This window comes from Heptranchias perlo, chromosome 21 (genome assembly GCF_035084215.1).
Source record: "Heptranchias perlo isolate sHepPer1 chromosome 21, sHepPer1.hap1, whole genome shotgun sequence".
Classification (NCBI taxonomy): Eukaryota; Metazoa; Chordata; class Chondrichthyes; order Hexanchiformes; family Hexanchidae; genus Heptranchias; species Heptranchias perlo.
Window position 1 is genome coordinate 24910162 of NC_090345.1, and position 72089 is coordinate 24982250.

The 72089-nt window shown below is 43.0% G+C and overlaps 1 long non-coding RNA gene across 1 annotated transcript; it reads right to left on the bottom strand.

The window, feature by feature from the left end:
* Positions 1 to 14213: 14213 nt before the first annotated feature.
* LOC137340304 (uncharacterized) lies at positions 14214 to 49573 on the bottom strand. Its single transcript, XR_010966766.1, has 3 exons — positions 49379 to 49573; positions 48965 to 48987; positions 14214 to 14900 (listed from the first exon to the last, which is right to left on the bottom strand). It is a non-coding gene; the product is annotated as an uncharacterized lncRNA (long non-coding RNA).
* Between the last annotated feature and the right edge of the window lie 22516 nt (positions 49574 to 72089).

The window sequence follows — 72089 nt, forward strand, 5'->3', positions numbered from 1 at the left end:
ATTTTCAAATTATGAGCATCCGTCATTAATTGTGCCAGTGAGAAATGTGAAAATGGAGGTCAGGAAATCAGGTGAGTAGAATCATAGAATTTTTTTTTAGCAAAGAAGGAGACAATTCAGCCCATCATGCCTGTGCCTGGTAGTTGAAAGAACTATCCACTTAGTCCTATTTCCCTGCCCTTTCCCCAAATCCTGTTGTTATTCTTTTTCAAATATTTATTCACTTATTTTAAAAAAGCCGTTATGGGTTTAACTTCCATCACAGTTTCTGGTAGTGCGTTCCACGTACTAACAACACTGTGTGAATAAGTGTCAATTAAACTAGGCCGGCTTCTTATTTGATTCCTTCTCCCTGCAGTTTTCTTGCTACCTGTGTTTTTGGTTAAGAGTGCACTTCTATATTTTGTACAAAAGCCTCGTCAAAGGCCCCTAATTTATATAAAAATGTTTACAGTACTGCCTGGCATGATTGCACATCTTTTCCACAAGGATCGGACTGTTTGCCATCAAAGCCTATTTTGAATGAGCTTAAAGGAAGTTCTGTGTGCCATGGAGTTCTTAAAGGGACGCTGCCTTTGCATGTTTTTCCCCCCAAAATTTTCATAGTACTTTTTTGTACTGTGCTATTTTTCTTACAGGTTACTTTCAATGTTGTTGTTCTCGAGTTCAAATCCTGCCCTGACTGACTGACTGAAAGTTTCCTTTGGCTACTGGCTGTAAGGTCCTAAGGGAAATTAGTTTGGGCAGTCTCAATGCAGTTTCCAGAGGGTATGGGTCTACAGCCCCCAATTTGGCATTAATTGGAAATGTCCCTCAGGCAGGCCTAAAAATAGTTATTGTGTCAAATGAGCACATTTGTCAAACTGGTACAGTAAGGAGTGCTCTTTTGAGTTTGGACTGATGGAGCAAAATAGAGAGAGCTTTATATTGTATCCAGCTCTGCTATACCTGACCTAGGAGGGCTTGATGTTGGCACTGTGTGCCTGAAATGGAAAGTGTTCCATTCCCAGACCTAAGGTCATCAACTTGATGAGCACAAGAAAATAAAAGTACTTTTAAACTATTTTTTCAGGGTAATTTTTAATAAGTACTTTAGATGTCCTAAAAAGGTCCATTATTGCCCACTAAATCAACTGAAATTTGCAAGAGCCCACTCTGGCCCAACCCAATCGGCCCTTGTTAAGGCAGAGCTGTGCCAAGTTGCTCTGCCTGAGGTCCACCAAGGTAGAACTAGACCAAAGACATTTTTTTTCAGTCTCCAGCTCCCACCGGAGCAATTCTACCATTAGACAAGGTACTCAAGCCCCCTTAGTGTAGTGAAGGTTTAGGGCCTTCAGAAGGTCTCAAGTGGACTCACACCAAATCTCAACTAGCATAAGTTCTGCTGAAATTTTTCAAGGGTGTAAAAGGTGTAATTTCTTAGGGAAAGAGTGGGAACCCCCAACAGCACCCCCCACCCTTGACATGGAAGGGAGGTGAGTGGAATTTAAAGGGCCAGTCTAAATGGGGCAGAACAACAGCACAATCCAAACTGAGTGGCAGCGAATAGGTTATTGATGAGTAGCTGTTCCTTGATGGCACTGCTGATGATTCCTTCCATCACTTTATTGATGATTGCGAGGAGGTTGATGAAGCAGTAATTGGCCAGGTTAAATTTGTTTGCTTTCAATTCAGGATGTTGTCATGACCCATAGCCTTTGCTGTGTCCAGTGTACTCACCTGCTTCTTAATGTCATGTAGAGTAAACTGAATTGGCTGGACATTGACATCTATGAGGACCTTGGGAGAAGGCCAAGTAGGACCATCCACTTTGGTACTTTTGGCAAAAGACCCCTTACAAACTCTTCAGAGGAAAACCACACACCACTGTTCACAGTGAAGTGCACTAATAATATGTTGCACCAGCCTCATCATGCTTTTTTGATCTCTCGAAAGTGTGAAGTTACAGAGATTTGTCTGTAATTCCAAGCTAGTTTTGTCAGTAACCATTGACTTCTTTCAGAACCAGTGCTACATACTTCACCACCTTCTCGAGGGCAATTAGGGATGGGCAATAAATGTTGGCCTCGCGAATGACGCCCACATCCCATGAACAAATTTTTAAAAATTTTACTGCTTGGTATTTTTTCATTACTGTCAATAACCAGATATAATTATTGAAACAATTGCCCAACAATGTTGTGGTAGGGTTTAGTCAGAGATGCGGCCCTTAATAGCAGTGAAGGGTGTAAAACTTGTCAGAGTAGTAAATGAAATTGGTTTTCAACACTGAGTATTTCCTGTTACATCATTGCACCCTCGTCAATGTTTGAACCCGTTTGAAGATAGAGCTGGAGTCATGGCTGCTGAGAATAAGAATCCAGTAATATCTAAGAGGAGCGCAGCAATTAATAAACAAAATGGAATATTATGGAGCTAAGAACAACTTGCAGATCACTTCATTTCTACTGACTTTGTTGCTTATTGCCCTTCGGCTGTAAGTTTTACAGTCAGTATTAATGCCAGAACCACTCAGTTCCTGACTGTTGCACAGCCTTGATCCTGGTAATAGCTGTTACCACTTAGTTAGACATAATTGGGTATCAAACACCAAGTATTGCTGTTTGTAAGCCTTACCCCCTCCTTCAGTCCCGTACATCAATGGGGAATTGCTGAGAAATCCCAAGGAAACCATTTTTATGACGTAGTAAAATAGCAAGTATATTTTTTTGGTTAAACAGTGATGGCAAAGATAGCAAAAAAGGAAGCTTTCAACTTCAGGGAGCCTGAAGTTAATTCTTTGCCAGAAGGGATTAAAAGAAAGGACCAGCTATTTGGGCTCAGGGCAGGAGACCCCTACAACAGGAATTCAAAGCAATGTGGAGGAAGATTGCAGTGGCAGTCAGTGCCTCATCAGTCACTCACAGGACTTTGTTACAGTGCTGAAAAAATTATAATTACCTCATCAGAGCAACAAAAGTAAGGTCCCTGTGGCCTCTAACCCTTCCCTACACTCAATGTATATGTATGTTAAGTGAACTGTATTTAAATGTCAGTGACACTTACTGTGTTGACCCTTACTGTGATATATGGGTCAAATATCATGCATCCATCATTATCAGTAACCAGCATAAATGTCAGCATTAAGAATAAGCCTCCCTCTTGGAGTGCCATGCAGCTGCATTCCTCCCCAAATGCCAGCACCTGAAAATGATGAAGGGGGTAGGCACTTCTGAAAAAGCCACACTCTCTTCCGTCAACAAGCTAATATCCTGTTCTCTTTTATCCTCCATCACAGGAGAAGGTCGCCCACAATAATTACCAGTCCCAGGCTACAGGCAGAGGACCACCTGATATTTAACACATTGTAACAGATTCGGAGGTGGCACCAATTGGTAATCAATGTCTCATTTATTAATAGTCAAATCAAACATGTAAAGGTATCAAATATTTAGACAACAAAGATCAAAAAAATATTACCCCGTTTGGTCTCGGGGCAGAAGTCGTAATTAAGTTGGTGATGCGGTTGTTTCAAGTTTTCCGACAGTGAGGTTGTCTTTTGACAGTCAGGTGTACTTCAGACTGCAGTGTCATCGTCCGACAGCTAAGTGTTCTTTCGACAACTGGTGGTCTTCACTGATTCCTCTGCCCTGAGCTCAAAAGATGTTGAGTTTTTATGTCCCCCCAGCAGGAAACTCACACCATATATGAAACAACACTCATAAGACTCTTATGGATTAGTGAAGTTGATTTTCAAAGAATTCAAGACAGTCAGCTTGTTTTAACATTTCTCATTTAACCACAAGACCCTTTTCAAGGTAGTTTTTCAAGGTGGCCAGTTTGTTTGACAGCCTTGTCTAGCTATCTAGTCAAGATCCTGGTCTTATTGCTATCTTTAGATTGTTGTTCCACTTTTTGGGTCATTGTTCCTCTTTTATCACGTAGCTGCCTTGTCCAGCATAGAGTTTGACAAGGCAGTCACTAGTCAAAAGCTAACAGTTTACAATTCAGCAAAATACGCAGGACAGCCTGCAGAGCACGATGGTTAGTAGCATTAAGAAAAAGATGTCAAATTGTCCCTATTTCCAATATTCTTACAGATTCCACACCTTGAGGGAGAGAAGACTAAATATGTGACCCCTCGCTTATTTAATCAATCTTGTCCAATAGGGGAATGCTTTGGAATGACGCACATTGTGTTTTAACTTGGAGACCCACCTGCGGACCCAGCAGGTAGACACTATTGTGGTATTATGGTAAACAGGACTTGTATGATCAGGTAAGTATACAACGCTAAACGTGCCCATGGGGACCCACCAGCATTATAGACATTTTCCCACCATGATTTAGCCCCAAGGGTTTGTATACTTTTCTCTATTTCCTTATTATCCTGCTGCATTTTGACCGGATGTTTCTGAGAGGTAACACTTCTATCCAAGACGCTTTTAAGGCTGGATGATAAAGGGGAATGGGGTGCTCGAATCGAATTGCAGCCTGTAATGCTTCCACCATCAAGTCCCCACGGACCTTCAGTCTGGTGATGTCATGATCAACTATAGTTACCGGGGCAACCTGATGGAACCCAAACCCACAATCCCCAGCTTAGGAGTGGGAAAACCCGAAGGGTTTCGATCTCTCCCCTATCCTTCAATAAGCCTGTCAGTCAAAGTGGCCCTGCCTCCATCTAATCTTCCTGATAGCACGTTTAAGTACACTTAATGCTTTTGCGGCCAAAATTTACAACCACTTGTAAGCTTTCTGTCTGGAGGGTAATGATTATTTGCATTTTTGTATCATTGTGGCCACAACAGGCACCAACATCTTAGCCCCAATTTAGTGATTCTGGTTGATGTAAAGCAAGATGTTGACCGCCAAACCAGGGTCATACGGGCCAGGATTTTGACTCGGAGCCGGGAAGGAGGCATGAGGGGTCGAATCACGGACGGGAACGCCGGAAGTACGGGTTTCCCAGATGCCCTTACGATTTTGATGTAAGGACGTCTTTTATTTTTTTTGTCGGTTTGCCGTCCGACTGGCCGGCCTGATTGACAGGCTGGTCTCAGTTGGGCCGGAGCAGAACAAGGAAGAGGACGTGAAAAGGTAAGTGTTCAGTTAAGTCTTAGATTGTATGCACGGGGAGTACGTGTGGGCATGGAGGCACCGATGGGTACTGGGGCACCAGTGGGCGTGGGGGCACTTATGGGCATGGGGGTCACGAGGGAGGGAGTCAGTCATCAGGTGGGGGAGGTTATTCATGGGAGGAGTCAGTCATGGGGGGTGGGATCGGGGTCAGTCACCGGGGGAGGTTCGCAATCGTTTGTGGGGGGGGTCCACGATCGTGGTGGGGGGGGGGATCGGAGATCGGGGAGGATCGTGATCGTTTGGGAGGTCGCTGCAGGTAGGCTTGTTGAGCCCGGGGGAAGCACTCCTGCTCCTCCAGGTCCACAAGTTGTGCCAGACAGGCACTTACCTGCAGTTTCGGGCCTTCTCGCCTCCTCTCACGTGGCGTGAAGGAGCAGACCTGGGAATCCCAGCTCCCAGGGGTTGAAATCACAATACCTTTCAAAATGGAGGCCTGCAGCCTCCTTGAATGGTTTTAGTGACCAACCCACCTCCTGGGAGCGGGTTGGTCGCCCACCCCTCGTTCCACCCCAGTGAAAACCGGAAATTGGCGGGTTGGAGACGGGTCTGAAATTGTTGCAATTTTCAATGCCCCTCCGCCCCCAACCCACCTGTTTTTCACAGTTAAAATCCTGCCCATGGTGTTGCATTATGTGTAGTACTTCTTGTTAGTTGTAATGCAATACCTTCCTCTCTTTGAATAAACAGGGTTGGTCCCTCTCAAATTCAACAGTACAATTAGGTGATTCTTCATCCAGGGTGAAACCACAAGCTGGCAGTGCACTTTGTAAAACGTCACATCTGCACAACCAGGATCCACTTTTCCTGGAACAGCATGAAGTGTTTGGTGCAATCCAGAACCCTTCTTTTCCCCTTTACTGATAACTTCGACCTTCGGATAATTTACAAATTCCTTATGTATATCGTCCTCCAAAAAGCCCATCGATTCCACTTTAAATACTTTCATCGGTTTTACATGAGCAGAAAGCAATGGTATTGCCAATACCACAGAATGTCACTTTGCTTGCAAGGCTTCCTGGTATAATACACCAATCCAAGTCTTCGCACCTTACACCAATCCATATTCCCATCTGATTTCTATATTTTCATGTGTTTCTCCAATATAAAATTTAGGATTCAATTGTTTTCCATGACATTTAACCCCCTTTGAATCTGAACATTGTAAAATCCCTCCATTCATAATCTCCTTTAAGATCAGTTGTTCCTTAGTCTTTGTTATTCTGAATGATTGCCAATATCCCTAACCTGTCTCTCTGCCAGTCGTTCTATTAAAACCATCCACAGGATGCACTGCAGCAACTCGCCAAGGCTTCTTCGACAGCACCTCCCAAACCCGCGACCTCTACAACCTAGAAGGACAAGAGCAGCAGGCACATGGGAACAACACCACCTGCACGTTCCCCTCCAAGTCACACACCATCCCGACTTGGAAATATATCGCCGTTCCTTCATCGTTGCTGGGTCAAAATCCTGGAACTCCCTTCCTAACAGCACTGTGGGAGAACCTTCACCACACGGACTGCAGCGGTTCAAGAAGGCGGCTCACCACCACCTTCTGAAGGGCAATTAGGGATGGGCAATAAATGCCGGCCTCGCCAGTGATGCCCACATCCCATGAACGAATAAAAAAAAAACAGGGACACCTCTTGTTCTGATATAACATCCCACGTCTGCCAATTCATTCCTTTAAGTAATCCCTCTATTTGCTTGTGCATTGTTTTATCATGTTCCCATTGTCTCTATGTGAGTTCGTCTAAATCTCTTCCAAATTGCACTTAGTAAAATCGTGTACCATTTCTCTCAGCGTGATAAAATATCTACATACATTCAATTACATAAATCAGAAGACAAAAGATACAGAAGGAAAAATTTAACAGAGCAGGAATAATCTCCAACTGCAAATTATAACAAGCTTCTTGTATTTGCGTCACCACAAGTTCGTTCACACATCTTTTCATATTCTTACATCACCACACCCTTGAACACTGCCAGAGGATCAATCACCACCCCTCTTCGAATTTCCCTCCAAAACAGTTCAGGCACTTGGCTAAATGTGTTTTGTGTATCGTCATACTAGTCTTCCAGGCAGCCCTGCTGTTTCTGAAGCTGCTTCCTTATTTTCACTGCCTTTGCTCTATATTGGCAGGCTTTCTGGATTCCACTCTTGTTCCTTGCAGAGCAAAATTATAAAGTATGCAGCACATGACAATGGTCTTCAAAACCTTGGGAGGCTGTACTGTAATGGGCCCCTTGACCTGTCCAGACAATTGAAGTGTGCTTCAAGATGACAATCGTATGCTCTATAATGATCCTAGTGGCTACATAGGCCTCGTTGTATCTTCATTTTGCTTCTGTCCATGGTTGGCACAAGGGTGTCATTTTCTAGTGTTGAAGAGGATAGCCTTGGTATTCTAGGAGCCATCCTTCCACTCTACCTTTCCCTTTAAATGAGAGCGGCGCAACTGTTTGTCTCAAAATAAATGCACTATGGGAGCTGCCAGGAGCCAGGCATCAAGCTTTTTTTTATTTGTTCATGGGATTTGGGCGTCACTGGCGAGGCCAGCATTTATTGCCCATCCCTAATTGCCCTTGAGAAGGTGGTTCGGGAGCGGGAAGAGAAGCCGTTGTAGGTGATTCCCTGGCTACAACTGGATAGATAAGAACGGAACCAGGCGAGTGCAGTCCCACCCAGCTGGATGGCGGAGGAGAGGCATTGGAGGAGGATGGCATGGTCAACCCTGTCAAAGGCTGCAGACAGGCAGAGAAGGATGAGGAGGGATAGTTTAGCATGGTCACAGTCACATTGGATGTCATTTGTAACTTTGATAAGGGCCGTTTCAGTACTGTGGCAGGGGCAGAAACCTGATTGGAGGGATTCAAACAAGGAGTTGCGGGAAAGATGGGCACAGATTTGGGAGGCAACAACATGTTCAAGGATTTTGGAGAAGAAAGGGAGGTTGGAGATGGGACAGTAGTTTCCAAGAACAGAGGGGGCAAGGGTGGGTGGTGGGAGGGGGGGGCGGGGTGGTAAAGAACAACGATTTTAAAGGAGAGGTGAGAGGGGTGGAACAAGGTGAAATGCTCTAAGGAAGAGAAGGTGCCAGAGGAGTAGGGGGACAGACCAAAGTGTGATTTGGTGATGAGGGCCACACCGCCACCGCTGTAGTCTGGGCGGGGCAAGTGATCGATATAGCCAGACGGGGAGGCTTCATTAAGGGGGACGGTGTCATCACCTGTCAGCCAGGTTTCCGTCAAGGCCATGATATCAATGCAATCATCCACAATAAGCTCATGGATGGCAAGGGCCTTGTTCACAGATGACTGGATGTTCTGGAGGGAGATGCGGAGAGAGGCGGTGATAGCCGATCCACTGGCAGTATCTGCTGGATTAGCACTGGGAGGGTTGAGTGGGACGGGAAGGAGATTGGCAAGATTAGCCCCTAGTGGGGGCGCTGGGCGGGAAAGTCAGTGAGAGAGTCGGATGGGGCAGGTGGGGTTGCTGCCCGTAAGGAGGCAGCGACGAGTGCCTCGATGGGCCCTTCGGAGGATGTTAAGAGAGGCACAGAGGGAAGCTGCAGGATTATCTAAGAGGGAGTCAAGTCTGGGACGATGGCAAGGGAGTAGAAAGAATCATAGAATCATAGAAGTTACAACATGGAAACAGGCCCTTCGGCCCAACATGTCCATGTCGCCCAGTTTATACCACTAAGCTAGTCCCAATTGCCTGCACTTGGCCCATATCCCTCTATACCCATCTTACCCATGTAACTGTCCAAATGCTTTTTAAAAGACAAAATTGTACCCGCCTCTACTACTGCCTCTGGCAGCTCGTTCCAGACACTCACCACCCTTTGAGTGAAAAAATTGCCCCTCTGGACCCTTTTGTATCTCTCCCCTCTCACCTTAAATCTATGCCCCCTCGTTATAGACTCCCCTACCTTTGGGAAAAGATTTTGACTATCTACCTTATCTATGCCCCTCATTATTTTATAGACTTCTATAAGATCACCCCTTAACCTCCTACTCTCCAGGGAAAAAAGTCCCAGTCTATCTAACCTCTCCCTATAAGTCAAAGGTTGAGGAGTGCTGAAGGGTTGGGGCCGGGATTTAGGGGGAGGCGAAATACCCTAGAAGGGAGAAATTAAAGGAGGCATGATGACAGGAGAGAAAAGAAGAATAAAGGGAAAGTAGAAGCGATGGACTCGAGCAGCAGCCAGAACGCACATACGTACGGATACAGGGAAACTCAAGTTACATACATGCGGTTACATAGCAAGATTGGGATAGATATGTCCTAGTAATAAACAGGGAATAGAAAGGAGACAATAGGAGGGGTCCAAGGTTAAAGACAGAGGTCCCATGGTGGGATAAAGTTGACGTAGATAGGGTGGAGTCAGCTTGGAGCATTGACCAACTGATGTCCAGGTTCAGAGACAGGTGTGGAAGGCGAGTGAGTCCAGAAGCTGTTTGAAGGGTAGAGTATCAGAGGATGCACTGGAGGCTGGAGGTATTTCTATTGGAATGAAGAGCTAGAAGGAATGCAGAATTGATGGCAGGTGTTGGAGTCCTGCACAGAGGTACGGTGATTCCTTTCAATTAATCTGACCTGACACCATATTGGTTAGAGAATTGAGGTTTTTATTGTTCACAGACAGCGTTTGATCGTTTTATATAACAATCATTGAGCAGTAACTAACAGTCTTAAACAAGCATGATATTACCCGTTTAGCGACTGGACAGCAGGCACGGATGACCTATTCCTAGTTGTTCCTCAGAAAGTTACACAGGGTTAGGCCTGAAGCCAGCATGGATCCCCTGGATATGTCTAACTCTCCTCCTTCTCTGACTGCGGGGTTTCTGACTAAAAGCCACTCTTTTTATGCCCTGTTTTTGCCTGAGGAACGTGCACTTCATCACGTACTCATCTGCAGGTGGGGGCTATACAATGATATCAGTTCCTCTATCTTCTTAACTCTAAAAGTGGTTAGGGTATTCATGGAATCAGTCCAAAAGTTACCCTTTTGCCCTTACCACATTTGCAGAAGCAGAGCAAAGGCTCTTCCAAAATAGCTGACTACAGCAATTTTCCTAAGAGTCTGCAGCTTTGCAGCTTTCTTGTTGTTTAACAGAAGCAGAGCAAAGGTTCTCCAAAATAGCTGACCCAGGCAGTGACCTAACGGTCAGCAGATTCTCTTTTGTTTTAAATGTCTAATTAAGTTAGAAGGCTCAATATCTTTCTACTTTGTGGGGCTTTTAATCTCATCACTGTCTCTCATGTATTCTCTAGGTTAGTTAATATTTTCTTACACAGGGCAGAAAAACAGTGGCAAAGTTGGAGGTCATTATAAGATCCCAAAGTGGCACAGAAATGGACTACGGCCCAGGAGAGTGAATTTCTGGCCAGGAACTACACTGCAGCAAAATAAAGCTGAAAAACCAGTAGGACCAGTGGGACAGTCATAAGCTCAGCAGGTAACAGCAGTGGTGGGGGATGGGCTGTAGGCTACACAAAGTTACCTTAAAACTTAAGCAATTGAATAGAAGACCAAGGTCACAGCAGCTGAGTCTTGCAATGTAGTCTAGTGGAGTAGTGTAGTCTTAACGGCAGAGAAGTCCAGGAATTTGGAAGCCAAATTTGAGCAAAGATCCAGTGCTCAGTGTTAAGAACAAAGAACAGGCATGGTTGGGGGATGGGCAGTGGGCCCAGGTAACTTTAGTTTGAACTTGTAGTTAGGGCTAAAATGCACCCACTATTAGAGCTAGGGGAACTCAAGCAGTGGAAGAGAGGAGATTGGGAGAGAAAGAGAAAAGGTTAGCAAAGGATGGCCATGGATAGAGTTGCACAGCAAAAGAGCTCCGAAAGGGAGCAGCCAGCCCAGGAGCCATTTTGCATCTAACAGTAAACTAAATGCTTTAAGGCAGAAAAGCGAAAACACAAACTGGTTGATGACGGGAAAAGCAGTGGGGTGAGGGAGTCCCATGGGGCAAATGGGCTGTGGATTGTTGGGGGGGACTAATGATCCAGAGGGTGGCACCTGACGGTCCAATAGGGCAGTTCAGGTCCCATTCTTCTGGGCCACATTTCCCCACAAGACTGCTAGATTCTGCTGCTCCAAAGCCGCCAGATCCCAGCTACTGCTAATACAGCCAGAATCTACCCTCCCCCCCTCAAAGTTCCCAGACACCAATCCCCAGTTCACTTGGACCCAAGGACTCCTCTTCCTAGGACTTCTCTCCCCGTTCCCAGAGGCCATAACCACATCTCAGAGCTCATAATCCCCTAGAATGCACTCCAATTGCTCCCAGATCCCAGAGGCCCACCTTCCCAGTGCACTCTGGTCCCAAGACTGCACCCAGTGCTCTCAGACCCTGCAACCTGTCTCCTTCATGCTCCTGGATCCCAGGACCTGCCCCAGTGTAATGAGAACACCTTTTTCTAGAGCTCCTACATCCCAGAACCCCCTACCCAGTGCTCCCAAAGAAAGGATCCCTATCAAAGTATTTCTAGACCCTGAGACTCCATCCCAATACTGCCAGGCCGTAGATCCCCTTCCCAGTGCTCCCAAACCCCAGGGCCATTTACCAATACTAACAAATTAGTGTCCCCAACAGCACTACTTGGGCATAACACCACATTCTTATAAAATCTCTGACTCATCATGAGCAACACCTCTGGAAATCTGCTGGTGGTCTATTTTAGCCTTCAAATAGTGCGCTCTTCTTTTGTCCCTCTAAAGTAATACTTCAATGCTTTCTGCTGTCACGTTATCACATTATTTCTGTCATGTTATTTCTGTCACACTATTTCTGTCATGTTTGAAAACCAACCTACTTAACTTAATTATATTGACCTTTGATTGAATCTTCCAACTGTGTCTCCAAGGTAGCGATTCTGAGATTTGACAGCGTCACCCACCTGAAGACTATAAAAATCAGGACCTTTGCCCGTGTAAAGTCATTGCCTCTCTCCAGCTGCTGACTGCTCCCTGTTCTCAGCTCCCCAACTGCCCCAACAGTTGGTCTGCAGCTTCACATGCCCTCCCACTGCATTCGCCACGATCATGACTCTCGCCCGTGTGACCAGTTCATGCCTGCCCCTCAGCCCCCCCGCTAAAATCCGGCCTGTCATCTGATTGGATCAACACTTGCCTTCTACCGCTGCCTCCAACTGCTGCCAATAGATGACCTCTGACCACATTGGAATTCCACAGCAGATCTTTTCCCAATGCTGAGCCAGGAACTGGCTATTAGTTGTTTAAAGTGCTTAAAGCTCCTTTTCAGTTTTTTGGCAACATATGGTCAGCAAATACAGCAAAAATGCTTTAATTGCTTTAAACAATTTGAAATCAGTGGATGGAAAATTGTAGGCAGTACCTCTGCAATCTTCCAATAAGTGCTGGCAGCAGCCCAGGTTCCCCAACACCACCCCCAACCTTATATTCACATTTGTGTTCTCTTATGTATTGTGAAATTATATTTAGATCAGCAGTTTCAGTTAGCTGTTAAATATGAAGCAAAATCTTTCCCAACTGACTATGGCTTATTGTGTAAATGCATAAAGATGTGGTTGCAGCCTCGATGGCTTGATGGTTGGATGGGTTTCAGAGACTGAAATTGTGTGCATATTTTTGAACAGTGCCTTTCTCAGAACAGCAATGAAGTATTTGCTAAAGAATTACATCAGGAAAGCCTCTATTTTACTAAATCCCATGTCTCAATAAAATGTGGTGAAACTGTACTGTATAAACAAGCTCCACAGGCCACAGCTCAACTTTTTCTTCAATCTTACATTGGAGGAATGCTCACTGCAAAATAAACTTCTCTATTCATCTTTCTACGGTGATAAAGAGATATTGTTATGGTACCAAATTCAATATTACAGAATGAAAGAAAACTTAGATAAAGGGGCGTTCATAAATTCAACATCACCAGCTGGTAAAATAGTGTGACTTCTGATTTATTAGCAGAACTATCAGTACCTAAAAGAACTGAAATAAGAATGAAAACTAAATCCTACAGCTATCAAGGAAGATATACTGAGGTATTAAGAGTTTTTGTTGCTGCATTTTAAATTACTCAGTGAATTAACTGATAACAGCTCTTTTGGCTGCTTTGTGTGCAACTGAGCCAAACACAGCAGGAAGATCCAAGTTTGATTCCTGGTCTGTGTTGAGATAGCTGATCCCAAGGTTGGATTGAGACTGTCAGCTGTGGCTCAGTTGAAAGCACTCTTGCCTCTGAGTCAAAAGGTTGTGGGTTCAAGTCCTATTCCAGAGACTTTGAGCACATAATCCAGTGTACACTTCAGTGCAATACTGAGGAAGTGCTGCACTGTCAGAGGTGTTGTTTGTTGGATGGGACATTAAACTGAGGCCCTGTCTGCCCTATTAGGTGGACAGAAATGATCCCATGGCACTATTTGAAGGAAACCAGGGAATTCTCCCAGTTTCCTGGCCAATATTATCACTAAAGTAACAGATTATCTGGTCATTATCACATTGCTATTTGTGGGATCTTGCTGTGTGCAAATTGGCTGTCATTTTGGCTGCATTACAACAGTGACTACACTTAAAAAGTACTTTATTAGCTGTAAAGCACTTTGGGATGTCCTGAGGTCGTGAAAGAAGCTATATAAATGCAAGTCTTTTTTTATTATTATACAATGTGAGTGTAACTGAAGGCAAATGCATAGTTCTCTCCCCATCTGCTTTCCACCATTCAGGGAATTGGCGGCATTGTAAACCCATGAAAATGTAGGTTGACTAATGTGTTCTCAGGTTAAGAGCTCCAGTTTCAGAAATGTATGTGGGGAACCAGTCCCACACATTTGAATTGTGGGCCTCCATATTCACACTGGAGCCCTGCACACCTACAAAGACCAAATATTAAAGCTTAATATAAAAACAGGAGAACATAGCAGGTGGTCTGACAGAAGAGGATCTCTTGACCTAATGGCCTCAGAATATGAACCTTTCTTCTTCCTCCTGATTCCCACTGTAGGAATACTATTCCTCCAGGATTTATGGACCCAAGTGATAGAGAGCCAAATAATACAATGCAACAGATTGGTAAACTAAACTACTGTTTTATTTTATAAACAATAAAACATACAACCCGTTCCTTTGAGAGTTCCACGTCAAGGCAGTGGAGTGATCAGTTCTGCGGCGCATGAGGTCTTCTTTACTCGGATGTCCTCCGAGATGGGTCTTGGGCTTCTGTCTTTGCTATCGACTGCAGTGCCGAGAGTCCAGATAAGTCTCTTTTCATATCTTTCTGATGCAGGCAGGCATCAATTGATTGACATGTTTGGTTGCAAAGTCCTTTTACAACGTGTGAAAAGTACTTTTGCTGATTGCAACCTCCCCCTGCAACAATGGCAACAACCTGTCCATCCAGGCCAGACATTGTGTCTCCAGAATCTGCGAGTTGTGTCATGCCCAGTCTCAAAGTTTCAAATACTATGTTTATTTGGATCACAATGTTCTGTTCATGCAGTTTCCAGGAAATGTTGACCTGCCAGGGAATGTTGCATGTTTCCCATCACTACTCGGTGAGCTGTATGTCAGAATACTGGTTGAGGACAGAATCTAGCTTAGCTGTGCTGAACCCACAGTTGAATAGCCTGCTAATACTCACTGTCAAGGAAGTTGTCCTTGCTCTTTCCCATCTGTCTCAGTGAACAACACAGATTAAACAATAGCGCAAAATCAATGCACCATTAACAAACCCATGGGCATTAGTAGTGCTGCGCATGAAGAATGGCTGTTGGATGAGGTACCCTAAACAATATAAAGAAGTATTGTAATACTGTATTATTTTATGAAAGCCCTTTCTTCCAATGTATGCCGTATTAAAATATCAAAGATGTGAATGATAGCATTACACTCAAACCACGGATTACTGAATTTTCATTGCATCTTTCAAAATTGACCTACCCATCCCAGCAAAAATTATCCTCTGTATATTTCTAATGACCATTTTGACAAAGTTAGCGGAGGTGCCGTGACATCTTTGCCTGAAACTTGACTCTATCTATAATTGGGTGGTTCGGTAGAACTAGATTCAAATCACTTTATGCTACATTCAGACTCGGAAAAACTTGAATTATGTATTTTTTTCCTGCTGGAGAAATGGAATCTTGATGTTGAGCCAACATTGCACTTTGTTACTGAGCTGGTGGAGAGCTGAGGGGCACTTAGTAGTTCATAGTTGGCTCACATTTCACAAGAGACTGTGCACTCCCTGCAAAAATGATTTCAAAGCCAGCAAAAAGAATTCCTTCCATCCCAGCATCCCAGCATAAATTCCGGAAAGTTTCAGACAGAGCTGGACAACCGTCTTCCTCTCAGTGGCAGCCATGTGTAAATCACAGAGTTAGGATGGGATAACATCAGCCATCCTACGTTCATACCCCAAAAGGCATTGCTTGAATGTTGGGGTAGGGAATACTTATTTACTTCTCCATGTCTTAGGAAGCTATCCTGTGATTCAGCTGACAACCCACTTACCTTTCTTGGCCTTGTGAGCATTTAAACTTCTTTCTACACTGCAAGGGGTCCTTCGGGTTATCAAGGTGCCACTACACAACAACAACCATCTCCTTCTACATCAACTATGTTGCTGCATCTGATGGTTTCTTCCCAGCCATTCCAACAATTGCTTCCCTCCTTTGTCTGATTTTCTAACTTGTAAACAATTTTACAACACCAAGTTATAGTCCAGCAATTTTATTTTAAATTCACAAGCTTTCGGAGATTTTCTCCTTCCTCAGGCAAACATTTTTCTCCTTCCTCAGGCAAACATTTGCCTGAGGAAGGAGAAAATCTCCGAAAGCTTGTGAATTTAAAATAAAATTGCTGGACTATAACTTGGTGTTGTAAAATTGTTTACAATTGTCAACCCCAGTCCATCACCGGCATCTCCACATCATGATTTTCTAACAGCAGCACTTCAACATCAGTCTCTGGAAAGTTAGATACTTGCCTTTTTCCTTCTCTCGCAACTGCCATTGCTTATGTGTTTACTTGTCACGTTTTATGTATTTAGTGCTTACTAATTGAAGGAGATGAATATTTTAGAATGGGACGTTGTCTACCTTTTTGCATAAAGTGTCAGTTGGGAGCACTCCCCAGCTCATGGGCTATGTGAAGAGCTAAACTCTCTCTGAATATCAAAGGAATGTTATCGATAAATAAAGATATCGGAACTACCATTCCCATTATTAAGGGGTTCAGTAGGGAATTCCTCTTTTAGTGGCAGGTGGGATGATTTTGTCTGGTCACTATAGCCTAGAAATTGCTTTTGATGTATTATTTAGGGGTTAACCGAGGCTACTTGGGGTTAAAAAGACTGCAGATTAACACCTGGTTTTACTGATTTTAGTATGTGGCAGACCAACCAATGAAATGGAAGAAACACTAATCCTCCCCAAAACAGCTGTGAACTGCAAATATAAAGCTAGGGAGCCAACAGGAGCTGTTACTGAGGCAACTTGCTGAAGAATGGGGATTCAGAGCAGGAAAGGCTGGTTTAATGCCCAGGAATTTGGAGGTGTAATAAGAGAGGAAGGACATGCCTTACAGTATTGGTAGCTGCCACCCTAAAAGCACCAGGTACAGCAGGAGGTGTCTAAGGGTTGCCTTCAATTCCTTATTCTCCCCCTATATGGTTAACGTGTTCACGTCTGCAGGGAGAGGAGAGGCATTTGGTGGCTGTCTCTGAGCCACATAAACCCCAGCAGCAGGGTCGCTGATAATGAAATTGGGTCTCGCCAGCCGCAATGTTGCTGTGGTGAAGATGATGGGGTAGAGAGGGCCGCGCAGCTAACGGCTGCTCCATTACCTGGACATCTCCGTCCTCATCAAAATAGCACGTGTCTCCATGTGGGGGAGATGGAGCTGAGAGAGCCTCAGTGAACATTGTTGACTCTGTGCCAGGAATGAAGGTTCTAAATGCAGAATCTTATTTTGACAGATTTTGTTATAAGAAATGATACTGACAGACAACACACATGATGATGTGAAGGCTGCGGGAGACCTCAGGCTACAGTTACTGAGTTCGATCACAGAGTGGTTAGCCCTCCAGGTCTTCCCTAACTTCTTTAATGAGCTACATCATTAAATAAATTTAAAACAGAAATCGACAGTTTCCTAGAAGTAAAGGGAATTAGGGGTTACGGGGAGCGGGCAGGAAATTGGACATGAATTTAGATTTGAGGTTAGGATCAGATCAGCCATGATCTTATTGAATGGCGGAGCAGGCTCGAGGGGCCGATTGGCCTACTCCTGCTCCTATTTCTTATGTTCTTATGTTTACAATTGTCTCGCTTTTTAAGCTCAGCTAAAAGGCCATTACATCACGTCCTCTATGACCTTCCTTCACTCTTGATTTTACACTGACTTACATCAACTCAGCATTCCAGAGAGTGGATCTCATAACAAAAGCTGTCCTTACAAGTACAGAAAAGGTAAACATATAGTCACACAACTGATAGATATATCTATTAGATTAGAACTACTCAAGGTTATCTTGTATGATGACAATCGATACAGCTGTGGCGATTTAAGCTGATTTGTTGGCATTCTAGTTATTGCCTGTTTCAACAGATTCTGTAAACTGTCTTTTAGCTACTAAATGGAGTCCTGAACATAAAATAAATTCTTTAATAAAACCTTTTCTGCTAGAAGGTCTAAGGCTACCAGCATGCTCCCAGTGAACCACTGCAGCCAGCCAGCACACAAATTCTTTGCACAAGGGAATCAAGAAGTGATAGATTGGTTATCACATTTTACCTGCAATTCCCACACCAAAGGCGGCCTGCAGGTGTCGGTGGCTTCATTCCGCACAATACCATGCCATTCCATTCACCACCTACCACCCAAGAGAGGGAGAGTGAAGCAGAAAGGGTTAGGGAGAGAGAAAGAGAGAGGAAAAACAGCAACACAAAGACATCAGAGACAAGGAAGAGAGAAACCATTTCCTCCTCCTTACCATATACAAAACTTACCTGCTGCGCTATTCTTTGGCTGGACCGCCAACTGATACTGGGGTCACAATAGCTCATGTATGTCATCAACTTACTAAGTATGCCAAGTCATTCTTTCCTAAGCCTCAAAACTGTGGACCCACAATCAATATTTCCTTCCACTTTAATCTACATGCCTTTGAAACTAAAGCTTTGTGACACCTAATCAATGCCTTTTAATTTGCCTCATCTTCAATCCTATTCTTTTCAATCTTGCACTATGAACTTTGGCGATTCATAGGTTTCGGAATTTTTGACATTGGCGCGCACTCCACCCATTACTGTCCTAAAATGGCAATCGGGGTCCGATGTACTTCATAAGATGCCAATTTGCATTTAAGAGGACTGACCACCTGACTGAAGTGGCCGCACTTGCCACCCAGCAGTAGGCCCTTGGGAAAATACTGTTGGGCACACCGTTGGCAGGAAGAGGGTGGTAAGTCATTTTCAGGGTGCTACCGCTAGCTTTCCGCTGGGTGTGAGGCCTCAACATCTCCGTCAGTGTCTTATACGGAGGGGGATAAATCTATAAAGATATCCACAGCTAGTGAATAGAGATGTGCACTTTAAGAAAAGTGATTTCTCCAAGAAATCAATTCCAGATGCAAATTAGAAAATGCTTACCTGTAATTCTCTGCCATCATGTGTAAAATAAAACATTATCAATATTTGCAGCACAAAATTGATCTTTTTCCATGGTAGAAGTAACCATTTTGTAAGTAACGAACTTTATGGGGGAGATTTTAATGGGAGGGCGGGATCGGTACATATGAGGCCTGAAGCGGGCGGCACACCCAGACACTGAGGCAGAAGTGAGGTCCGGCCGATTGGAACTGCGGGGGTCTTATTTTTATATTTGAAATCAAGGTGGGAGCCGACCGCTGCTAGGGAACCAAGGAAACGGTCCCCGGCATAAGGTAAGTGCTTGGAGGGGAGTGATTCAAAACAGATGCCGCTGTAGGGAGGGCTTTGGCGGGGTAAGGTCCAAGGATTCCTTCCAGAGCCCATAGGAGCACACTTGCTCCTTCTAGCCCACAAGAAACCCTCCCAAAGAATAAAAAATATTACTTACCTGGGTCTCTTCTGGCCACTGCGGCAGGTTCATCTGGCGGGTTTGACACCACGTGGAGTGTCCTCCCGAGTCTTCATTAAAATCACATCACAGTGCCAATGACATCATCAGGCTGCACTCTTAAATTTAAATTAGATCCTTGCCTGCATGCAACGATTTCAAAGTTAGTGAAGATAAAAAACCGCCAGTTGGATCAGTGCGCCCTCGAGACAGTAAGTCGATTCGTCCAATTTTAACCGTTCCCAGCTGGGGGGTGGAGGCGCAGTGTTAAAATCAATCCTTATTCGTTGGTAAACTCCTTCCCTACAGTCCTGCTTCCCTTCTGTCCTTCTTTGTCTGCATGTCAGCTGTGGCTCAGTGGGTAGCAGTCTTGTCTCTGAAGCAAGAAGGTTGTGGGTTCAATTCCCATTGTAGCAGCTTGAACACAAAATCTAGGCTGAACACTCCAGTGCACCACTGAGGGAGTGCTGCACTGTTGGAGGTGCTGTCTTTCGGATGAGCTGTTAAACTGAGACCCTGGGCCCGATATTAGGAGAGGCAGCGGGGGGGTCGACTGAGCATGTGGCTAACGTGCCCAGTGAAATCGATGAGTTTGGCACGCGATCATAAGTAAATTGAAGCTACTTAACGTGGCTTCCGGGTTTCGCGCTGGAAAGCCGCGCAGCGGGCGGACTGCGCACCCGTATCATAGGCTGTCAGCTGGACGAGCCCTATTTAAAGGGTCAGTCCTCCACTGACTGATGCTGCAGAAAATAGGCAAAATTACAACATGAAGCAGCCCGGGGGAAGGTTGTTCCCTGGTTTAATGGCCTTACTCCAGGTCTTACTGGATGGGAGGAGGAGGAGGAGGAGGGAGATCTTCCACCCGGGAGACAGGAGGAAGTGGCCTGGCTAGAGGTGGCAGAGGAGGTCACCAGCACCACCAACATATCACGCACCTGCATACAGTGCAGGAGGCGCTTCAATGACCTAGCCAGATCAGCCGAAGTGAGTACTCTTACTCATTCCCCTACACTCCGTCTGTCGCATCTCCTTCTGCACTGCCATCACATCACTCCTCACACCCACTCAAAGCTCATCCTCATCTTACCTGCACTTACTCACCTCGCCAGTACTCATCCTACCACTACCACTCAACCCAATCCTCATGGCTCTGTCTCATACTCACCCTCTCATGCATCTCTTTCACGGTCAGCCTCACCCCACCTGCCACTACCTGTGCTGCAGCCGTAGGGCATGCATCACGTACGTGTAGTAGGAAGCGTAAGGCAAACGTGTCGTGAGCATGAAGGGGATGCAAAAGGGTGTTTGAGGGTTTGTCATGGTTTTTACTTATATTTGATTTCTGATCAACTCACATTACGTATTATATTGTCACCACTACTGCCACGTCTTGGCCATTCTTGACTGGCTTGTGCAATAATGCCCTTTCATGAAGTTCTCCATGAACACCCTTGATGCCACCCATTGGGTCACCCTACAGTGGGTGGATGTGTAGTTGCACGACTACTTTGTGCAGGTGCCTGTTGCGCAGCACTGTGTTGTGTAGCTCCACATGGCAGAGGTGGACGGCATGCCTGGCGAGGCTGGTGATGTTGCTCATCCTCCAATGGAGTGATGAATGCAGCAATGGACCCCCTCCCCCCATCCTGACAGTGTGAGTGTGAGAGGGTCCACAAAGTAGGTAAATGGGTTTGGAGAGCAGAGTTTAGGGTATGATTTAATAATTTGGAGTGTGGAGACAACAGTGTGGCAGGCAAAACTTTGTCTGAGGTGACAAAATGCCCTGCTGCAATGAATGAGGGTTTACCCAGTCACTGGCTGCTGGCTGCAACACGTCTGTTTAAACAGGGAGTGTTTCCCCCAGCATGGGAAACACGCTCTGGATAGTCCAAAATCCGAATCCTCCTAAAATCTCCAACTAATGAGATCTGTAAACGACCTCAAGTACCCAGATTATGATCATAAGTGGGATCCCGCCAGCTTTGATTGCCGGTGGGAGTCCCGCATGCGGGGGCTGTGCACGCACCGATTCGAGTCATTGGGGAACCCGGAAGTGGGCGGGTTGGAGCCGGGCTCCGGACCCACTCCAGCATTCCCCAATTTTAGGAGCCCCTCCCCCGCCACGAACGCACCACTCGGCCATCTGAAATTTGACCCCCCCTGTCTCAGGTAGATGTAAAAGATTTCATGGCACTACTTCAAAGAGCAGTGGAATTCTCCCTAGTATCCTGGCCAATATTTATCCCTCAACCAGCATCACTTTAAAAAAAAGATTATCTTATCATTATCACATTGGTGTTTGTGGGACTTTGCTGTGTGCAAAATTGGCTACCATGTCTCCTACATTACAACAGCATCTACACTTTAAAAGTAATTCATTGGCTGTAAAGTGCTTTGGGACGTCCTGAGGTCGTGAAAGGCGCTATACAAATGCAAGTCTTTCTTTCTATAAATGCAAGTTCTTTCTTCTTACACATTCACTAAAAATAGCACAATAGTTCATGTATGTCATCAACCTACTAAGTATGCCAAGTCATTCTTTCCCAAGCCTCAAAACTGCAGTACCGCAATCAATATTTCCTTCCTCTACAATCTATATGTCTTTTAAACTAAAGCTTTGCAACACCTAATCAATGCCTTTTAATTTGCCTCATCTTCAGTCTTATTCTTTTCAATCTTGTGCTATGAACTTCGGCAATTCACAGGTTTCAGAATTTTAAACATTGCTGGAAAGTGAAAGGAATGCCCATGTTTCCTATTTTAATTGGGTTTACATATCAAGCCCACTATAAACAACATGTACAGCCATTTTTTATTTTGGACCATTAAACTGAGTGATGGGACGGTAAAGCCTACCATCTGAAATCGTCCTGATAAAAAAAACACACCATTCCCCATTACCGCCCACCTGAAGACATTCCCACCACATTTAAATAGGGTCAAGTGGGTGAGGCTAACCCTCCAGCTCCATTTTGCCCAACTTCCACCTCAAACTCGACCCTAGTTATTACTTCCACTATATAACTGGTGGAATGAGCAGCACATCAGTATCCCGGAGGGAGATACTGCATGGAGGAGGCCATTTTGTTTGCAGGGGCTGAAGGTTTATCTTACTCTGCCTGCGCATTGTTTGGTGTCTCAATGGAAATCCTTCTATTCCTGTGTTTTAAAAAGGAAGAGGATGAAGATATGAAAGATGGCTAGAGTGGAGAATCTTAGAGTGAAGCATAACACAAGAGGGTAGAGTTTCAACTTTGGGCGCAAATGGGAAATTGCACTCAAAATGCACTTGAAATTGCGGTGGTTAGGATATGCATCAAGTTTCCGCTAAAATTCATTTGCACAATCACATTTGTGAAATCTCCCTTGAACCAGCGCAATTGAGCAGCATAATAGAACTTAATCGTTTCATTTTTCTTCTTACGACATAAGTGTTTTTGGGCATAACTTACCTACATTTTAAATTCCCCGATCTTTTGCGCTAGTTCGGCCGATTGAGCTGGAATCTGGGTGCAAAACTAATGAAAACAAGTGGAAATTTCCCCCTGAGATGTTTGTTCCCTACACACAGATACCCACTCGCCACGGTTTACAGACCAAGAAGTTCTTACTTAGATTTCTCTGCACACTATTGCCTCAGAAGGCTGAACAGAAACTATTGGAGAGATACATCAATCACAGTTTGAAGACCTGCACCCATTTCCATCAGGGGAACAGCATGGCCTGTGCCAGTTACAGGCTGCCTTGAATTGTTTTGCAATTGCATCCTTCCAGACAGCATCTGGTGACTTTTACCATGTTGGATGGCAGCAGCTCACCATTACATCAAGATGATCGCTGAGGCTTTCTTCAGGGGCAGGGGGTTGGGGGGTGTGGGGTTCACTTCATCCTATCCAATGCAACCAGGGTTACAAAGAGAGAGCTATCCAATTTTACAGACTGGTAAATATCCCACAGGTGCAAGAAGCAATTGACAAAACACATGAAGCACTTAAAGATCCACATGACCAACCTTCTCATGAACAGAAAAGGCTTTCTTTCTATTAATGTACATCTAGTGTGTGATGCCAATTGTTTTATCCTGCATGTTACCCATGCCCACTACCCAGGAAGCTATCATGACACTTTCATCATGCAACAATCCACCATATCAGCTCTGATGACTCGAAGCTATATATCAGAATGGATGATTGGTGATTAGGTATCCCCTGCAGTCATTGTTGATGACATTAGTAAGGCTTCTAGAGACAGAGGAGGATGGCAGATATAATGAGGCCCTTATCAGTACAGTCGTGTGATGGAGCAGAGCATAGGGATTCTGAAGTCTCCTTCAGGATAACTCTAGTGGAATCCTGCAGCACAGCCCAGCGAGTCTCAAAACTTACTATAGCTTGCTGCATACTACAGGAAATGGCAATGAAGAAAGGTTTGCTGCTTCCAGAACCTCAAGAGAATGACAATGATGATGATGATGATGGGGTGTGGGAAGGAGGAGTGGTCTTCCATCCTCACAGCATGAGGAGACTGCACAGGAAAGGGAGGACATAGAACAGGATCATCAGCAGCCACGGAAAGGAGAAAACTTTGACACACCAAACCAAATTTTTTTTTTCCCTGTAGCTTTTCTGAACTTTTTTCTTTCCGATTATTAAAAGTTCTGATTATCACAATGATAATGTGGTAAGCCTGAGAGGCTAATGTTGAGGACTACAACAAGGGCACTAGAGAACAGATTGCCTTTAAGCAGTGTCAGTCTTATGAGGACCATTATCGTGGATATAAATTCAAAGATAGCCTTTGTCTGTGAAAGCATGAGTTTGAGTCTTTAACGTTATGGCTCCCTGCTCATGACATGACAGGAGAGATTGTCCTGGCTGTGCCCTCAAGTGTACTGGATCACCAGGGTGCAGCGAATATCAGAACATTGAGCAGGTAGGAGCACACGCCTGTAATTGAAGTCGCCCGATTTTTTTTCATTAATTTAAATGGAAAGAAAATGATGCAGGTTCCTTTCAAGGGGTGAACTCCGACCCACATGATTTTCTGATATTCGCTGCATTCAAGTGATCCAGTGCCTCTGGGTGCAGACCCAGGAAAATGTCCCCAGATGTCAACAGAGGGACAGTCTCAAACAGAAACAAAAGTAGAGCACTGAATGCTGAGTGAAACTGTGAGGAGATGGAATGACTTTCTTCATGTCTGAGAAGCAGATACTGTTTCATAGTGATTCTAACTGAAGCTTGTTCATAAAGACTACTTGTTAATAGAGACTATTTATGGTCGATCATGACTGGGGCAAATGGCCTAATCTGGTAAAAAATTGCCAAGACTCATGTGTGAGTCAGTCGCAGTCAGTTTCTCTCTTCACTGGCACTTTCATACACATGTTTTAAAGTGCCCCGTGTCCTGCCTGCCTAACACTGATGGTAGTTTCCATCTGTTTACTGCAGCAGCTGCCTTTAAAAAGAAAGACTCAAATTTATATAGTGCCTTTCACTACCTCAGTATGTCCCAAAGCGCGTTACAGCCAATGAAGTAAAATTAAAATGCCAGTTGTTGCGGGATGTCACTCTACGACTTGACTTGACTTGACTTACTTATGACCAACAAGTTCCACCGTGCTGCATTTAGGAATGTTTGTTTCTGGCGTGCTGTCAAATATTCTGACCTCATCAATCTTCCAGCTCCTTTGATAAATATGACTGTAATTTATTTAAAATAACAAAGTGACTACCATCAAAATATCTGAGTCACAGCGAGATTAAATTTTGCAAGCCAGAATACCCAGCGACCATTCCAAACTGTCAGTATTATTAATAGCATAACAACAGTACAATGAGGGCAAACTGGCCCAGACTGTTGTGAGCATCAGTCTCCTGTTGTTGATCTTGGTCATCTGCTCAATTTTACCCCTGTTCCTGACTGAGACTTTAAATTGTACCTGACTTTTCATAGTGTTAGTCTGAAGGGCCAAGCTAGAAAAGTACTGTTCATACTTGTCTGAATATGTTGGCAATGTTGAATGATTCCTTGGCATCAATTTCCATTATGTTACATGAAACAAATAATTTATAGAGTTCCTCAGAATATCTAAACCAATATTTAGTTCTCCATCTTTATAAATACCAAAAAAGAAAACTTATCTGGATGGGAACTTAATTTGACCCTTTCTTATCTCCTCAAATACATATCCCAGCTTTGATATCGGCTTTTCTTTAATGTCTCCAGCTATCTTCCGATCTAGCAGTGTAAGAACTGAAGGACATGACTGCTGTTCAAAGTATCCTGAATATTTTCAAACAATCAGAGGTAGAGATATTAAAAAAAGAACTTTACTGCTTCATACAGAAAGAAACAAAATTTAAGTTGACCTCGCCAGTCCGACAGATCTCAATACTTCCCCGAGGCATTTTGAGATGGTTGATAAAGTAGTTGTTGTTAAAGGTTTGTGTATTTGTATACCAGTCTAAATATTTACAGCTTCTATAAAGCTTTAACAGGAAATAGAAGAGGTTTACAGATATAGAACAGTAAATAGAACGTCAGAGAGTCTACAAAGTAGTTTCACAGAACCTGAACATGGAAAAAAGTCCCTTGGGTAATATCCTTTTGCATACAACGTGCATAAATTAATAGATTTTACAACGACAAACATCTGAGTCTAATACTCCCACTCAGTTTGCTTCAAGCCACTTTTGACCAGACTGCTTGTTATTTTCCTTTTGACTTGGAAACATAAGCTTTCCACATGAACACATTTATGTAAACTCAAAGCTAAAACACTGAAAATTGAGAAACAAAATATTATAACTGCCATTATTGTTTGGATATTGTATTGAAAGGTTTATTACATTTAATAGCTGAATGTCCTTCTAACTGTTATCTCCTGCAATCTTTCTGGCAGTTTGTTAGTCCTCCCAGTTTGAGATAATAAACAAACATTGATATCTACCCCTTTATGCGTAAGTCCAGGTCATTTATATATGTATATATATACATATGGAGAACAAAGATGGTCTCAGCACAGATTGGGACACCACAGTAGCCAGCCAGTCTGAATAATTCTGTTTAATGCCCACCCTTTGCTGTTTGCCTTTCAACAATATCTCTATCCATATCATTACTTTCTCTTACATGACATCGGTCATAAGTTCCCTAAGGAATTTCTTAAGGAGCACTTTATCAAATGCTTTCTGGAAGTTAATATAAATATATCTACTGCATTCCCCCTGTGTACTTACTGTTATTCTCTAAAGAAAAAACTTCTATCAAGTTAGTCAAACATGACATATCCTTCTTAAATCCATGCTCCCTTTGATCAGTTCATGCCTTGTTAAGTATTCATTTATTTTATCTCTAGTTATGGTCTCTAATATTTTTCTGCTATTAACATAAGGCTAACAGATCAATAATTGCTTGGCTTATCCCTCTCCACCTTTTTGAACAGAGATGTAATGTTTGCAATCCTCCAGTCCTTTGGCTCAGCTCCCAACTCTAATGAATTTGGGAAAATCATGGTTAATGGCACCACTACTTCCTCACTGAACTCCTTAAGTATTCTAAGGTACATTTCATTTGTTCCCGGAGTCTTATCAATTTTTAGCATCCTCAGGCCTTAACAATAATTTCCTTATTTGTGTATACTGGTTGCCCTTTTACTTCCTCAGCCACATGCCTTATTTCACTCTTCTCTATAAATACTGAAGCAAAACATCCATTAAGCAATTCTGACATTTCCTTATTGAACATAACAATTTCATCATGTTCATTTTTAAGTGGCTCCTTACTGATTTTCTTTTTCTTAATATATTATAAAAACCTCTGCCACTTCCTTTTAGGCTGGCTACAAGTTTTTTTTCATACTTTCTTATCGCTCTTTTTGTTTCAATCTGTAGATTGCAGTATTTCTGACTGCAGTGTGTATTATCTACAGGATGCACTGCAGAAATTCACCAAGGCTTCTTTGGCAGCACTTCTCAAACCCACGACCTTCACCACCTAGAAGGACAAGGGCGGCAGGTGCATGGGAACACCACCACCTCCAAGTCCCCCTCCAAATCACACACCACCCTGACTTGGACATATAGCGAAGTTCCTTCACTATTGCTGGGTTAAAACCCTGGAACTCCCTACCTAACAGCATTGTGGGAGCACCTTCACTACACGGCTGCAGTGGTTCAAGAAGAAGGCTCACCACTCCCTTCTCAGGATAACTCGGGATGGGCAACAAATGCTGGTCTTGCCAGCAACTCCCACAGCCTGAGAAAGAATTTTTTAAAAAGGAACCTGTGCCACACTGGGCATATCTGCCTTTATGCCATTAGCTATGTCTGCAGGCATTGGCATACCTGCCAAAGATCAAGGATAACTGCCTCTGTGGATTAGCAGAGCTTTGCAAGAACACTTGCAGCCAACCTGCAACTTAAAGACATTACTGATTCATTTCACTACCACCCTCAACTTTCATACATCTGGCTTAATACAAGGAAGTATTTTTATACCAGCTAATGTACTAGTCTGATATATATCTCATGTATATATATATGTATATATATAGGTCATATAGGTGATTGATGCATTAGTCAGCATGTCTTGCACTTTCATTTCCTTTGACATTGAAGATCATGACATGGGTACCTAATTTCACTGCAGTACTCCATTTGAGAACTCACAGGAAGCGGTTGATGACACCCACAGGACCATCAGCCAGCAAGTTTCTGGTTCCTCTTCTGACACTTGTTCACCTATGCAATGTGATTCACCCTGTGCTGCTTTCAAGTGGCCTCTAACCAAATCTTCCAAGGTGCAAGCGCTGTTGAGAGGGACGCAGGGTGCTGTGTGATGTTGTCTGACTCTCAGCCTCTGACAGAGCTGGCAGGCTGCTCTTCCAAGCCTACAGTAAAAGAACGCGGACAAATGTAGTAGTGCCGGCTGCAAGAATTACTCTCAAACAGAGCTTGTCTTGCAATATGGAACCAAAGATGTTTACAGCACAGAAGGAGGCCATTTGGCCCATCGTGTCTGTGCCGGCTCTTTGCTAGTGCAATTCAAAACTAATCCCACTGGTCTGCTGTCTCCCCATAGTCCTGTATCTTTCTCTGCTTCAAATATTTATCCAATTTTCCTTTAAAAAAGGCAATGGCCTCTGCCTCAACTACTTTCTGTGGCAAAGTATTCTATGCTCCAACAGCCTTCTGAGTAAAGAATATTCTCTCAACACCTGTTCTTACTCTCTTAGTAATAATTTTAAATTGATGACTCCTTGTCCCCCTCCCTTTCAAATCTGCCGTCATCACCCCCCTCCTCTGTCCTTGCAAACTACCACCCTATCTCCAACCTTCCTTTTCTCTCCAAGTCCTTGAACGTGTTGTCGCCTCCCAAATCCATGCCCATCTTTCCCGAAACTCCATGTTTGATTGATAATGTCCCGTGAAGCACCTTAGGATGTTTTATTACGTTAAAGGTGCTTTATAAATGCGAGTTGTTGCTGTTGTTGTTGTTGTTGTTGTGGTGGTGGTGGTGGTGGTGGTGGTGGTGGTGGTGGTGGTGGTGGTGGTGGTGGTGGTCGTCGTCGTCACCTACTCCCTAATCAGAGGAAATAGTCTTTTCCTATTCACCCTATTAAAACTCTACATAATTTTACAAACCTCTATTGTGTAACTGCATGTGGCAGTGTGTACAAAGGGAGACAAGCCATATATCAGGATGGTGCTAGCCCTGATCCTGGGCAGGCCTTCAGCTTCACCTTCCCCTACTGCCTCCATGCTCTTATATGCCGGGATGGCCAGGTTAGCCTCCACCATGGCAGTGAACGGTTTGTGATTTGTGGGCCCTTTCTCCCTCCAAACTCTGCTCTCTTGCCATTGACTCCATTTTCCACCCTGGCCATTCTTTCAGGCTGAACCAGATCATTCATAGTCTTCTGACCTGGTTAATTCTGACCTGAGCTTTAATCCCCACATACTATCCATCACCAAGAGCACTTACTTACCAAAGCATTGCCCACTACTGCCCCTAGCTCAGCCCCACTGTCACTGAAGATCTTATACATGCCTTTATCACCTCCAGGTTCAATTACATTAATGCTCTCTTTACTGCCTCTCCTCAACCCTCAGTTGACTGAACAGGCAGAGGCCGTAGAGAAAATGTTGGGGGAGTCCAAACCTAGGGGCCATAAATATAAGATAGTCACTAATAAATCCAATAAGAAATTCAGGAGAAACTCCTTCACTCAGAGAGTGGTGAGGATGTGGAACTCGCTATCACACGGAGTGGTTGAAGCAAATGGCAGAGATGCATTTAAGGGGAAGCTAGATAAGTACATGAGCAGGAAAGGAATAGAAGGATATGTTGATAGGGTGAGATGATGTAGATAGAGTGGAAGGGGATTGTTGTGGGGCATAAACGTTGACATAGACCGGTTGGGCCAAATTGTTGGGCCAAGTTGTGCTGTAAATTCTATGTAATTCAATAAACTCCAACTTGTCCAAAATTCTGCTGCACATATCTTGTGCCACACTATGCCCCACCCGTTCTGCCTCCTCGGTGACCTACACTGCCTCCCATACCCAATGCATTTGATTCAAAATCCCTACCCTCATCAATAAATCCTTTTCCCTACCCTACCTCTGTAATTTTCCCCCACCTTATCTCCCCTCCCAAATGTTCTGCTCCTCTGACTCCACCTGTACATCCTCCACTCCTTTCACTCGCCATCAGTGGCAGTGCCTTTAGCTGCCTTGCCCTACTCTTTAAACTCCCTCCCTAAACTTTTTCACCTCTGCACCTCTCTCTTCATCTTTACAAACCTACTTCTTTAACCTAGCCTTCGATCAGCCGTTCTAATCTCTTCCTTCCTTTTTCATTTTCATTGGACCTATTGTGGGATACCTTTAATGTTAATGGTGCTTTCTAAATGCGAATTGTTGTTGAGGATGTTTGTTCTTGCTGTGACATTATGTGCCATCCTGTCATGCAAGCAAAGAAATATTCATGTTATAAATTGAACGAACACATATACAGTGACCGACATGTGCCAAATCTGCATCCCACCCTGGGTGTCAGTAATTAACCATGCAACATGTAACTAAGTTGTGACACAATAATTTGATGTGGCCTGTTTCTGTGCTGTAAAGTCTATGTAAAGCCCTTGAAAAATGTGAATGTGCAAAGGCTTTCAATTGTAAGTTGCAGCTTGAATGTGTGACCTCCTTCCTACTGATCACTTGCTCTGTGAGCAGCTCCACAGCATCATCAGAAAATCTGCTGGTCCTGGATTAAGTCGTCTTGTCAGCAGTTGCAGAAAATCGATTGCCACTAACCAGAATTGAGAAGTATACCTCCCCTTTAAGGGGTGCCGGTTGCCTTTAAGTAGTGGCTGCCCTACCGGACTTCCCACCCTCCCAATTGGTGAGTTGTGAGTAGATTAGCGATATCAGCTCACTGATTACATTTAAATGAGACTCGACTACAAAAATGGATCGAGCCTCCCACTGACATCATAGGAGGGGTGGAGCAGACCCCGCCCGATCTGTGTTCCATGCCAAAATCGACCCCATTATCAATAAAATATGAAGGATTAAGTGAGTTAATTTCTAATGAGTTGACAAAATCAGATATATGGGTTTACTCTAATTCTAATTCTACAGTTATAAAAAGCATAACAAATAATTGAAATCATCACCTATCTAATGTTGAGTTGAAAGTGCTTCAGTGTAAAAATATAATTTGTCAGCCTTTGGATAATGAACAATTTGAAACTACACAAAATCATTAGTTTGAAAAAAGCTAAATAAATAAAATAATTCAAAAATAGTTTATCACAGAACTGTGTACATCAACTCAGCTTTATATTTTCACAGACTTCATACCTGCATAACATACTTTTCCTTCCAAAAGTGCTTTAGTCTATAATTGCTATGGATTTTATTCTGCAGAAATCATTTATAGTTTCATCTTCTTTCTCACAATTTTTATGATTGATATTGAACTGCAAGATTTGTCAAACTCGCGCAGAAATTGGTATTTTTAATAGTTTTGCAGCACCTGCGATAGAGTACAATTTCCTTGGCATCATTTTTCAAATAATATTCAATAAATGTTGCCACACTTGGGCATCCCTCAGCTAAATCCATTTTACCTGTAGAATCAAGTTAAAGAGTCTAACCCGTAGCTAAGGAAGGATAATAACTTTACCTGCAACACTAAATGCTCTGCAGGAGAAGTAAATTCCCAATTTCCTCACAGTAGAGTATGAAATACAGCACCAACTTAAAAAATAAGCTGATCCAGTGGGTCACACTATACATAATTCATACCTATAGACCTAACACAAGCATTAAAACCTCGGTGCTTTGCACAAAATTACACAGTAATAATGCGTAGTCTACTGAGTTCCCATGCTGTAGGAGTAAATTGGAGAATTTGTGAACAGCTGGAGAGGATTGTAGAGAATGACCAAGTTATTGCCTGCACCGATCGACCATAATACACTGAAATTTTCCCTAGCCAGCAACACAGGGTTCCGCATGTATTCCACATATAGCAAGTAGGCTGATGTATCCAGCACTATCCTCCACTTTCATACAGTTTCAGGATGTCATTTTTCCCTTGTTTTTCAAATTGTATTTTTCCAATGCAATGCTTGATTGAGAAAAAAACCTAAAACTGAAGTTTTATTGTAGTTCAGTTCATCATATTCTTCTTTAACATTTATAAACTTTAAAATTTGATGGGCTAGAATTTTTGCCGTGTAGCGCCCGTTGTCTCGGCATTATGCGGCCTCCTGAAGTTCCAAAATGGTGTCCGGGATACGCGTGCATGCTTCTAGCAAGACATGCGCTGCATGCCATCTTGTTAGAGGGGCTTGCGCAGACACAGGTAACGAACGCCGGCAGCATGTAAAATAAGAATATGCGTTAGATCAGTGTGTAACGCTGATTTAAAGGCATTGACACCATTTTGCCACTTAACGCTGCAGCCAATGCACTGTCTTAACCACGACCAGCTAAACACGTCCGAGATGACCTGGTGGACCCCCTATCTATTTAAAGGGACCATGCAGGATTTACAGGTTATTTGCTGCATTATTGCTTCTGACAGCTGATGCATTTGTACCTGTTTTTGGAGGTCTCCTATACTTGAAAACTAGGACTAGGGGACATAGCCTAACATTTAGAGCCAGGACTAGCAGGAGTGAATTTACGAAACACTTCTACACACAAAGGGTGGGTAAAGTTTGGAACGCTCTTCCGCAAACGGTAGGTGATATTAGCTCAATTGTTAATTTTAAGTCTGAGATTGATAGATGTTTGTTAACCAAAGGTATTAAGGTATATCGGGCTATGGCAGGTAAATGGAGTTAGGTCGCAGATCAGGCATGATCTTATTGAATGGCAGAACAGGCTCAACAGGCTAGATGCCACTGCCATTCGCTGCCTTCTGCTATGCACCACCTTCTCCTGCAAGAAAGCAGGATGTGTGTCAGTGAGTGTCCTGCAGGATGTTTGGGTGATGCACCTGTCATGGTTGAATAGCTGCCAGTGTGTGCAACCTGTGACTTGTGGGCATGTGGCTTGCAACAGTAGTAATGTGTGAGGGTGAGAGGACTGATTGGAAGAATTGAGTACTGATTAAAAGAGTTTATTGCTATGTGGTTGATGGGTGTAGTGCGTGGAGCAGTGGATGCAGCTAGTGGTGCAGTTGGTAGGAGATGCAATTGACATTTGACCTCACTCACCTTGACCACTCGTGTCAAAGTATTGAACTTCTTCCTGCACTGCATCCATGTCTGTGATGCTGTTCTCCTGGCATTGACTTCGTCCCCTACTGCCTCCCACTGCCTCAGGAGCATATGTCTGGAGGGCCTCTTGCCCCCCCCTATGGATATAGGATGCTCCTTCTGCTGTCCACCACTTGCACCAAGGCCTCGAGTGCATCATCAGAGAACCTTGGTGCATGCTCTCTTGCAGGCCCGGTACAAACTCAGAGCAGCAAACTGGTGAAGTCTGGAGTGCAAATTGGAGGATGTGGGATTTAGTAGTGCCCAACATTTATTCAATGTTTTAACATAACAATTTGTGAACATAGGGACGCGACCTGCATCTGTGTATTTTACGTGTGCGATGTCTGATCTCCATTCAGACTCCGTGCGGACGCGGATCTTATTTTTTTGCAAACAAGAGGTACAGCCTGCCTTTAAGAGGTGCAAGCAACTCACCTGAGATTTGGGCCCCCCCTCTGCTGGTGAAAAAATGGAGAAAACGGAGAAAGTGGAGAGACGAACGCAGCCAGGGCTCCACGCTGCACATCTATCAGTTAAATGAAGTTGCAGCACCAAAGTAATGTGTTGGTTGCATCGGTATCACCAGGCGACGCCTGCACCCGGATTCGGGGGTTAACCGATTTAACCCCTGATGTATTTGATTTCCATACTATTAAGAATTGTACAATTACACATTCATATTTCATTTAGCTCCATGCGAGCTATTCCTCAATGTATGCGAGTGAATAATAATGGTGCATGTTCTGATTTGTTTTGTAACGTTAGTGGGCAATTAGTCATTAATTATAAATGCACTAGACATTTATCTTGCTATGGATTTTGACACCATTCTCAAACAGTCAGCAAACTGCCTTTTCATTGCTAACATGTAATCTTAGTGGGTATAGTTATTCTTGGCTGGTCAATTTGAAGGAACATCAAAGACAGGAAAGTTGTTGTCTTCTAAGGAAATTAAAAATGGATATGGACCAGCTTGCTCTATGTAAATATATCTCCTGCTGGTTGATCATGGAACTGTATTGGCAATGGTCACGGAGAAGCCTGCACTCCTGACTGTCTCACCCTTAAACTGGAGAATTTGTGACTGTGAGAAAATGTGGTGGGGGAAACCAGAATTTCAATAAGGTTGTGGCCATTTTAGGTATTATAATAAGCTCAATTCTCATTAGAAAATTATCATTGGAAAGGAATAAAATAAAAATTGAAAGAAAACTGAGTAACATAATAAAGTAGGTCACTCAGGGGAGGTTTCAGAAAGAATGTCTAGTAAGAATTTAGCAGGGCGGCTTAAAATAAATATCTTTCTGAAGGCTCCTATATTCCATTGCGTATGTTTATATGTTTTGGCATTAATCTGCTTTTGCAAATAAATGACCTGTATCTCTGTGTCCAGTCCAAGATAATCTGCTTACTATATTTACAGGGCATGCACGAAATGTTAAACTTTTACTCCAGTTAGTATGGCTATAATTCAAGAAAAGTTCAAACCAAATAGGCAGTGTGCTGAACTGCCTAGAACAAACATCCAGCAAAAGTGCTTATTATGGAGGGAAATGTGTAAAATAAGTGCTCCACCCTTTTATAAATAGTATGCAGATTAGTCAATGTGATATCAGAATTTTTGCCCTGCACCAAATAGGGAAAAATTTCTGTACTTTTGTTATACAATTTTGAAACAGCTAGCATCGAAATGGAAGCTAACTTCCCTTGACCAAACTTAAATGGAGGCAGAGCCAGGTGCCTAAATGGGGACAGGTTCTTTAATCTGTAGATGAGCTTCTTTCTGATGCTAACTATATTGTTCGTCCTCTGAAAGACATGGACATCTGATATATAAGGTTGGATTTTGTTTTGATTTACCACCTATTTTCAATCAGTTTTGGGCACTAACTCAGCAAAATGAGGCAGTAGTGGCTCCCCACTCAACTCAATCAGTAAAATAAAAGCTTAAAAACTCTCCCCCAGAAATAGTGCCATTCCCCTTTAACACCCATCTTGCTGCATTTAAATAGGGTGAAGTGGGCATGGCTAACCCTCCCATTCCATTTTCCGTAACTTCCACCCCAAACCTTTGGGCTTTATAAATAAAGGCATAGAGTACAAAAGCAAGGAGGTTACGATGAACCTTTATCAAACACTGGTTCGGCCACAACTGGAGTATTGTGTCCAATTCTTGGCACTGCACTTTAGGAAGGATGTGAAGGCCTTAGAGAGAGTGTAGAAAAGATTTACTAGAATGGTACCGGGGATGAGGGACTTCAGTTACGTGGATAGACTGGAGAAACTGAGGTTGTTCTCCTAAGAGCAGAGAAGGTTAAGAGGAGATTTGATAGAGGTATTCAAAATCGTGAGGGGTCTAGACAGAGTAGATAGAGAGAAACTGTTCCCATTGGCGGAAGGGTCGAGAACCAGAGGACACAGATTTAAGGTGATTGGCAAAAGAACCAAAGGCGACATGAGGAACAACTTTTTTACGCAGCGAGTGGTTATGATCTGGAATCCACTGCCTGAGGGGGTGGTGGAGGCAGATTCAATCGTGGCTTTCAAAAGGGAATTGGATAAGTACTTGAAGGGAAAAAATTTGCAGGGCGGGGGAGTGGGACTAGCTGGATTGCTCTTGCAGAGAGCCGGCACAGGCTTGACGGGCTGAATGGCCTCCTTCTGTGTTGTAACCATTTTATGATTCCATGATTCTAACCTGACCCTGATTTACTTCCCTCCCAACGGCAGTAACCCAATGAGGAGTGGCAGGACCGCTCTTAACCTGTCCTGCATTGATAATGAGGGCTGTGCAAGGGAAGTTCAGTGGGTTAGTTGCATAGTCACATGGGTGGGTGGAAGTCCTACCTTGCCGCTAACCCGCCAACAGGAGGAGAATCCAGCGCATAAACTCCAGCTGCTTCTATCAGTAAAAGGTATGGTTTCAATTACTGGAAAATGGTAAAGTGCCCGAGCTTACAGTCGAATTCATTACCTATTAAGTGGATGAACCATGAAAGAAGCTTTGTTCTAAAATTCAGATTCTGCATTGTTTGATAGGTATGCGAGAAAAGGACAAGATGTGGTTTCCATTGGCAGCAAATATTAACAGCAAACTGACTACAAGGGGATGGGCTTTACATCAAGGAAGGAGCATCCAGTCCCGTGGTTTCCAGTTCACTGCTTTGCACAGCTTCAAACAGCATAAGGGAGCTAACAGGGGCTCAGTGTGAGATCATTTGCCACGTAACACCCATCCTAGACTCATCAAGAAAGTTGTGAAAAGAACAACAAAGATTTTAGACTGTCTTTTTTCTTGTTTTGAAACGGTTTATATATTGTGTAAGTCTGGTGTTGTACTTTTAGTATCCCACTATGTCTTATTCTGTGTATTATTTTACTTGTAAATAAACTTCAGTATCAGTATTAATTTTAGCCTGAATATAACGATTGCTTATTTGCCACCTTTTGCAATAAACATGAGAGTGTAACGGACATCCCGTGTTGTCTCTGTGATGATATACCATGGTTAAGGGGTAATTTTCAGTTTCATGGCACGTTTTCTTATTCACAGCACATGTAAGGGTGTGGGTTTCAGTTCATAGGAGACTCGGGCTGTTTGCAGAAACTACCTCACTGCCATGAGCTCTGGCCAATAATGTTGAGAGTAAACCTGGCGCATAACAATTGGCAAGATAAATATCACTTGGAGACTAAACAATGCGTTTAAAGTTTAAATTTAAGTAAATTGCCCAAAGCAAAATAGCAATTACAATGAGTACAAAAGTCCAGAAAAACATGGACAGAGAATTAGAATCGACTAAATTGGCAGTAAAGCAAAAGGGAAGCCAAAAGTGTAATGAAATTTAAATGGATCGGTTGGCAATGGAACACTGCAATCATGAAGAGAAAGACAAGGAATGGCAGCACCAGCACAAGAAGAAAAGGAGCATCAGCACAAAAAAAATCTCAAGACAAGGAGCATTAGGAAGCACAGCATTACATGAAACATGAGAAACACTAAATTGGCAGAGAATGGCTTAACAACTCTCAGACAATCAAGCGGCGGACCAGTTGATCCAGTCCACAACTTTGTGCATAATTACTTTAGCAAATCTAACTTTATTCTAAATTTTAAGGAAGGGAAACAACATAGATAATTTCTTCTGGGCTTTTGGATTGCTAGTAAAGCATCATGGGTGGGAGAGAGAAGTGTGGGCGGAAAGGATTGACTTTTGAGGCTTCTAATTTGACACCAGAAGCACCTTAGGCGTACATGTAAAACGTTACAGAAAGCTCAGGATCGTGGTTATAGAGCACTGGTGATAGAAAAGAAACATGGATTAAAGTTGTGATTAGAAGGAGGAGATGAAGAGGTAAATTCAGCGATGGTACGCTCCCGCACACCCGGCATGGAGTCTGGCTCGACAGGAACACAGATCACAGATAGGCCCCAAAATAGGGAGGATTCTCTAACCAGTGCTGTCATCGAGTGAGGCTCCGTACCAGGAGATCAGCATCATTGCAATTATCCTGGTATCATGAGGTGTGTGAGTTGACGGTAAAAGATCATGATCCTGAAAATCCACAAGCCTTTGATCCTGGTGTAAGTGCTGGGATCCGCCCACTGGGAATGTCCGGCAGTGATCCTGCGGGAGTATCCAAGGTCAGGGAGAGGTTCCCTCATTTTAATAAAACTGACCAGTGCCCAACCACCGTGAGCACACCTTGAGCGGTGGCAAGTTGGGAGGGGTGGCCAGGAGAAGCAGCAGTGACCAACCACTCTGTGGTTCTTCAATTTTTGAAAGGGTCTATTAGCCTCCTTGGAAAGGGAGCCAATCAGGCCAGGCAGCAGGCTAAAGTCTTCAGGGGTCGCCACTACACCACTAAGTGGGTCCCAAATCTATCTCCCAGCAGGCAAGGACGCCTGCTTTCTCCTGGCATATCAGCTGCTTAGTGCAACCCAGGCTGCGGCAGAGTAAATATCTAGCCTAGGATTTTCTTCCCCTCGGAAGCTGGTAACAGAGGCAAGGACCTGGCATATCAGCATCCCGGCCTAATACCCGGGCCTTCCACTGCATTCCTGGTGGACTTACGCAAGGATGGCACCAGAAAGGTACATTGATTTTCAGGACCCATTTTCTGAAAGTTTCAAGGGTTGATTGCTGGACTGAGGACTCCGGATCATAAACCAGTTGGCTGAATTGTCTGAGCATTTTGCAGTCTCATGAGCAATGTTTAGCTGACGAGTGAGGAGAAGGGCAGAGGTCCCACACCAATTAACTGGTGGGCAGTTCACCAAACAGAATGAGACCATGGCAGTCAGCAGATTACAGAGGGATCCAGGAGAAATCCAATGTTAAGGATACAATGAAGTTGGACTCAAATTAATCAATTGATCATCTGAAAGGAAGCCTGAGAACAGTCTGGGACTGGGGTAGATCTTGACTTTGTGCGATAGTGTAAAACAGGTAAGTCGGCAGCTGATTTTACATCTCTCCCAATTTTTATTTCCAATGAAGTCATCCATAGTCCAAATATGAAGAGTGATTGATATCTATTCAAAGCAACATTAACAGTAAAACTGTAAATAATATGAGTCATTCTGCATTTGCAATGCTCAGCTTAATTCTGAAGTTGGTTTCTGCATTCCTTAAACATTAAACTTGTGCAAAAACTAGATTAGATGCCACCTGTGCCTCTTGGCATAAAGCATCACCTAGATGGTATACAGAATGGAAGATCGGGAGTGAAGGGGGGCAGGATCCCACAGCCATAACAGATCCTGCCCGATTTTCCCTCCGTTTAAGTTGAAAAATCTGGCAGGCTCTTTTACCAGCATGTAATCCTCCCCGCCCTGATTTTCCTCCCTGCACTTCACCCAGGCGATAATTCACACCCAGGCCGTACAGATGAAAATCTAGCCCCTGCGTTCTTAATAAATCCTCCTGAAAGAGCTCCTGTTTTTCAGATGCCTGCTTCCCTTTGGCATTGAAATATACTGAGTGGGTTATCAGACATGCCTGAGAGATATCCACCCAGTAACAGTATTTGACAAGTAGCAGACTTCTGCAGCGGTCGCCTCAACCAGCCAAACTATTTTCAGATTTTTGGACATAAGGCGCTTTACATGGGTTTGTAGGGCAACTATCCATGGTTACTAACTGACCAGAACCCCATTTTTAGTGCCATTGAGCCTTTGCATATTGATGGCAGAAAGTTAAGACATCCAATTTGATGTTAGTTGAAATGATTGCTATTCGCCACATTTATCCATAGAAATTAGCTCCCTGACCTATGCACAATGTGACTTTATTACACTGTTGTCAGTAGAAGGTTGGAAAATGGATGCTAAGGCAAAGCACAAGAACACGTTTCTCCAAAATATAATTTTACGCACTGATAAAAAGGTAAATGAAAAGACAAGAAACATTCTTAAGTTACTTTACAACAAAGGACCATTGAAAGTACAATGCGTCACTCTTAAAAAGACAAGCAATATTCAGGAATGCTGAGCGCTATTGCAAATAAAATGTGAAGAGTTGCTAAAACTAAAGTGTTGCATAGGAAAGCAATAAGCCACTAAGGAAATGTCTCACACAATATGAAATGATCCAAGGGAAAGCGACTAAGCCAACTCCCATCAATCTGCTGCTGAACCTGGAAGTGATTAATAACATTCGCTGTCTTTTGTAATCATAAATACATAATATTATGGCAATATTTATGCAGCAACAATGTGCAGTAAAGTCTTGTAAAGCTTCTGTAAATAACGTCATCCGTCCACAATTCTTTCCTCTGCTACAAATAAATAAATGAAGTAACGGCCCTCTGAGGCTGATTTCTCGATCAGGAACTCCTGGCAAGAAGCAGCACTTGCAGGGAACGCTGACCTGAGAAATATGGGCCCACAGCTCTTTATTTTCCAACCATCAATTTAAATGGATGGAAAATCAGGGGCTGGAGGCCCTCAATTTCCTGTCCAGCACTTCCTTCAAGTATCGTTCCTCATCTCGAGCACCTCATTTGGGAATCAGCCCTTCTGTCTTTTACAACTGTCAAAATATGTTTATATAAGGTTAGATTTTACGAATTTGTACAGCTTCACGTGCCAAGAGTTTGGGCATATGATTTTCAATCCTTTAATTAGCAGAAATATTATTTATTTTGTCAATATATCTGCTTATTTGACCTTCTGCCTTATTTACATCATTTGTTAACCAGTATCTTCTTTTCCCTTCAAGCCACCCCTATATTCTGATTTCAAATACATTTTGTAACTTTGCAGTATGGTGCCTCTTCATCTTCAAGACAGAAATAAGAAAACCTCCGGAATATTCTACAAAATGTGGTGCCCTTTTAGCCTGTGGGTCCTCTGGGTCCTTTCATGCCTAAGGTAGTTTTCCTTTCGCCATGTCAAAGATAATTATGTTTTACATATAAAAAAAAATGCTGCCAATGCAAATGTTCCTTTGGAGAAAGCTGCAGAAATGTTTATGTTTCATAAAGCTTGATAGTCCTGTATCATCAACAACTAATTAAGAATCATAGATATTGTTTCATGATGCAACAGAATGGAGCCATAAAGTAGAAATACTTTGGCAGGAATCTGGCTGAACGGCTGAAAACTAGGCCAGAACCTGGTCTGCCAGGTCCCAACCTTCTCTGAAGCTTCTTCTTTGATGTTTTGGGGGTAGAGCATCTCCCCCATCCTAAACATGGCCATGATTGTAAGGGAGCGCAGAAGCTCCAAACGTCAGACTCCCTGCGCCTCGGACCTTCCTGGGTATATGGTCAGCGGAGGTAGGCCTGGTCAGACCAGACATACCTCCCGCACAGAAGGGGAATTGGGGCCCAAATAGGGGTCCAGGTCAGAATCAAGGCCTGGACACCCAAAAGGAGCCAACTTTAAAAATGTATCTATTTTTCAACGTAGCCCCTTGCCAAAGGGGCTACTAGAGTTGTTTCCAGCAGGTTTGCCCTGGCCCTCCAAGGCAGGCACTATCTACTGGGTTTTTCAGCCTTCCCCGTATGGCAGGTGGCCCTAGTGATCTGGGCATCTGCCACGGACAAACTATTTAGTCAACCTCCCCTGAACATGGAAATTTCATAATCGTTGGGACCGCTGGCCCATGGATTTTCAAAGCCATTTATTTTACATGGGATATTCTGCCTAATGTAGAAAGAAAATTTCATTAAGGGCCTGATGTTCCTGTCTTCATTAATTGTAATGCAAAGTAGAATTGAATGAAAAGTGGTGCAATATCAGTAGAAAGTATTAACAGACTAAGCATCCATGTTTATCACTGCTCTAAGGATCCTTACCTTTCTAGAAGAGGAATAAAAAAGGGTAGTGAAAAGTGAAGGAAATAAAGAAAATTTTTGCTTGTGAAGGCCTAACTGCTTTTTAATGTTATTAATGATAAATTCGTACAACTTTCCTTAGGTGCAGCATCAAATAAAAGAGTGAATATTTTACTCTAGGTCAGAGCTGGGGGTGAGCTTAATTAGAGGGAAGCATTGGAAATATCAGCACCTCAGTGAATGAAATGAATAGTATCAAGGAGTTATCGGCCCATAAGTATGGATGTAGAAGTCATTAGTGAGTATATCAAAGTGGAGCAGGACGAGAGGGTGGCCTAAGAATGCAAAGGGCAGAGAAGGCATACAATTCACCGCAGGTACCACTCCATTCATCACAGTCAGCTACCTGGGCATGGCAAGGAATAATGTAGGAGATAGTTTTGTCTCATCGGAAAGAACATAACTGAGATATGCAGGAATAATCAATCATCGGCAATACACTACCAGTAATGGTGAATGTTTCCACTGACCTCACCGTTTATGCCGTCTGGATCTTCAATGCACTAACAGGGGATATCTCAGGAGTCAGACAACAACTTGCATTGATAGAGTGCCTTTAATGTAAAAAATGTCCCAAGACGAAGTGTAAGGAAAAAATAGAAGCTGAGACACTTGCAGTTGGCTCAATTGTCATTTTTCATCCATTTGCTGCAACTGTAATCTGAACTAAGCTAATATTAGATAAGCCGTGACTTGTCAGTAATACTGACTTTAACACCAAGAGTGACCTTTTCCAGTTAACAGTAAGGACTGGCATAAAAAGTACTGGCACTTTATATTCCTTCCAGTTATCGAGTCAGCGGAGATGTCATGGTTTGATAGAAAGGCTGTCCCTTGTTCCCCATAATCACATTCAGAACAATGTTTTAGAGTGGCCATAGTCAGCTTACTCTGTATTCTGTGATACACACATACCAGACCTCAAATGAGTGATTAGCAATAAACTGACCGCGACTTGGACATCTGGGTCACTTTCACCTAGACTGACCACAGCATTCAAACTGGAAGCCAAATATGAGCCACTAAATGTATTATCTAAATCAACAGCACAGATGGTCCATTCCAAGTAATGAGCCGTACCATCATTGAAATTTCATGTTAAACAATGAAGTCTGCCACTTTTCAATAAATGTGAATCCAAATCAACCTTTATATAACCAGCCAAATTCACTGTTGCCACCTGGTACCATTATCCTATGTCTGACATTGATCAGCAAAAAGGGTAGATGCCAACTATACTGTATCAATATAAAAAGTTACTAATATAGAAAAGACTTCAAAATGAAAACAAATGTAACTCATATTCCATGCAGTTGTTCCTGGTGGATTTTTGTATTTTGGCAATATCTTCTCTCACTAAATCTTCGATACCCAATTCAGGGAATTCTGAAGGTGGACTTGCTATTGGCACCATATCCCACTTCTTACAGCTAGAAACTCAATTTGAACTGAAGCAACTATTTTCATGCATAATAGGAAAAGAACAACAGAAAACAGCTCGTATTTTCTGATCAGATGGAGTGCAGTTTATGCCTGCCCACTACCATGAGTACTGACCCTGCAGTCATTTTCAGGGTCAGGCCTCATTAAAATATTGTTACAAACACCTCTGATTAGGAGCTTACACATTGGGGAGGGATGGGGTAGGGGAGACCCCATGCTACTGCAGGATTTAAAGGCCTGTAGCAGTTTAAAATGCCAGCTATAATCACATTCATTTGTGTTGTGCTCATGCAAGTTCTCGTCCAAAAAATGCAAGGCTGATGGCCCACAACTTCTTGGATACAGTTTTGGAAAGGCTTCTGCAAGAGATCAGGCAAAGGGGGAACGCTCTGTTTGAAACAAGAGCTGCAGGCCCCCTAGGAAAGCAGAAGAAGTAGTTACATTTATATTGTGCATTTCACATCCTCAGGATGTTCCAAAGAGTTACACAGCCAATGAATTTAACTTTGAAGTGTAGTCACTATTTTTATTTAGGTAAACAACACAACAACATAACAACACCTATGTAACAACAAAGAGCTGCTCATGGGCAGCGACTACTAACTGCAACATTCCTCGCACGCCCAATCAGTGTCATAAAATGACCAATAACCCTACCAGGTAAGGTAAGTTAAGAAAATCCAGCCACATCTTCCATTAAGCACATGTACCATTTACAATGATTTCCCCCTCACACCATATTAAAGTGCTTGAATTGCTTATCATCAGTGCCCATGAGTTGGCACCATACCCATTATATTCCCAGCCTTCACCTGCACTTGTTTCTTCCTCACTTCCTTAAATGCTTTCATCCCACAAAAAGCTTTGCCCAATATGTAATTACTTGTTGCATGCACCTGTCATCATCCCCATTATGGGTAGCTCGCTGATACCTAGGTTTTACAGCAGGTCAAGGTCACCAAAGGTAATTCTCCCTTTAGCCTCCCTTTTCCAAGCCCATAACAGCAGAGAGAGATCTGCATCAGGTGGCAGATCAGACTCTGACCTCTCATCCCATCTGAGTGGGAAGCACTCCACACCATGTGATGGGAAGCCATGGAGGATGTCAGAAACAGAGAAGTAGGATGGAATTTACAGGTGAGAGTTCATGACGACACTGTGTTTCTCTTCTGTTTCTTCCCATTATGCCCCCCATTAACTATCACACAACCTTATCATGAGACCCCTATGTCACTCCTTCTAATGAATGTGCCACATGAACTCTGCTCCTCAGGAAATCATTCTAACCCTCTTCTTCCGTCTCTCCTCTGCAGGAAGAAAGTACAGGCTCCTCAGCATCTGGCGATGCCAGCACACTGATAACTGGGATTTACTGCATGTCATGGTAACCAAAGATAATTCTCAATTTTTCCTTTATTTTCCAAGGGCAAGACAGCCCATAAATGTAACTCGCTCGATACACGGCAAGCACCAACTAACATACACTCACCCCAGGGGAGTTAGAGAGTGAAGCAGAGGGGAGTGCACTGGATGGCGCACAGAGCACAAATGAGCAGGAGCAGCTGCTGGTGACACACGGGGAGGAAGATGTTACTGGCTGGAGGTTTGGACACAAGTCCCCCATACACAAAAAGTGAGACCAACCACGGATAAAAAAAAAATCGAGATCCCCATAAACAAAAATTTCAAGTCTCCATACACAAAACATTTAAACCCTCCAACTCTTTCCCACCATCCTCCCCCATCCTTTACCTCCCAATCTCCCTTCCCCAGAAGCTTGAAAACTACAATACTTCAGCCTCAGATCTTTAAACTTCCTGGGCTGGAGGACTGGTGGGTGCAAAAAGGCTGCTCTCTGCTTGGCATAAATGTATCAATCAGCTTTTTCTGGTCCTCCAGACCTGGGAAGTTTAAAGACCTAAAGCTGAGCCCTAGATGAAATCAACTTTGTGCACTTAAGGTGTGGAGAACCATCAGGGTCTTTGGGAGCCAAATAAAAGGGGTTTGTGGACCAGATTGGGTCCATGGGCACCATGTTGGATAGATCTGCAGTAGATAGCTCGAATGACAGAGACACCTTAAAATACTTCAGATAGTTTATAACATTTTGAAGTCAAATGTTGCATGTATATACACAATCCCAGGTGTGAGGATCGAGATTAAATTAGGATCATTCATCATTTTAAACACAGTAGCAGACCTCATTTATTTGCTGATACATCTTTATGTTTAAGCCTGAGAATGATTAGAGAGCTGAAGAACACACTTTTGTTGATTACTAATTGTATTTCACTGATTCGAATTTTTTTTAAAAGAAAGAAAACTGCTGGCATTTATCAAATCGGCTTCAATATTGAGTTATGATAAAGTCAATTTTATTCTAAATTAACCAAAAGCATACAGGATTCTGCAAATATAATAATATTAAATCCCAATGTATTACAAATTGTCAAAATCCTCTGCCAGTTTTGAGTGGCTGGTTCCAATTTTTCATTGCATTCACTGTCTAGTCAGTACTCTTAACAGTTACAATCTGTCAATCTGAAGTATTTCCCTAGTCACATGTTGAAAGACAAGCACCCAATGTTTGATGGCAAGAGTTTATAAACATTACACATTGCACTTTAAGAACTACGACCTATTTAAACTGAAATTACAACACTTTTCCAAATTAAAGGACAGTGCTACATTTCTGGATGACATTAATTCAGCTGTTACACTTCAGTAACAAGGTTATAGCAATAGAACCTCATGACTGAATAATCATTCCCATTAATTGCCACTGTAATCTTGCTGCTGTCACAGAAGCAATTTTTGTCCAAGTAAATGCCACATTCTACTCCATGCAGGTTTTAAATCACAGCAAGCAAAGACATGGCAGTACTGTCAAGTATCCTGTTCTTTGAAGTTTATTGAACACAAAGGTCACATGGGTTGTCCCATCTGGAGGGTACACAACAGCAAAGGTTATTTTATCAATATTTTATCACAGTAATGGGTAGTCCAATTACCTCACCACTACGGACAACAAAGAAACCAGTGACATAGGAGAACAGTTTTCAGCACTGTGTTAATGTTAAAGGTAAATCTGCTAATAATTCATTGTGGACTGCAGGGCTATGGCACAAAGCTGCCACTGACATAAGCAGCAGCTAACTATTCCTGTTTCTCCATGCATGCCATTCTTGGACGGCAAATCCTCACCAGACCCACTGATTTCTCTGAGTTTAGAACACTGCACAGTTATAAGTTCTCTGCATCCCTTCTCATGGTTATCTATAAGCATTGACCAAGTGAGCTGCTTAGTGCAACCTATCTAAACTTTCTACTACCATGTTCATGGAGTCTATGGAGCCAAGTGACTGCTCAACAAGTTAATTGTAGCATCTTCTGATGAAGAGCAATGGGAAATGTTTTTTATATAGATATATTTACAAAGATCTGAATTATATCCTATTTTCAGAAAACACCATGTATGGCTTAAGAGAAAACAATTGTTGATTAGTGCCTGCCATACCCATACCGTTTGGAGCACTGGCTGGTTTCCTACAGGGGGTTCATGTTCTCTGCATCCTCTTCCTGCCAAGATTTGAGTGGCATCTTTGATTAGGACACATTAATGTGATGTGGGAATGAAATAAATCCTGAATAAATTTACACAGCCGAGAAGTTAGTTTGGTGCGTCTGGATCACATGCCCGAAAATATCCAAACTGGACCTCGGACGTCATCTACAAAAAACCTGCGAGCTGCGGATGCCAATCGGGTATTCTGGTGCAGCTCACCGGTCGTGCCTCTGGAAAGTTTGGCAGGTATGTCCTGGGAGGGGAGTAGGCAAACGGAGGGAGGAAGGGGGCGAGCTGAGCCAGCAGTCGCCCACAGTAATGCTGTGGAGGAGCATTGCTGCTTCTCCTGGTTCCTCATTAACGTAAGTAAACCTTTCCATTGCCAACCTCCAGCCCTCCCTTTAAGGAACATTGGTTAGGCCGCTGTAAAACTGGAAAAACTGAGCAGAGCTTTCGTGGTGCGTTCTGCCCAGTTTAAGCCGAATTTGGCAGCGGGGTCCTAAACCAGGCTTTAGGCTCCTGATTAACATATTCATGGGGCCTAACGCCTGTCTTAGGCGAGCACCACGGACACTTGGAAGTCGCCGGCTGCCGCACTTCCAGGGGAGATCGGCTCTGCGAGATTGCGCTCAGAAATTGGTCTCCCCAACTCTGACTTTTCATCCAAAAAATGGGCGATGGGGACCAATTTCTCCCACCATTTGCCATGTTAAGTGTTAAAGCTGAATTTGTGCACTAACATGCAGTAAAACTTTTTACTCCCAATAGCAAGTTTGGGAATGTGGGAATAATTGTCCTACTGCTTCGTTAATGCTAACACACCAAAATACTACAGTTTAGCGCAATTAGTCTGTGTGCTATCTCTGAATACACAGTGCAAAGTAAGCCCTAAGCAATCACAATCAAAAATTCGATATGAATTTAAGCACACAGCCAAGTTTTAACTATGTTAGATATGCATGTACTTTGTGATTACATCCAGCTTAGCCCTGAGAGCAGTAATACCCTACAATTAAAGTGCTCTGTAAGGCGGTTGGTGCTTAAATCCTTTGTGCTTACAGGCACATTGACGCCACACTGGGGATTCTTGGGCAGTCTACATTCCTGGACCTGCTAGGAATAGCTTTGTAAACTCTGCTTAAACATCACCATGTTGATTGCTGGGGTAAGTTTGTACCGTAGCAGGCATTATAAAGGTAAATTTTTGCAAAGCTTCCCTCCTGGCACAGATCAAAAAATCAGACACAGAAGTCAGTGCTCCCAATTCACAGCACCCCGGATCTCCTAGTAATTAAAATGAATTGGGAGGACCGTGAATTTTGCACAGTGACCGTTGCATTCAATACTTGGTATGTCTGGTTGTGTGAATTTTTGGTTTAAAGTTTTTGTAAATACTTCCTTTCTTATTGCAAGAATCTTCTTGTGTAATATTCCCCCAGTTTTGCTGGCGTGCCCTTGGCACCTCCGCGTTTGTGAGGACAGCTGGTTGACCTCAACCTAGATCACCGCCAATTATCTCAGTAGCCAATACCAGGGACTGCATTTCCTGCAGGAACAGGATTTCCCACGTACAGAAGGCAGCGGCTGGAATCACCTCAAGTAGCAGCAGGGTCTGGGCCAGCAGATGGAAAGATGGCCGAGCTGTGCCATCTGCTGCAAGGGCACCTGTGGCTACCTTGCAGCACGGGGCAGGAATAGTGACATCAACTGTAACCTGAAACTTGGCTACAATTCCTTGTGGGGAAGCTGCAATGCTGACCTATGGGGAGGGTACCATGGAGTGGCTTTGAGGGCAGTCCTCCTGGCCGGTAACTTATGCTGAATTTACTGAATTCATTCCAAAATGTCCCTTTTTAGGTGAAATAAATGTAATGCCCATGTTCATTGTAGATTCCAATATAATGAAAATACACCAAATAAAGCATCAAAAATCAGCATTTTGTGGGAGGTGCCATATCCGTAGGCTCCTAGAAAATCAATTTTGTGCCTTTAATATTAGTATTTCCCCCCTAGCATTTCAGGTACTTATGGAATGTTGGATACTTATGGAACGTTGTCTTAAGTTACAAGCTTGTATATTCTGTACAACTGCACCATCTCTGTCCTGTCCCCCTCCCCGCCTCCCCCACCCACACTATGAATTTTTCTAGTGTTCATTTTTCCCCCTGGAAATTTTGAGTTAAATGTTAAGAATTTGTTGGGACAGCCGTGAATTAACGGGAAAAAGGGTGTCATTGCCTTATCAGTCATGTCTCACATTAGAGTATTAAAATTGCAGCCGATACACAATGGAGAATGTTGCTTTATGCAAAGCAAATCACTAGATAGAATTGGCAGGATAACTCAGGACCACTGCAGCTCATGACCGCAAGCAGCTTGTTTGGTATAAATAATCTGTTTGGTTTTAATGATATGCAGAGATACACATCAGGGATTGGTATAAATAACTGAATAACCTATGCTCGTCGTGACATGGGGAGGTTATTCTCCAGAAATATTGTTTTCTGATGATTTTTTTAAAAACTTGTGAGTTTAAAATAACGTTCCCCTTTTTTCGCTTAGTCACTTGGTTGTATTTACTAGCAGGGATTAGGCTGTAGGAATACACACCTAGTTCTGTCATGTGGTGTGATCTGAAATGAAGAAAGAAGAAGTAAATAAGCCAAAAATTTAAAATATTTTATCCAAATTCTTTTTTAACAATAAACATATTAAAATAGAGGAGTTAGAAGCAATTTAATAAGAAACTGCTTAGAATATGATTCTAAACTATTTAAAAATAAGCTGGTTAGATTACAATTCTGGATTCTACAGATGTGCACGGTCCCAAGTACAATCCCCTGTCTGTGTTGAATTAGCTGATCCTAGCCGGGATCATACTGGGGACACTACAATTTGTCTTAGATCCCAGTGCTTGGGAGAGAGAAACTCGAGCCTTTCTATACCTTACTCCCTCAATCAGCACTCCAACTCGGAGCAGTTCACAGCTCGGATGGCCGACTAAGGGTTAGTTATAACACTTACCTGCCTAAGGAGGTAAACAGGTGATTCAGCACCATCACTGCAGGTTTTTCTGATTGGTTACTCAGTTGTGCTTAAGTTGTAATCCATCGTAGCACCAAGAATGCACGATAGGGTAGGTTTTCTGAGTCCTCACTTAAGGTGAGATACCTCACATGCTTCATGCACATTGGAAAATTAAGGGTGAGGACATCTGTGAATGCACTAAAAACAAGAGAAATAATTAGCTCCCAATTAATGAACAATCAGTATACTAAGAGCAAATGATACCTCTTATTGTTTTAAAAGCAAGCAGAGAAAGAGAGAGCATTCTAAACTCATATGATCCTCATCGCTGCCAGCCTTACATTCCACGACTGATATAATGTAGCATATGTCTGCACAAAGCAATTCCAAGGGATTTGACCACATTATATTGACTTTTTATTTGTGTAATTATGGTTTTGGCACACCCACTTTCACTATTCCCCACCCATCCTGGAGATTGTGAAAGCAACCACAGTTTATTCTAAATATCAGCTTGAAGGGAACCACTCATGTGCATTGCACAATACTATAATATCCAATATTTTCACCGCCTATATTTTGCAAATTAATCCAATCTGCTACATGTCATTTTGAACCTCTCTGTTCCAACACATTGGCCTAGAAATTTGTCTCTACAGCGTCCGTTTTTGGGATGCTAAACGGCCTCTTAAGCCTCCAATATGGCGAGCAGGAACTGCACGTTCTTAACAAACTGGAAATGTGCCGCCCGCCATATTGGTAAAAGCCAAAACTTACCTGAAACAGGCATTGGGCCCTTTGCATATGTAAATAAGTGGCCTAATGCCTGTTTGAGGCCCCCACAGCAAGATTGAATTGCCCTGAGGAAAACCAGGCCTACACGCGGCCTAACAGACAGTCCTTAAAGGGAATGCCTGTTAGGCTACAACCAACAAGGTAAGTTTGTTAAAATATATTTACCTGAATGTGGTGCTGGGAGGAGGAGGAGTGAAGTAATGTGAGTCAAGTTACAGAGCCAAGGACAATTCCTTCCTTACCTGGCTGTCTACACAAACATCAGTAGCGCCGTTTCAATCAATGGGTGGGAATCAGAAAGCTTCCTGATCAAATCTGGAGTCAGGCAGGGCTGTCCTCTCTTCTCCGTCTTGTTCATGTGCTGCATCGAACACTTTGCCAAGTCCATCAGAAGGGATGTGGGCATAAGAGGGGTGACTATCCCAGGCAGCGGAAGCACTCAGGTCAAGGCCTCCCTGTACATGAACGACGTCGCCGCCTTTTGCTCGGATCAACTGTCGGTCGCAGATTGATGAGCATTTGCGACCAGTTCGAATTGGCCTCGGGGGCCAGGGTAAATTGTACCAAGAGCGAGGCCATGTTCTTTGGGAACTGGACCAATCGATCCTTTGTCCCCTTCACCGTCAGGTCGGATTACCTGAAGGTGCTGGAGATCTGGTTCGGGGGGGGGCCGGGGTGTGCACCAAAAACTGGAAGGAGCGTATTTCCAAGGTGAAGCAGAAACTGGGACTGTGGGATCGACGATCCCTCTCGATCGTGGGCTAAAACCTGGTCATCAGGTGCGAGGTGCTCTCGGTGTTGCTGTACATGGCGCAGGTCTGGCCCATACCTCGCTCCTGCGCCATGACAGTCACCCGAGCCATCTTCCGCTTTATCTGGAGATCAAAAATGGACCGTGTCCGCAGGGACACGATGTACAAATCTCTGGAGAAAGGGGGAAAAGGCGTGCCCAATGTGGCCCACATCTTGATGGCCACTTTCGTGTGCGGCTGCATCAAGCTTTGTGTGGACCCTTGGTACGAAAACACAAAATGTCACTACATGCTGAGGTTCTACCTATCCCCGGTGTTGCGAAGGATGGGCCTGGCCACACTGCCACGGAACACTCCGTCCAGTTGGACTGTTCTGCCCCACCTGTCCTTCGTCGAAAAGTTTATGCAAAAAAATACTTTCGACCACAAGGCGATCACTAAGTGGTCCGCATATAACGTCCTCGAGACCCTGCGGGAAAAGGAGTCGATGGATCCTGTCGGATGGTTCCCCGAGCAGACTGTCAATGTCATTTGGCAGAACGCCTCATCGCCAGAACTTTCAAACAAGCACCAACACATAGCTTGGCTGGTGGTGAGAAGGGCCCTTCCTGTCAGATCCTTCATGCACTCCCGGACTCTCAGCGCCACCGCACGCTGTCCCCGAGGAGGCTGCGGTGCAGACGAAACCATCACCCATCTCCTTCTGGAATGCGCCTTTACAAGGAAGGTCTGGAGAGAGATGCAGTGGTATCTGTCCAGGTTCGTCCCAAGCAGTTCTGAAACACAGGACTCTGTGCTCTCCGGGCTGTTCCCAGGGACGCACACCGAGACAGACATCAACTGCTGCTGGAAGACCATTAACTCGGTGAAAGACGCCCTTTGGTCTGCCCGAAACCTGCTGGTCTTCCAGTGCAAGGAGCTGTCCTCGACCGAGTGTTGCAGACTGGCACATTCCAAGGTCCAGGACTACATGCTCAGGGACGCACTGAGGCTGGGTGCGGCCGCCGCAAAGGCTCTGTGGGGAAAGGCTACCGTTTAGCGCCTTCCCGCATTGTATACCGAGAAGCTGAAATCAGGGAAAAAAACCCTCGGGCAGAATGTAAAATACAAATTTATGCAATGAAATGTAATGTACCTGTAATGAATCTGTAATCAATAAGCTGTATTGATTGCATTGCAATGAGGCACCCTAGAGTGTCATGAACTGTAATTATGTACGATGTGTAACTGTATTGTTGGAATCATATTTAAACTGTACTTGATGTAATCTGCAAATTGTATAATCTGTATTGTGTACATTTGAAATGTGATATGGCAACTGTATTGTATGCATTGTTGCAAATTTTATGAATAAAGTATATTTTTTGAAAAAAAAATCTGCTCAAGAATGTGCAGGCTGAATTGTATTTTTAAAGGCTACATTGCAGTTTCCACACACTTACACTATTATTACATGGGATTTATGCCAATGACAACTCCAAAGGATATGCAAATGAGCTGACCCAGGGAACTCTTGTGTATAAAACACTCCAGGTCTCTGGCAGGCATAAGTCTTTTTTCATTGGCGTAACAGCGATGCAACTCACCACGTGGAAATTCGGCACCCTGATTTTTAAAGTTAAATTTACAACACATTCAAAATGAGATAGAAAATATTATGCTATGGTTGAGCACATTAAACTGCAACAGGGCGTGCTAATGAAATGATGGACGATGGATTCTCATCAGTGAATAACCAGAATACTCGTCCCTAAACTCAGCACTTTCACCATGGAAAAATACAAGTGATGGCCAGTTGTTTCCCCACTGAGAGAGAGGGAAATCGAGAGTTACTTTCAAATACTCAGATCAATCTGTGCCTCAAATTGCTCAGTGACATTGGCTGGAACAGATCTCCTATCCTTGTGTTGGGAAAGGTAAGAAATGTGAGAAAAACAAAGAAAGGCCAAGGTGAGAAAATAATAAATATATTTTGTCTTTTTTTTTAAATAAACTGGAATTCCACTGTGAGCACAGAACAGAGGAAATGAGTTTAAATTGAACAACTTACAAGCAAACCTTCAGGTTTAAAGTAATTTTTCTTTGAGCAGTTCCAGATAAAGCATCTAATATTGTGTTGATTATCGATACTCCCCAACTACCCACCCCCACCCACCACCACCCGGCAGGAACGGTACATGGGAGGGGTTAAAATCGTCCAAATCCACTTACAAGTCCAAGGCAGAACAGTTCCCACCTAATAACATTTTATCTTCACCGATCTTGAAGTCGGCCAGGGTTTTGCTGTTGGCAGGCGGAGGCCTAATTTAATTCTAAAAGTCACCGCCCAAAGATGTCAACAGCGCCACGAGGGCAATTTAACTTCAGCATTCGGGAGGCCCACAGGGGGTCAACCCTAACAGCCAAATCATGGCAGGAGTCGCAGAGTGGCCAGAAAAGGCCACGGTAAGTTAAAAAAGATTTCACCTTTATGTGGAATCTTTTTGGGCCAGGAGGAGCAGGAATGCTCCCTCAGGCCCCACAAGGAATCCTTTGGCCTCCCCAGCCCCGGCCTTGCCTCTCCCTCCCTCCCAAGACGGGCATCGGCTTGCAACCCCTCCCCCCCCAGTACTTACCTTACCCGGTGGGGGCCAGCTCCCACCCCAACATCCCGCTCCAGTCCTGATGTCATTCCCGCCGAGTTAAAATCGAGCCCACTGACTTTTTAGATTTCTACGTCGCTTAATACTCGACACAGAAGCTTTCCCTTTCCTCTTATTATTATTATTTATTATTATCTGCATAGAGACATTTTTTGTCATTTAATTGTTACTTGCAGTCTGATTTGTGAGTAAAAACAGAGAATACCAGCAGACAGAATTGAAATCAAAAAGGTGGAATGGAAAAAGATAGCTATTTTCTTTAATCAAGTAAAATATGTTAAAGCACATCTACTAAAATGCAGTCCAATACAGTTAGAATGGTGACAGTATATAGATAAGCATGAAGTAAATGAATGGTTTTGCAAAACCTTTTCTCCCATGTTCTAATATACCTGGTGTTGGTACAAGAAGGAAAAGATCAATTTTTTTGACGAATTATTTTAAAGATAGTTAAGGAAGCTATAATTGTTTTGAAATGTGATAAGGAACCAGATAAAAGCCTTTTATGATCCTGATGATTTATTTGGATTCATTGTATTCAAATGTTGTGTGACGAAGACAAATAAGTATATCTTTGAATTATATCAGAATCGAGAGTTAATTCCAAGGAAGCTGAATAGGAAATTATAAGTAGGTAGTGATGACAGACTGTGCCCCTAGTTTACAGTACACTTTCATAGCACAACCCATCGTAGCCCTGCCATTGTTGGAGGCCTTTCTCTCATCATTAAAAATTTCAGCTGGAATTAGGAAAATAGTATGAAGCAAGCAAAAGCAGTTCAATAAAATACAAGAAAAGCGAATCTGTCATGTTGGAATACTAATCCCTAGCTTGCTGCCAATGAGATATCTCACTTCAATCATGTTTGCTCCAATGAGTTGACCTGACGTCAAATGATTGACCTTGTCTTATCAATGACACAACCAGGTCAACTTTTAATATCCTGAGACTCAACTGTCTGAAACAGGCATTATTTAGAGTCAGTTTTCAGCCAATCAATGACAAATTTTTGACAATGTGATTCCCAGCATCAGAATGAATGGTCGGAGTTACTGGAAAACAGATAAGTTTGAAGCTCAAACGTAAAAAATAAGACAAAAAGGTATATCGGTCTTAAAATAGAGTATTAGAATGAATATAAAAGTATAGTAAAATTAGCAGAGGGGTGAGAGAAGGAAGGACAAGAAGAGCAGATGTAAAGTGTTAAAAAATTATATTAATATTGATTTAATAGAATAGCTGCGCCTAATATCTTAGTGGCGTTATTACAACAACAACTTGCATTTATTAAGCATCTTTAACGTAGCAAAACGTCCAAAGGCATTTCACAGGAGCGTTATCAAACAAAATTTGACACCAAGCCAAACAAGGAGATATTAGGACAGGTGACCAAAAGCTTGGTCAAAGAGGTAGGTTATAAGGACTGTCTTAAAGGAGGAGAGGAATGTAGAGCGGCAGACAGGTTTAGGGATTGTAACATTAGTTTGTTCCAGCATCAATGTGACTGAGCTGAAATCTCAAAACACTGGCTGGAATACAAAGGGGATGAAGTTATGCTTCAATTGTATAGAGAGGGTGGAATTCCCTCTGAAGCACTCTCCAGTATCAGTGATGCTCCATCAAATTCATACTTTCCACTTACGTCCAAGGCATCACAGCAAAGATTCCAGACTCTCTCCTCTACAGCTATGAGTACTTTCAGGTTGGGTGTCTTAATCTTATAGATGCGGGAACCTGGTGGATGAATACAATTTTTTTCTGGGCTGTCTTCTTCGTATTATTAAAAAACCCCTTAGTATCTCTCCAGATTTCTTGATGCATGAGATGGAGCTCAACTATTCAGTAATCTCTTCCTATGCCTGGCAGCACATCTGAGGTTGGGAGATTTATGCTTTTCTAAATATAGCTAATATAATAACTAATATAATAACTAATATAACTACTGTCTTCCTGAACATCTCACCTACGATGAAAGCCACTTCCCGTTCTGTAAATCTAGACTTTCTTAGTCACAATTGTTAATTAGCCATTTTCTGTAAATTTGGAACATTGACATTGCCACATAGGAACAGGAGTAGGCCATTTAGCCCCTCGAGCCTGTTCCACCATTCAATGAGATCATGGCTGACCTGTGACTTAAACAAAGTTTACATATTCCATATACCTGTCTTAGCCCCATATTCCTTAATAACTTTGGTTAACAAAAATCTATCAATCTCAGATTTAAAATTAACCATTGAGCTAGCATCAACTACCAACATGATGAACCTTATAACTTAATTTGTTAAGTTGGTTAGAGTAATCTTTTTAAATGTGTTTTGGTTTGGCACATAATTACCATCAGCAGTAAATTACCATTCAGAAAGATGAAAGAAAAATATCATTCTTACAGCATCGAGTTAAATATTCTGCAGAGTTTCCGAGGCCAATATATCCTTCCTGAGGTGAGGTGCCCACAACTGAACATAGTAATCAAGATGGGGTCTGATCAAGCCTCTGAAGCATAACTTCCTCTCCTTTGTATTACAGCCCCCTTGAGATAAATGCCAATCTTCCAGTAGCCTTTTTGACTGCTTTTTGTAAATGTCTACTAGATTTTAATTATTTGTGTACTTGGACTTGCAAATCTATTTGTTCCTCTACAGTTCCTAGTTTCTCACCATTTAGAAAATACTTCAATTTATCTTTCTGGGGTCCAAAGTGGATAATCTCACACTGCCCACATTGAACTCCATTTGCCATAGTTTAGCCCTCTCACTTAATCTGTCTATGTCCCTTAGCAACTTTCTGCTCCTATTTGCACTATTTACTGTCCCTCCTAATTTAGTGTCATCTGCTGAAATTCCAATCTGGCCCCGGGCCTATCTCCAGTGTGAGTGTTGGAGGGGACTAGAAAATGGGGTGGAACCTGACTCTGACAGGATTCCACCCTGTTCAGAGGAGGCTTGAAAATTCAGATGGGAGGGGAAGGGCGCCTCTTCTGCCTTTCTACCCTATGCCAAGGGGATGGAGCTTGGCAAGTTCCTGGGCTTTTCTGGGAAATTCAAACCAGTCTGCCTCATGACAGGCCCAATAGAACTTATGCATCCTGAGAGCAAGTGTAGGCCTAGTAAAGACTCCAAAATGCAAGTGGGAGCAACTAGTCAAACCCAGCGGGGATTAATTATCTTCCAAAGACAAACCAACAATGCCTTTGGAAGCTGTAGAGTTGGGATGCCCTGTTTCTGGGGAGGCCCTTCACCTCGCTGGGTCAGGGCGGCATGGTGCTGCTCTAGCTTTCCAGCCCTCTGTTTGGATCGAGAGCCATTATCCACCCTTACTAGCACTGACAATCTACCCCAAATATGATAATGACCCCATCCCCACAATTTAGGTATGGGGGTCTACAGGTGGCTCCATGGGCAGTTTGGAGTTCCATTCTGCTCACTTCTGCCAGCCGAGTGGGCACCCTGGAATTTCAGACCCTGAATGTTATCTAGTGACAGAAAATAGGCTCAACGCCTTCCTTCTCTTTATTTGGACTCATAATTGCATGCAAACCTTAAATCCATTGCTGATGGCATGATAGTGTTCAGGTTTCCTGACATGCTGCACTGTGGCACAGTAGAATGCAAATTACATTCCAGAATTGCCACAAAGTGGATTCTCAATGACAATCACACTAGCAGGACAAGGTACTGAGCCCCAGAGAGTGAGGAACAGTCAGAGAATAAATTACCTAGCGCCATTTCACACAATTCCAAGCACAATTGCCACTGGCAAAAACCTAAGAGTGGGCTGCCATCCCGCCCTCTTGCCCAGAGAATAGAGCCAAGTGGACGAAAAACAACCAGTCCTCTCAAAAATTCTCCAGTAAATTTGATATAATCTTAAGAAAAGTCCATTGCACAAATACAATAGTTCCTCAATGTTTATGGCGCTGATCCACACCAGTTGCAAAGTTTACCATACTGTAGTATAACATTCATAGCTCCCATTAGAACAGAGGTGCAATTAATATTTAATTAGGTATTGCAAAGCAAGTCCTGCTTGATTTTCTCTGATGGGACTAATTCAGTGTTATTAGAATGTATAATTCACTGTAGAATTCATTCTCTATTAATCTCGAATGTCCTTGTCTTACACAGAATAATTCTGGTGGATGTTCCTTACAGATTTGCAGTTTTAATTAATCTTGATTAATACCGAGTAATTTAATTTGTTTCTCCATTGCTCAGTTCATGCTTTCATTTGCTGCTCACGTGCACTTCATAGGATGGCAGTAACAAAGATTTGACTAGCATCCTTGCTTTGTCTTTGACCAGAGATTGAAATGTGCTACCAAACTGAGCAGATGTGAGGGGTGGGGATTGAAAACACAACATTCGCTGCCTGCTCAGAACATGGAAATCAGTTTAAGACAAAAAGCCATTCACCCATCTTAGAATGAACAGCTGCACTCACTTTAAATATAAATTGTGATATTAATTTAGCATGTTTTCTTAAAAGAGAATATGTTCGACATGGAGCTATAATTAGCAGAGTGACTGAATAGTACCGCCTCTGGCCTCTGCAGCCCTTAGCAATTTGCCTCAATCTGCAATCCTGAACAGGAGATCAGTGTCTGCAGTTGCTCGTGCATGTAACACCCTGTCTTTTGCTGCTTTTAGGCCTGAAGAGCACAGTTCAATTTGGGTTTTTAACCCTTTTCCCACATTCCATAGGGCTCTTCTAACATGGTGTTATTGAAAGACAGTGTGCACTGTACTGGAAGGGATTTGTTAAACTTTCCTATACAACAGAAAGCTGCACTGTGATGGTAATACAGGCATCGCGCTTCTGGACAAATTTGGAGTTTGTCTGCCTGATGTCTGATACTTCTGACTGGTTCAGTAGATGTTTTTACAGAAACGAAGGATTGTTTTTGAGCTGTACCCCAAATGTTTTAGAGGAAGTACTATTTTTAATATGTTTTGTGCATATTGAGAGATAGCTTTAAATCACGTTGCACAAAATATCCCAGCCAACCGCTAATAAGTTGATCAAAACTGCACCCAGCAGGAAGGTTTTACATTCCATCAAATCTTCCTTTCCTTTCCAGTTATGTTTTTGGTCATTATTCCAGAAATATTTGATTTAATTTATTTAAAATACTTTATTGTTTTAAATGTTTAACAGCTCTACAAGTCAATGTTTAGGTTCTTTCAGCTTATGGATTCAAAGGTACTAAAATGGAGTTATTCAGGTTTAACACTGACTACAACAATAATAGTCAATGCATGAGTCTCCCTAGTCTGCAATAGAACAAAATACATTTCTTTCACAAGACTCCCAGATCAGATACATATCTAGTTCCACTGTTGCACTGCCAGGGATCATATAGTCTCCAGCAGATTATTTAAACATCAGACACAATAGACCGATGATCAGATACGTCATTCCATCTGAACCAGATTGCTTGAAGGGAGAAGAAACTGATTTGGTAATATCCATTTAAAAATAAATAAATCAGTGAGCCTAGAATAAAATCATAAAAATAATGATGCCTAGAACTGATTGATCAGTTCAATTGCTTCCTAATGTTTGTTCTACAAAATCTTACATTCATCTGACCACATATTGTTGTGTGATCACATTAACAAGAAAGCCAGGCTTGCATTGGGACCACTTCATCTGGGTACAGCATCTCTAGGTTAGATGGAGGGAAGGCGGAAATCACTACTCCTGATGATTATCCAACGGCCTCTGCTGGAAATCAGGGTACATGAGTGTTGTATGGAGATAGGGTGGGGCTTGGCTGTGACGTCCACTGCAGTCAGAAGCCATCACTCACTTCTGAGTCACACATGTGAAGAATTACCATTTGGACAAAGCACCAGGTATCCCTGGAGCCAAGCCACATAATGAGTCACTACTTTCAGGAAGGAGGAGGCGGAGGCCTGGAGAAACTAAAGAAAAAATATATATATATTTATACACACACACCACACACCACACCCCCACATGTGTGGAAAGTCACCACGTAAGTGGTCCATTTACAGGAAGCCCACTAAAACGGGTTTTTTTTAATAAGAGTTGTAACTGCCTAACCTACGACTATTTTCTCAATGTGTTGCTCTATTTATGTTCTCTATCTGTAACTTTTTCAACTCCTAAATGATTGTATATATTTTTTTTAATGAACTCAGTTTTCAAAATGTATTAGATTACAGTTTTTCGTAACAACATCTCATTTGCCAAGAACTGTGCTTAAACCCATGAGAAACAGAATTTGCTCAGTTTAATAAGCCTATTAATCTTTCTGTGTCAGCAGAGCTGCTGCTGTGATGGCAAGTGGACCACAGAAAACAATGGGCATGTTTTTTTTCTAAACCTGCAGACTGTCTCTAACAGTGGTAATGAACTCAAGATGTACAGTTAACAATGTTCCAATAGACCAGGATCCGTTTTAGCATTTGGCATTCTCCCAAACTGAAATCAATTATCATTCGCAAAGACTTATAACAGAATGACCATTTTCCTATTTTTAAATGATATAAATGAAAGCTATTGATGTGGGCCTTTGCTGTTAGAGGCCAGAGCTCCACATCTGTGGGAACAAAGTCCAGGCAGAATAGTTGCAGCTGGGATATTTTTCTATGAATATCTCATAGCTCCAAGGAGCATGAAAATACTGGAAGGGAGCATTTCATGAAATTTTAAACCCTTATGACTTTGTACAGGTTTGACCATTTTTACCTCATTTGTTAGGGTAATTAACCCTATTAAAGCGCACTGCTTTTCCCATCATCCCTAGCAAACTTCCCCCATTGATGAATTGTTATAAATAGTTCAGAAAGAAAGAATCCAGGTTTCACTTTCAGTAGATACAACTAACATCTTAGTCAAAATGAAATATTAACTAACAGGTACAAATGAACTCATAAGCAAAGATGTTCTGCTTTTTGTGAAGGACTAAATACTGGATAACTCACAATCAGTGGTGTTAGCTAACACATCAGCTTTCTGCTAGTCTCCCTAGTCTGAAGAACGGGACAGAACAGCCCTGAAACACCATCAAACTGGCTTCTTGCTTAGCCAGCTAGGAGATCTGACTGAGTAATGTGGGAAATGTACCTTCTGTCTTCAACGCTTTGTCTACCCATATAGCTATTTATTTTTCAATATAAAATGTCTCTTCAAATATGGGTTGCCACAGGACATCGTTCAGCTGCTGTAGTACAAATTAGTGATGTGCTGAAATCTAAAAACTACAATAATCTCTCTCTCTTTCTTGCCTCCTTCATATTTGTGATTTTTGCCACAAACACATTCCTTACTGGATGGGGATTAAAGAATAATATAAATATTACCTTTTTACTTGCTCAGATTTGTATTGATGTCCTGTTATGACATTTTGTATTTTTTTCTTATCACTGGCTATTTAAACTATCCTTAATGTTCTGTGATTCAGGTGCAATCTCAGCAAGAAGTGCTTCCACTGCAAATTATTCATTTTTTTGAAAGGAGAATCTATTCGCACCTGGTAAAGTGTTAATGCGAGACATAGTGGCCAATTTTCCTCCCATTGCGCTCCATTTTCCAGGACATTAGGCAGAGGAAAAAGGCAGAGACCCATAATGCCTTTTGCACATGACGCACATTTCTAATGGCATCACCAGCACAGGCAGGAAGGTTCTGCCTTAAGCAGTTAGGAACTTGTAACTTCAATGCAAATGTCATGCAGTCACATCCTAACACCCAGGGATACTATCTCCAATTGTAGTGGCCTAACAGTCGCCATGGCTAAGATTCACTAACTCAGCACCAAACTGCAATTGAATACGGGGTACCTGAGCCTTGAAATTACACTGAGAGATGATAGTTTATGAATACTTGCCACATTCATCTAAAATTCCTCTCTCCATTGTTTTAGTGGAGGCACTAACCCATTTTTAAAAATGGGTTAATACCTTTGCTAAAATAACAGAGAGAGGAATTTCAGATAATTTTATATGTATTGACTCAAAAAAAAATTGTAAGTTAGCCTGCAGTAGTTACCGAGCTGTAAACTAGCCCTTGACAACCAAGATGGCAACAGTTCAGTTGACATTTTGGAACAAACTGTTTGTAGCTGTTCCAGGAATATAAGCTTGGATTTTAACTCCCAGTGGGAGTCGTGCAGGCAGTGGCTAAGGAGGACAGGAAACCGTCCGGCCCCTCTGCAGCGTGAGAGAGACTGGAAGATTGTAACTCCTGAGCCTCATCTGCATGGGTCCTGTCAGTCTCCCACCTGAAGCATCAGCTGGCCAATAGGCAGCAGCAGGATTTCGGGAAGCAGGAGGCCGCCACTGAGAACCCAAAGGAACAGTCCCTGGTGATCAGGTAAGTGATTTGAGGAGGGTCAGGGGGCATCGCCTCGGGGGAGGGGGAGGGAAGTCCGGTGCAGGGAAGCCCCAAGGTTTCCTTGTAGGTCCACAAGGAAATAAAGAAAAATTGAAAATGACTTACCTTTCTTTGCCTTTTCTAGCGCCAGATCCATTTCCCCATGCAGGCTTCGGGTTAAAATTGCAGTCGGAGCCCGATGACATATAATGAATCTGCAGATTCAAAGAAGGAGTCCGCTGCCTTCTGGAGGGTGTCCTGCTTGCCTGCTCAAAAAGAGTAGGTTAAAATTTCAACCAGCTGGAAGGCAGCGAAATCAGAGTGGGTAAGTCCCTGCAGTAATTTCCACTGCCCGCCTGCCCTGCTTCTGCCAGGTGGGCAGGGTTAAAATTGTCCCTATAGTCTGCCAGGTCAATGGCATCAAGTAGCTCTACGCAAAATGGCTACAAAACCACTAATTTAACAAAAAGTGCCAAACTGAGATTTTACAAGTTCATTTGCTGATATACCCTAGCACTGAAATTTCAAACTTTTTAAAAAGTAATAATTTTTATTGTTCTATTTTGTACCAATCTCAGCCATAATGGAAGCGAAAAACGAAAATCAGTTTGTGATGGTACAGACAGTATAAAATCAGGCCCCCAGGCTATTACGTGGTCTTCCGAGATGTGAAAAAACAGCACTCAGAGGCTTAATGTTTTCACAATCAGAGATAAAAGTTTAGATGCAGTTCCTGTCGCATCCCATTTTTTACAGCAGCTTAACAAAAGTAGTGAACCAGCTGTACAGAAAACATCTCCATTGTCAGCCACATCATTTAAACAGAAACTAGACCAAGACGGTGCTCAAAGACAATTTCTGTTATGAAATGTAATAAAGAAATCATTTACACTGCTGCTCCCAAAATGATTTCCCTTTAGTGTGCAGATCTGCTGGCCTGCGTGTGTCACAACTGAAATTACTCGGCATGAAGCAGATTGAAAAGTATTGATGGGTGTATCAGAGTCTGCACACAGCTGCCTGGTCAGACAGTGAACTGCCTTTTTCTATTTGCCACTACATTAATCTCTGCTTGAACTCTCTAAACACTGTGTTCTGGTGCATTTACTTAACACTCATTCATATGATGGAATGGTGGCAATAAACTAAAAGAAGAGGAAAAATAACATGACAGTTAAGAAACAGAGAGAAATAGAAGGAATACATCTTCAAAAAAAAAATCACCGATTAATCCTACACTGCAACACACCAAAATAGGCAAACTGGTGGATTATGTCGTTTCAACTAGTTGTCATAACAGTAGCTGCAATCAGTCTTTATTAAGCTGCAGTAAAAATTATATTTTAGAAAGAAAGTGGTGTGAAATTAGTAATGCAGTGAGTTAGAATAGTGTCCTAAGTGAAGTTAGGTGAAACAGATTCAATTGGACATTCTAACACTAATTCGAATAGTTCACTCAGCGAGGCTATGATGATAGCTGGTTCAGGGAAGCAGCAAATTAAGTGTACTCTTCTATGGTTAGAGTTAATTTCTTTTTGCCAAGGTAACCTCGAGATCTCTAAGTTGCATTTAGCCCATGCTTTATCTAATTTGGAGCTTGTGATGCTGCCATTGGACACAATGGGCTCAATTTTGAAATGGTGGCGGGTTGACAGCGGAGGGGGTGAAGGTGCACGTGGCAAAGCCGAATAAAATAAACTTGCCTTTTCCGACACGATCGCAACGTAATTGATGGTGATTAAAGTTGTTTCTGGGTTTCGGGCCCAGCAGCCAGCATGATTGACAGGCTTACTGCCAATAGGAGCTGCAACGCCGGGGGTGGAGGGGGGTGGGGGGGGAAGAGAAAGAGAGAGAGCGAGACGTCATCCGACGCTGGAACAGAGAGTGGAGGACGTTGAAGATCGGGGGGAGGGGAAGATCGGGGGGGAGAGGGGAAGATCGGGGGGGAGAGGGGAAGATCGGGGGGGGAGAGGGGAAGATTGGGGGGGGAGAGGTGAAGATTGGGGGGGGGGAGAGGTGAAGATCGGGGGGGAGAGGGGAAGATCGGGGGGGGAGAGGGGAAGATCGGGGGGGGGAGAGGGGAAGATTGGGGGGGGAGAGGTGAAGATTGGGGGGGGGAGAGGTGAAGATCGGGGGGGGGAGAGGTGAAGATCGGGGGGGAGAGGTGAAGATCGGGGGGGAGAGGGGAAGGTCAGAGAGGGACATCGGGTGGGAGAAGAGGGACATCGGAGAGGGAGACATCGGGGGCTGAGAGGGACATTGGAGAGGGAGACCTCGGGGGGTAAGGGGGACATTGGAGCAGGGTGGAAAGGTAGGTTTATTTTTTTTTAAATTTTGTGCAATGGTTTTTTATTTAATTTATTTAGTTTATTTTTGCCTGATCTGGCCCTTCACGGCTGGTTTCACCAGGCGTGAATTGGAAGCTGTGGGAAAGCCGCCCAGGTAAGTTTAAAATCGTTTCAACTATCTACTACGTCAGAAATAAAATACCTTAAGTACCTCGGTACATTTGATTCTTTAACTATGATCCCGCCGGCTTTAATTGCTGGCGGGACTTCCGGATTCATGAAGCGGGCGTGTACACTTGCATGTCTGTGGGGAACTCGGAAGTCGACGGGTTGGAGCCGGCTTCCGAACCCACTTGGAGTTTTCACCATTTTCACAGCCCTCGGCCCCCAACGCACCCGCAATTTGATTTTAAAATTGAGCCCAATAATTAACCCTTCTTTGTATGAATATGTTTGATTGATTTGTACATATCTTATGCATCAACTGTGAGCTCATAGTCCTCCGCCTACATCTCTAGATAATATTGTTAAAACAGTTTATTAGTATTCAAGAAATGCTGAAGAGAATTTTTTTTTGATGAAGTTACGAGGTACGGGAAATTGTAAAGTATAGCCAAAGTTTCTCGTTTCCATGTTAATCGAAGTAAACTGTGGGTTTCTACAAGTTTTTGGAAGAATTTATTCCTAATGTTACACATACAATTTTTCTGTTTCAGTCTGTGAATGTGAGCATTCTCTCCCACACAGTGGGGTAGCCAGTGAGAAGGAGCAGCATTAATTCTCTAAATATGTTGTGAACTGCAATTAGGAGGCAGTTAAGCACCTGAATTGTTGAGTAAGGAAAAGTCATTTGAAAGGCCAGGAGCTGCAAGCCTTGTACAAGGACGAAAGAGAAGGTGTATAAATTGAAAGGATCGACGGCCATCTACACACCCCAGAAAATTGCCAACTCAAGCTGCCAACATTCAAACTTCACCCAATTGATTTGAGCATCATGCTAAGTATCTGCTTGTTCATGGTCGTAATATACCTGGAGCCCATCATCAAGTGGCAATAGATGGTATTTGAAGAACTGAGTATGAAATTGTAGGACAAAGTATTTTGGGCACAATTGTTTGGCAGATAAAGTTTGATCCTTTAAGAAATGGTGTAGCTATGGTACTCCTTGGATGCCATTTGGAATTAATGTCCGATGGACCAGTTTTCCTTGCTGTATTCCATCCTGGTATTTCATCCTCTTACTTTTTCATGTGTTGGCCATCCCAGCCATTGAGATGCATCCTGAAATCTCTTTTCATTTGAACTATGCAGCAGACAACATTTACCTTAGGAATGCAGGGCAGTGGGGTTATACAGTAAGGCTGCCCCAGATCCATCCAGATATGTAAAATGCTGCTACAAATTAACAATGTTACATTTGATAATTCTGAGCTTCATTGCACCAAAGCTCTACTTCTGTCAGTGACAGGTGCATGGGTATCATGCATTATGGCTGGATTGGTCTCCCTAGAGTCATCCTTCCACTATTTATTCCCCTTCAATTAAGGATTATGCAGATAATTGTCTTAAAATGAAGACATTGTGAAAACCTTTGGGAATGCAGGCATTGCTATGTATGATTTTCACAGTTGGTTGCACAGCATGTCCTCATTGAGATAAACTAAATCCCTTTTGGGTTGTATACTGCACGGCATTGTGCACAGAGTCCAAATGGTAACATGAGTGCAAGCGATGACTGTCTAGACACTGGGAAAGCCAGAGGTTGTGCAGAACTGTGTTCGCCTCTCACATTGCTGCTGTTGGTCAGTGGAAAAATGGGAAGAAGTCATTGGGGACTAAATTGGGCCACGTAGCGCTCATTGTGCAGGCGTTACACAGACTCCTAAGCCCCGAAAATGGCATCCAAGATGCGCGGGCACACTTCCGGCGGGACGTGCGCAGGATGCCACCTTGGTAAAGGTGGATGTGCATGCGTACCTAACCAACACTAGCAGCATATAAAGTAGGGAGATAATGACGTAGATCAGTGTGCAACGCTGATTTAAAGGGACAGATGCGATTTTGGAACTCCACGCTCCAGCCAAAGTGATCATGCAGGTGTTACTGGTTAGTTCCTGGATTATTGCTTCTGGCTGCTGATGCATTTGTACCTGTTTTTGGAGGTCCCCTATACTTGAATATTAGGACGAGGGGACATAGCCTAAAAATTAGAGCCAGGACTTTCAGGAATTAAGTTAGGAAATACTTCTACACGCAAAGGGTGGTAGAAGTTCGGAACTCTCTTTCACAAACGGCAGTTGATGCTAGCTCAATTGTTAATTTTTTGATTGATTGTTGTTAACCAAAGGTATTAAGGGATATGGGGCTAAGGCAGGTATATGGAGTTAGGTCACAGATCAGCCATGATCTCATTGAATGGCAGAACAGGCTCGAGGGGCTAAATGGCCTACTCCTGTTCCTATAATAAAGTTTCAATACTCTACAGGGAGTGGACTAGCTAGCCAACAGGCAACAGCAAGGTCACTGGCGGAGTGGCAGGGGTGGGACAGGAATGTTGTCATCCTGAGAGAGGACAGCAGGTTCATGTTCCATGGAGCCACTGCCACTTGCTGCCTCCTGTTTTGCGCCACCTTCTCCTGCAAGAAAGCGGGAAGTATTTCTGTGAGTATCCTGCAAGATGTTTGGGTGATGTGGCTGTTGTGGTTGAATAGCTGCCGGTATGTGTGACCTGTGAGTTGTGGGTGTGCAGTTTGCAACAGTGGTAAGTGTGAGGATGAGATGAAGCATCTGATTGGAAGAGTTGAGTACTGATTGAAAGCATTTGTTGGTAGGTGGGTGATGGGGGTGTAGTGTGTGGAACAGTTGATGCGGCTAGTGGTGCAGTTGGTAGGATGTGCCACTTGACAGTTGAACTCACGCACCTTGACCACTTGTGTCAAATCATTGAACTTCTTCCTGCACTGCATCCATGTTCTTAATGCTATGCTCCTGGCATTGCCCTCGTCCGCTACTGCCTCCTACTGTCTCGGGAGCATATGTCTGGAGGGCCTTTTGCCCCCCTGCGGATATAGGATGCCCCTCCTTCTGTCCATCTCTTGCACCAAGGCTTCGTGCATCCTTGGAGAACTTTGGTGCACGCTCTCTCGCAGGCCTGGTATAAACTCAGATCGGCAGATACGGGTCAGATATGTTCAGACCTGCTTCTTATATTTTGAAAATATAAGAATCCAGCTTACTTTGAGCAGCCAAGTTGTTGTTCATTAAAAATTCCGAAGTTCCCAACATCACCGTGCTTCACTATATTGCAGCACAGATTCACTTCACAATTGACCTCCACCACTTCCTGCAGCCACAGTGCACCTCCCCTTTAAGAGGTGAAGGCTGCCTTTAAGTGGCGCTAGCCGCTCCCAATATCTGGGCCCCCTTCTGGTGCGTGCAGCCACTCAACAGTGCAGGTAGCGCTGGCTGCACGCAGCAATCGCTGAAGTCACCAGGCAGCATGAATGTTACATGCTGCCTGCATCGCAATGACTGGGCGTGGATTAATCATGCACCGCGATCCCAGCGCCCGTTTTCGGGGGTTAACCAATTTAACCCCCATTAACTCTGCAGAATAATCCATCTGTGTGACTTCTTTGATATATCTGTGGGTGGTAAAGTGGCTGACACTGTATCCCCTGTCTTAATGAAGGTACAGGTTTATCATAGCTTCCCTGCTAAACCCCAGCCTCCTTAGCATTTCCACCATGTATTATTGGAGACCTGTGAGTTAGCAAAATAGTGGGAACATAGGAACAGGAGTAGGCTATTCAGCCCCTCAAGCCTGTTCCTCTATTCAATTAGTTCGTGGCTGATCTGTCACTCAGCTCCATTTCTCAGCCTTTGATTCATATCTCGATACCCTTACCTAATAAAAATCTGTCAATCTCAGTCTTGAAATTTCAATTGACCACTCCCTTTCTCTTAATATATCTATAAAGACTTTTACTGTTAGATTTGATATCTCTTGCAACTTTTTGTTCATACTCCGTTTTACACGTCTTATTACTTTCCTTGTATCCCTTTGTTGATTCTTGTGAACATGTGACACATGTCTTTTACAACCTCTTTAATTAATCAGTAGGACAATCACTCTTAGTTGTATTACTCTCCACACTTATTAATTAACTCTCAGCTTTCACTCATATTGCTTGCAGTTTAAAAATTCAACAGCTTCTATAGGTGCTGAGCACCTATAACTCTAAATATTTGTAAAAATATTCATGAGTCAAATACACCTTCTTTTCTGCTGTATTACAGATGCATTAATCCCTTTGAGGCTTAACTGTTCTATTAAGATTTGACAGAATTAATTGAAGCAAAATTCCAGTAATTTTAACTAAATGTTTTATGTGGTTGACTTGCACATTACAGCTCCTTCCACTGTAGTTTTGAAGTGGAAAATAATAACGATGGAAGGAAGGGTGACTTTTTAATATTATTTCCCAGCATTTTTGTGATGATGTGAATGAGATGCCTACTATTTATATTGTGTGTGAGAGTTGGAAAGAGGGTACAAGAAAATGGTTTTATGAAATAGCATTGAACATTGTATGTGAGAGAGAGAGATTCTTGGTTAAAATATCTCAGTGATATAAAATGGCTACTTTCAGCACAGAATTATATGATAAAAATTATTGATTTTGTATTTAAGACATTGATGGATTTAATTTCACATTCAGAGTAGCTGAGCACTGCTTTGATAAGTCGTACCTAATACATCGTCTTAAGATATAGTCATTACTATTCCGACTTCTTCCCTATACATTTTACTCATGTTCAATACAAAAAGTCAGCTTCCTCAAGCAAGTCTGCACTTCTTATGAATTAAAACGTGACTATATGTTCAAAATATATGAGCTAGCTTGAAATGAGCCAAACATTGAATGCTCATAACATCAGGGTATATACCAGGAGTAATACAATATATACTCCAGATCTCTCTGATTTATTAGAAAATACCACACTGACAGACCATATAGTTCAGGCTAAACTACTAATTTGAATTTATTAGGAGACATAAGGGGCAGTTTTCAACTGCTGCCCTCCCTGTTTACATGGCATCTGGCAGTTGAAAATGGCAAGGGAACTAAGTGGCCGCCCCTTATACGCACAAGACCTGTCTGATGGGCACCTAGTGGTGAGCAGCCTAACTAGCGGTCGTCAAAGGCACTGCTGGAGGCCGCTCCATAAACAGCCTGGAACTTTTTTCTGGCTACTGGGTAGGATGCCCACCCGGTGCGCCTCCTCCCCCTTTTACTGCCGACTTCTGGCTGAGCTTGCTGAAAATGGTTCAGACCTCCCGCTGAAGGCTTCAGATGGATGCAGTGGACACAGCAACAACTTTGGGCTCGTTCTGGGTGTATATTTAAAATCACCCCTATAATTCTTTACAGAAGTAAAGATAAATCAACAGGTTAGGTAGCAATACATTACACTTAAACTTCCACCTGTACATTAACCAGTTTCCCAAGTTCAACATAACAAATGGTTTTCAAAATTCCTTCCAGAATCCTGTGATACAAGTGAACTGAATGAAAGAACCAGTGATAGCTTGTCATATTTATTGCCAGGTTCTGGCTACAGAACTGTCAATCAAAATCAGAACAAAGAAATAATGACAGCTTATTTTGTTAATGAACAGGAGGCCCCTGCTCCTCCTGGCCCCACAAAAACAATTTAAAACTTACCTTTCTGGGGCTTCTTTGGCTGAATCGTCACTCAAACTGATCGGATAGCACACAGCACTCCAACCAATTCTGTGCTAGAATGTCAATTTGGTTTGTATGTATGCCATAGGAACCCCTATTTATATATTAAAAGGGACCTACCGCCTGAAACGGGCAGGCCCTCCTATAAAAATGGTGCCTCCCTGTAAAAATGGTGGCAGATGGAGCATTGGCGCTAATGGAACGGTAATTCTACCCACCCCATTTTGAAATGAAAGACTTGCATTTATATGGCGCCTCACAACGTCCCAAAGTGCTTTACAGCCAATTAAGTAATTTTTTAAAGTGTAGTCACTGTTGTAATGTAGGAAACGCACTGCCAATTTGCGCACAGCAAGGTCCCACAAACAGCAAAGTGATAATGACCAGACAATCTGTTTTAGTGGTGTTGGTTGAGGGATAAATATTGGCCAGGACATCGGGGAGAATTCACCTGCCCATCTTCGTATAGTGCTATGGAATCTTTGACATCTACCTGAGAGGACAGATGGTTACCGTCGATTTTGGCAAGTTAAAGTTGGCCCCAATAAGTCACAGTGCCTTACAAGTAACAGGAAAGCATATTATTTTGCAGAAATGAGTAATTGTCCAATTCCAGAGGCCCTTTACTTTTTGAAACTTCAAAGATTTCATAAAATCATAGAATCATAGAAAGGTTACAGCACTGAAGTAGTCCATTCGGCCCATCAAGTCCGCACCAGCTCTATGCAAGAGCAATCCAGTTAGTCCCACTCCCCGTCTTATCCCCATAGCCCTGCAAATATTTTTCTTTCAAGTACTTATCCAGTTCCGCTTTGAAAGCCACGATTAAATCTGCCTCCACCCCTCCCCCTGGCAGTGCATTCCAGATCCTAACCACTCGCTGCGTAAAAAAGTTTTCCTCATGTCGCCTTTGGTTCTTTTGCCAATCACCTTAAACCTATGTCCTCTGGTTCTTGACCCTTCCGCCATTGGGAACAGTTTCTCTCTATCTACTCTGTCTGGACCCTTCATGATTTTAAATACCTCTATCAAATCTCCTCTCAATCTTCCATGTTCCAAGGAGAAAAACCCCAGCTTCTTCAGTCTATCCACGTAACTAAATTCCCTCATCCCTGGAAATATTTCAGTAAGGTTTGAACCATACGATGCAGACCATTTATTCTACATATAGTATTTTATTTTACTTAAGCAGCCACTTCACTTTTCACAACCTAAGACACTAAGAAATGTTAAACACTGGTAATAATGTTTTTCATTGAATTGAACTTTGCATTGTGTTCAAAGAATCCACTAATGGATGCGAATGGGATGGCGTATTCAAAATGGATACTGACCACAGGCCTTTGCCCAACAAAATGTAATTGTTCATTCTTTTACATATATTGTGAAGCGTCTCATATATGGTCACAGCATGAGTCATAAAAGAATGGTACAACTCTGGATTCATCAGTGGAATGCACCAGCAATCAAAGAACATCTCTATTGAGACACAGGATATGCCCTTTTATGATTGATGTATTTCTGAGAAGAGGTGTGTCAACCATCAATATAGGATATTGGAATCCAACAATAATAAATAGTGCACATCACCAGTAATGAAAATTGGAAGGGAAATTCATCCTTGTTGCACCTGTTTTCCAGATGTAATGAGGACCAATTTCTGGGTGCAACATTTCCTGCACAAACTATGGTACGATATCCATATTGGTAAAGGCAGCTTCCCAGGCATCTGTGTTGCTTTGCCTGAAGCAAAAGCCTTTCCACCATCTACAAGGCACAAGTCAGGAGTGTGATGCACTTGCCTGGATGAGTGCAGCTCCAACAACACTCAAGAAGCTCGACAACATCCAGGACAAAGCAGCCCGCTTGATTGGCACCCCATCCACCACCCTAAACATTCACTCCCTTCACCACCGGCGCACAGTGGCTGTAGTGTGTACCATCCACAGGATGCACTGCAGCAACACGCCAAGGCTTCTTCAACAGCACCTCCCAAACCCGCGACCTCTACCACCTAGAAGAACAAGAGCAGCAGGTACATGGGAACAACACCACCTGCACGTACCCCTCCAAGTCACACACCATCCCGACTTGGAAATATATCGCCGTTCCTTCATCGTCGCTGGGTCAAAATCCT